General features: G+C 35.7%; 1 long non-coding RNA gene and 1 other non-coding gene across 4 annotated transcripts; both read left to right on the top strand.

Moving 5' to 3' along the window:
* Positions 1–24,997: 24,997 nt before the first annotated feature.
* LOC112704325 (small nucleolar RNA R71) lies at positions 24,998–25,101 on the top strand. The gene has a single exon (XR_003154957.1). It is a non-coding gene; the product is annotated as a small nucleolar RNA R71 (small nucleolar RNA).
* A 13,668-nt stretch (positions 25,102–38,769) lies between these two features.
* LOC112702818 (uncharacterized) lies at positions 38,770–55,324 on the top strand. Of its 3 annotated transcripts, none has more exons than XR_011863828.1 (4): positions 38,770–40,391; positions 40,859–40,957; positions 41,219–41,291; positions 54,383–55,324. It is a non-coding gene; the product is annotated as an uncharacterized lncRNA (long non-coding RNA). The 3 variants fall into 3 exon arrangements; XR_011863827.1 differs by lacking the exon at positions 54,383–55,324 and adding an exon at positions 43,816–43,945; XR_003154284.2 differs by lacking the exon at positions 54,383–55,324 and having other exon boundaries at positions 41,219–41,506.
* The last annotated feature ends 16,765 nt before the right edge of the window (positions 55,325–72,089 follow it).

Genomic DNA, 72,089 nt, shown 5'->3' with positions numbered 1-72,089 from the left:
TTGTGTGGAGGACAACTTATCCCCTGAGGTATCTCAGGGATCTCTTGATTTGCAGCCACATGTTATACCACTGAGCTATGACGGCTTATATTTTCCATCTCCCAAGACTCAGAGGTGGAAGCTTTTGTCTTCCCTTTGAGGTTTCTCTGGCCTTGGGTGCCATTAATGGTAATGGAAAAGCAAAAAAAAGCTATGCTTTTACCACACCAAACTTAAAATATTGCTCGCCCTCGAGCAAGAAAAGAAAGAAGAGAAGAAGAAGAAGAAGATAATGGAGGTGAGTGAGGGGAGATGGATTCGGCTATATGGGTGGGATTGGGTGGGGAAGAGAAGTTAAATTGTAAAGGTAGGTGGGGTGTATGGGGTAGAATGGGTAGCAGCAGGTGGTGAATGAAAAACAGAAGGGATGATCATGAATGGAAAGAGAGAGGGCGAGGTAGGTGGGGATCCTGTGAGGTCCACAGATCCTGAGGTGTCAAGGAATTCCATCCCTGCACCAAATAGGCATGTAAAATGCCTTGGCACACCATTTTGGCGTTTAAACGCCCATTGGTGCATGTTCTGGGCGTTAAACACCCATGTGATGCATGTTTCTGGCGTTGAACGCCAGTTTCATGCTTGTTTCTGGCGTTCAGCACCAGTTTGTCCTCTCTGTGCACCATCCTGGCGTTTAACGCCAGGTTGGTGCTTGTTTTGGGCGTTCAGCGCCAGAATGGTGCTCTGTTCTGGCGTTGAACGCCGGCCAGATGCACCTTCTGGGCGTTGAACGCCAGCCCGTGCGTCCTCCAGGGTGAAAAATTTTTTTCTTCTGTTTTTTTGACTCTGTTTTTAATTTTTTTGATTTTTTCGTGACTCCTCATGATCATGTACCTAATTAAACACAAAAAATAACAAAGAAACAAAATAAAATTAGATAAATAAAATTGGGTTGCCTCCCAACAAGCGCTTCTTTAATGTCAATAGCTTGACAGTGGCCCTCATGGAGCTAAAAGGTGATCAGGTCAATGTTGTGTAGTCCCAACACCAAACTTAGAGTTTGGATATGGGGTCTTAACACCAAACTTAGAGTTTGGTTGTGGCCTCACAACACCAAACTTAGAGTTTGACTGTGTGGGCTCTTCTTGACCTTGAACTGAGAGAAGCTCTTCATGCTTACTCTCTTTTGTCACAGAGGGATGGCCATGTGCTTTAAACACAAGGTAGTCCCCATTCAATTGAAGGACTAACTCTCCTCTGTTGACATCTATCACAGCTTCTGCTGTGGCTAGGAAAGGTCTTCCTAGGATGATGCATTCATCATCTTCCTTCCTAGTATCTAGGATTATGAAATCAGCAGGGATGTAAAGGCCTTCAACCTTTACTAGCACGTCCTCTACTGTTCCATAGGTTTGTCTCACTGACTTGTCTGCCAATTGTAATGAGAACAAGGCAGGTTGTACCTCAATGATTCCCAGCTTCTCCATTACAGAGAGTGGCATCAGATTTATCCCTGACCCAAGATCACATAGAGCTTTTTCAAAGCTCATGGTGCCAATGGTGCAAGGTATTAAGAACTTGCCAGGATCTTGTTTTCTTTTGAGGTAGAGTTTCCTGAATCCAAGTATCTAAATTACTAATGAGCAAGGGAGGTTCACTTTCCCAAGTCTCATTACCAAATAGCTTGGCATTCAGCTTCATGATAGCTCCTAGATATTGAGCAACTTGCTCACCAGTCACATCTTCATCCTCTTCAGAGGATGAATATTCTTCAGAGCTCATGAATGGCAGAAGGAGATTTAATGGAATCTCTATGGTCTCTAAATGAGCCTCAGATTCCTCTGGATCCTTAATAGGAAACTCCTTCTTGCTTGAAGGACGTCCCAGGAGGTCTTCCCCACTAGGATTTTCGTCCTCCTCCTCCCTAGTGTATTCGGCCACTTTGATCAAATCAATGGCCTTGCACTCTCCTTTTGGATTTTCTTCTGTATTGCTTGGGAGAGTACTGGGAGGAGTTTCAATAACTTTCTTACTCAGCTGGCCCACTTGTGCTTCCAAATTTCTAATGGAAGATCTGGTTTCATTCATGAAACTGAAAGTGGCCTTTGACAGATCAGAGACTATATTAGCCAAATTAGAAGTGTTTTGATCAGAATTCTCTGTCTGTTGCTGAGAAGATGATGGATATGGCTTACTATTACTCAGCCTATTGCGTCCACCATTGTTAAAGCCTTGTTGAGGCTTTTGTTGATCCTTCCAGGAGAAATTTGGATGATTTCTCCATGATGGTTTATAGGTGTTTCCATAAGGTTCACCCATGTAATTAACCTCTGCCATGGCAGGGTTCTCAGGATCATAAGCTTCTTCAGAAGCTACCTCTCTAGTGCTGTTGGATGCATGTTGCAGTCCATTCAGATTTTGAGAGATCATGTTGACCTGTTGAGTCAACACTTTGTTCTGAGCCAATATGGCATTCAGAGTATCAATTTCAAGAACTCCTTTCTTCTGAGATATCCCATTGTTCACAGAATTCCTCTCAGAGGTATACATGAACTGGTTGTTTGCAACCATGTCAATGAGTTCTTGAGCCTCTTCAGGCGTTTTCTTCAGGTGAATAGATCCACCTGCAGAATGATCCAGTGACATTTTCGAAAATTCAGAGAGACCATAATAGAATATATCTAATAGGGTCCATTCTGAAAACATGTCAGATGGACATCTTTTGGTCAGCTGCTTGTATCTTTCCCAAGCTTCATAGAGGGATTCACCATCTTTTTGTTTGAAGGTTTGAACATCCACTCTCAGCTTGCTCAGCTTTTGAGGAGGAAAGAATTTATCCAAGAAGGCAGTGACCAGCTTATCCCAGGAGTCCAGGCTATCCTTAGGTTGTGAATCCAACCATATTCTAGCTCTGTCTCTTACAGCAAAAGGGAAAAGCATGAGTCTGTAGACTTCAGGATTAACTCCATTCGTCTTTACAGTGTCACATACCTGCAAGAACTCAGTTAAGAACTGATAGGGATCTTCAGATGGAAGCCCATAAAACTTGCAGTTTTGTTGCATTAATGCAACTAGTTGAGGCTTAAGCTCAAAGTTATTGGCTCCAATGGCAGGAATGGAGATGCTTCTTCCATCAAACTTGGACGTTGGCTTTGTGAAGTCACCAAGCATTCTCCTTGCATTATTATTATTATTATTTTCGGCTGCCATGTCCTTCTCTTGTTCGAAAATTTCTGAAAGGTTGTTTCTGGATTGTTGTAATTTAGCTTCTCTTAATTTTCTCTTCAGAGTCCTTTCAGGTTCTGGATCAACTTCAACAAGAGTGCCCTTTTCCCTGTTCCTGCTCATATGAAAGAGAAGAAAACAAGAAAAGACAAAGGAATCCTCTATGTCACAGTATAGAGATTCCTTTATGTTAGTAGAAGAAGAAAGGGGTAGAAGAAAGAAGAAGGATAGATTCGGATTTTTGGATGAGGAGAGGTGAAGAGAAGTGTTAGTAATTAAATAATTAAATAGAATAAGAGAAGAGAAGAGAAATTTTCGAAAATAATTTTGAAAAAGTGGTTAGTGATTTTCGAAAATTAAAGATGAGATGAGATTAAAATTAAAATTTAAAACAAAAAGAATTTTTGAAAAAGAGAGGGAGAATTTTCGAAAATTAGAGAGGGAAAAGTAGTTAGGTGGTTTTGAAAAAGATAAGAAACAAACAAAAAGTTAGTTAGTTGATTGAAAGAGATTTGAAATCAAATTTTGAAAAAGATAAGAGGATAAGAAAAAGATAAGATATTTTGAAATCAAATTTTGAAAAAGATAAAATTTTTGAAAAAGATAAGATAAAAGATAAAAAGATATATTTGAAAAAGGATATTTTTGAAAAAGATTTAATTTTAAAATTGACTTAACTAACAAGAAATTACAAGATAAGATTCTAGAACTTAAAGATTGAACCTTTCTTAACAAGAAAGTAACAAACTTCAAATTTTTGAACCAATCACATTACTTGTTAGTTAATTTTCGAAAATTAGATATAAAGATAAGAAAAAGATTTTTGAAAATATTTTGAAAAATAATTTTGAAATTTTCGAAAATTATATATAAAAAATGAAAAAGATATGATTTTTGAAAAAGATTTTGAAAAGATAAGATTTTTAAAATTGAAATTTTGACTTGACTTGTAAGAAACAACTAATTTTAAAAATTTTTGACCAAGTCAACCCAAAATTTCGAAAATTTGGAGGAAAATAAGGAAAAGATATTTTTTTGATTTTTGAATTTTGAATTATGAAAGAGAAAAACAACAAGAATACTCAATGCATGAAATTTTTAGATCAAAACAATGAATGCATGCAAGAATGCTATGAATGTCAAGATGAACACCAAGAACACTTTGAAGATCATGATGAACATCAAGAACATATTTTTGAAAAATTTTTGATGCAAAGAAAACATGCAAGACACCAAACTTAGAAATCTTTAAAGTATGGAAAATATGAATGCAAAAATGCACATGAAAAACAACAAACAACACTAAATAAGAATTCATCAAGATCAAACAAGAAGAGTTGTCAAGAACAACTTGAAGATCATGAAGAACACTATGAATGCATGAGATTTTTGAAAAAATGCAAGAAAAATTTTAAAAGCATGCAATTGACACCAAACTTAAAAATTAACACAAGACTCAAACAAGAAACACAAAATATTTTTGATTTTTATGATTTTCTAATTTTTTTGTATTTTTATTAATTTTTTTTTCGAAAATAAAGTTTAGAAAAACGAAAAATAAAAGAAAAATTTTGAAAAAGATTTTTGAAAAGAAAATTACCTAATCTGAGCAACAAGATGAACCGTCAGTTGTCCATACTCGAACAATCCCCGGCAACGGCGCCAAAAACTTGGTGGACGAAATTGTGATCACTATTCTTTTTGTATACTCTGATGACATTGTTTATTTTCACAACTCCGTTCAACTAACCAGCAAGTGTACTGGGTCGTCCAAGTAATAAACCTTACGTGAGTAAGGGTCGAATCCACAGAGATTGTTGGTATGAAGCAAGCTATGGTCACCTTGTAAATCTCAGTCAGGCAGATTAAAATAGTTTATGGGTTTTTCGAAAATAGAAATAAAGGGTAGAAATAAAAGGGATAGAAGACTTATGCAGATTCATTGGTGGGAATTTCAGATAAGCGGGTGGAGATGCTGTAGAGCCCAAGCACGCCTGCTCTCCTACTGCTTCTACTCAATCCTTCTTACTCCTTTCCATGGCAAGCTTTGTATAGGGGTTCACCATCAACTGTGGCTACTTTCTTCCTCTCGGGGAAATACCCTGTGCGGCTGTCACTCGCACAGCTAACCAGTCTGGAGGCATCACCCATGGCTGATGGCTACATCCCATCCTCGCAGTGAAAACTAATGCTACGCACTCTGTCACAGTACAGCTAATCACCGGTTGGTTCCCGCTCCTACTGGAATAGAATCCCTCTTTTGCGTCTGTCACTAACGCCCAGCAGGTTAAAGTTTGAAGCACGTCACAGTCATTCATTACCGGAATCCTACTCGGAATACCACAGACAAGGTGAGACTTTCCGGATTCCCAGGATCCTACTCGGAACACCACAGACAAGGTGAGACTTTCCGGATCCTCATAAATGCCACCATCTATCTAGCTTATACCACGAAGATTCTGTTGGGGAATCTAAAAGATATGCATTCAAGCTCTGTTGCATGTAGAACGGAAGTGGTTGTCAATCACATACATTCATAAGTGAGAATAATAATGAGGGTAATTTGACTCATCACATTCATCATGTTCTTGGGTACGAATGAATATCTTGGAATAAGAATAAGAGAGATTTGGATAAAAGATAATAGAATTTCATTGATACTTGAGGTACAGCAGAGCTCCACACCCTTAATCTATGGTGTGCAGAAACTCCACCGTTGAAAATACATAAGCAAAAGGTTCAGGCATGGCCGAATGGCCAGCCCTCTCCTAACGTGATCAATGATCTCTTAGGATGAAGAATAATACAAAACTGAGACCAAAGATGTCTAATACAATAGATAAATGTCCTATATATACTAGACTAGCTACTAGGGTTTACATGAGTAAGTAATTGATGCATAAATCCACTTCCGGGGCCCACTTGGTATATGCTTGGGCTGAGCTTGATCATTCCACGAGCTAAGGCATTTCTTGGCGTCAAACTCCAGGTTATGACGTGTTTTGGGCGTTCAACTCCGGATAATGACGTTTTTCTGGCGTTTAACTCCAGACAGCAGCGTGTACTTGGCGTTTAACGCCAAGTTACGTTATCATTCTTCGAATAAAGTATGGACTATTATATATTGCTGGAAAGCCCTGGATGTCTACTTTCCAACGCCGTTGAGAGCGCACCAATTGGAGTTCTGTAGCTCCAGAAAATCCATTTCGAGTGCAGGGAGGTCAGAATCCAACAGCATCAGCAGTCCTTTTGTCAGCCTTCTTCAGAGTTTTGCTCAAATCCCTCAATTTCAGTCAGAATTTACCTGAAATCACAGAAAAACACACAAACTCATAGTAAAGTCCAGAAATGTGAATTTAACATAAAAACTAATGAAAACATCCCTAAAAGTAGCTTAAACTTACTAAAAACTATATGAAAACAATGCCAAAAAGCGTATAAATTATCCGCTCATCAGTTAACATTTAAAAAATGTTACCAAATCATATTAAAATGTTACTTATATACATTAGTAACATTTTAACAAATGTTAAATATACTCTATGTTACTAAAGAGTTTTACTAATATCTTTTTAAAGATTTAATAATATTTAATAAAAATGTTATAATAGATCTTCTATGGTAATATTATGAGAAATGTTACAATAGACCTTTCTTGGTAATACTTAAAGAAATGTTACAATAGATATATTTTGTAACACTTAGAAAAATTTTACCAAAGATATTTTTTGTAACACTTAAAAAATGTTACAATAGATATTTTATGTAACACTTAGAAAAATGTTACCATAGATATTTTTTGTAACACTTCAAAAAATGTTACTATAGATATTTTTTGTAACACTTAAAAAATATTACAAAAGATCTTTAATAACAGTTTTTAGTTATATTATACTATTTTTTATTTTATATTATACACAATATAAATATACTAAAAATAATTACTACAACATGAAATATTTCATTAAATTCACAAATTCACAAAATGATTAGCCTATTTCATTAATCAATAATTATTGTACAAGTTTGCTTCGTGATGCAAATAAAATGAGAAAAGAAAAAAAATACTTATAGCACTTAAACTCTATGAATATTTCATATAATAAAAGAAAAAGTGATACAGATATTTTACCAATCACACAAGAGAACAAATATTTAATGCTAACCAATGGTTCTAAACTTCTTTCTAAACTTGAAGGAGCCTCAGTCAAAACACATGTTCTTTAATTTCACCATCACAAAATGTTAGTCTTTTCACTCTGCGGTGTCCATCAATGATCCCTTCTTCTCATCCTTGACTCCCACCAAGTAGCATATTCTCACTAATTAATCAAACTACAAAAGCATTGAAAAAAGGCCATAGCGTATACAAATTAAAATATATAGTTAAAAGAATTTAAATCTGGATAAAAGATTACAATAATCCACATTTACAAATAGGTAGCTCACAATAATGGCATAGAACTTCATCAGGCTCCTGCTTGTATTTTTAATTTTTATAATACAGTAATGAGAAAAAACATATGCCAACAAATACATAACTTTTCTAGACTCTCAATTTTCCTACTCAAGCTCATAAATTCGAATTTGGAATACTCCGATTCATACATTGATAGGTTCATTTTGAGAACTATCGAACTGTCAACTAGGATCTGCATGATGGTAGAGTGATGCCTCCACAACAAGCAGCGATAATAAGGTAAAATAAGAGAACAATCAAGCAAGTCAATAGCGCCCTGTTGAAGACCAAAGACACATACAATCAAGACAAGAATCCCAGGAAAAGGAAAAGGTGCCCTCTACCTTAAGATTTACTGATTTTGGAATCCATATACTTTATAAATTACTATAATAGGAAGCATATGAAAGAAATTAAACTCATAGGAGTTTCAAATTTTTCATCCAAAGAGCTCTTCGAAGGCGCTTTGACTGTTTCCTAAAGTGAAATGCACTGTCTTGCATTGTAGCGGTCTTATCGACAAGAAGCTCAATCCGATCACCTCTCTCCAATATTTTCTCAATATTGTCCACCATGATAGTTAGTATCTATACCACAAATTAATAAGTTTAACATCACCAACTAAATAAAGAGATTCAAAAACATAGATACATGATAATCAAATATCAATGGTAGAGCCACTCATATCTCCTATGAGGTGAGAAGCCACAGTTATGTCCCTAATACCCTCCAGGGCTGCTGCCACAGTTATGTCCCTAACACCCTCCAGGGTTGCAGCCTAAGAAGATAAGAGTGATTAACACAAGTGAATGATTTAAAGCAAATTACCATTAGGCTTACATGTTTTGCAATCTCTTGATAATTTCTAAAGCGGAAAGGCCTAATGGAGTGCATCATAGTGAACCATCTTTGGCTAATATCTGTCCAGACAGCCTCAGCCTTTGGTCCACTCTACTCCTTCTCCTTTGATGACTTAACCTTCTCTATGAACTCCAACAGTGCTTCCTCACCTGATGTACCTCTTTTGTCAGTCTCATTTAAAGTACTTGACAGAAATAATCAAGGGAAAAAATATTGCCAAATTGCATACATCTTTTCAAGTGAAGCTGTGTAACCATCTCTATGGGAAGGTTTGGTGAGTCGTAACCCATCTCCATCAGCGCATACCTGATTTCAATATTCGGTTATTTCTAAACACCAGCAGCAGAAACTCATAAAAGGCAGTGTTCATACTTGTATATCTCCTGGCTGCATAAAACCTTGACGAAATTGGCAACCATAGGCTCAAGTTTACAATGTGTTGTTGCTATCCCCAGCTGTCGCAGTCCCAGTGCGTCGTGCCAGACTTCTACTCCATCATCCTAAGCCATGTTCTAAGGAGATTGTTGCATTCTTTTATCTCAAAAGTGGTAGCAATGGCACCTAATGCTTAGAAGTAGTAGTAGAAACATACCATGTCAATGGGGTAGATATTTGCTACAAACAAAAGATATGTATTCACTTCAATCAAAGTGATCATCACAACCAAGCCCTGTTCTTCTATGTTATGATCTCCCCTAGATAAATAACTCTATTTAGATGATGGAAATAACCATTGTTTGAGTCTCAAGTAATTTGATTTGAGTAGCAAATTAAAATATGAATAAATATAGAAAAGTGAGCACGCTTTAAATGCACAGTTTTGGTGAGCAAAGTAAACTTAAAAATATTATTATCAATAAAAGATTATGCAAAAACTCAAAAGAACTTTATATAACTTCCATAATTGAATGATTTTGGGAGAAAAGAAACTATCAAATAATACAAATCACTCTAATTCAAAATCAGTTCTAACTAAATCAATTCTACAAAAGTACATCCGAACACAAATACAACTAATCTATGTAAGCATTATTATCATGCGACCAATAAATTCTTATCATCTTGATGTGATAGAAGAGGTGCAGTTTTCAAAATCATAATTGTCATAATTTCAAAAATCAAGAATCCAAGTGTCATCTAACTCAAAGCCTCTTGATAAACCACTATTTTATGGGTTATCTTATGCTAAATAGAGTGAATTTTATCAATCTTTTATACACTTATTCATATGAAATGCATGGTTTTCTCTTACCTTACTCTTGTGCTTTCCATTCAATTGCTTGGATTTATGTTATGATATTCTTAATTTTACATTTATTAATATAATGAACCATTTTCACATTTAATTCCATTTCTTGTTTGAATTTCTTCGATTAATTACCAGCTTCAAAATTTTCTTTAGTTAATTTATTTTATCTATCATGTCTCTCATTTTTTCTTTTTCCACATTATGTGAAAATGGCATTCATGTTATGATTCAAAACTCTCAACTTGGCTTGGGAGTTAATTAATTGGAACCCCTTGAGTTGGAAGACTCAAGTGTTAATTTGAACTTTGAAATTGTTGCCTTACTCTATTTTTACTAACTCTAGCCCTTCCCTAAGAAGGGGCTAAACTTGTGAGTTAGAGTTAGTATACCTAATTAACCTTCCTTTGCAACTGCAAGAGGATAACTAATTGGAAGCAATAACTTTTGATATTATTATTACACTTGAGAAATTCAACGAGGATAGAAACTCCAATTAATTTTCTCCTAGCCAAGGCTTTCTCATTTTGAATACACAACACATTTTGTTATCATTCAGTGCTCTAATTTTTAGTTATTTATTTTTCTAATTTCAACATCACAAATTTCTCAGAAAAATTCCTGATCAATAATTCGCACCTTGTTTCAACTTGTTGGAAAACGACCTGGGAATCCTACTCCCAGTATTTTATTTTGAATTGTGACACCCTTTTTAAATTGATAAGTGGAATTTTTGCCGGTTAAGAACTGTACTCACAACGCTATTCTTATTATAAATTCTTAATTGGAAATTTTCCGCTTATCAATTTTTGGCGCCGTTGCCGGGGAGTTGCAACAGTATGGTAAATTATTGATTGATGTAAATATTTATTTTATTTACATAACTACATTTTTTATTTTTTTATATTTTATTACCATGAGCTATATGTTTCTTTCATTGAATGACACGATTATTATAGGATCCGAGCTTAGCCGCATTTGATCTTGAGATTGAAAGAACTATTTCACGTATTAGGCAAGCTTGGCGTCGGTTATTCTCTGAGTGTGGTGAAGGGGTTGTACCCAATTCACCAGTCTTATCTGAGGACGGGTCTGACGAGTCATTCGAGGAAGAGACTAGTTCCTCTCTTGTTAATTTTATTGAAGCTTATTCTCTTGATTTGAGTGCAGGTACTATGGCAGAGCCTAGGAGAATCACACTAAAGGAAGCAGGAGCTCCAGATTTTACACTGCAACCATATCAAGCGCGTCATCCGAACATGGGTGTAGACTTCGAACTGAAGACCGCTCTAATTAATTTACTGCCCAAGTTCCATGGCTTACCTGCTCAAGAGCCAATCAAGCACCTTAAGAATTTTCAGACAGCTTGCTCAACTACTAGGCAGCATGGCACTGATGAGATTGCCGTCTGGCTATATGTCTTCCCGTTCTCTCTAGAGGGAAAGGTAAAGGAGTGGTTCTACACTCAGCCGGAAGCTGTTGTTACTAACTGTGATCTACTCAGGAGGGAGTGCCTAGATAAGTACTTTCCAACAGAGGTTACTGATAGGCTAAGGAAGGAGATTTTCTCTATCATTTAAGGTGAAGCAGAGACTCTTTATGAATACTGGGAACGCTTCAGGAATCTCCTAGATTGATGTCCCCACCACAAGATTGACCAGTTGGTGTTGATAAGCTATTTCAGCCAAGGCATGAAGCCTAGAGACAAGACTTTATTAGATGCTGCGAGTAATGGCTCTCTGACGAAGTACAAGACGGTGACAGAAGCGTGGCAACTGATCACTGATCTAGGTGAGTCTACCCAAAATGCAAACCAAAGGGCTCATCACCCCAAGGCTATTGCAGAAGTCTCTTCTAGTAGTGAGACCGCTACTCTCACCAAGACTCCAGGAGAGATGACTAACATACTAAAGCAGCTCCAGCTGAATCAACAACAACCTCATCCTCCTCCACAGTAACAGTGTCAACAGATAGTCCCCCAGAGAGTGTGTAGAATATGCGCTTACTATCCACACTACACTGATGAATGTCCTCAACTCCAACAAGAAGATAACACCTTGGCGGCTACCCATAATTTCTACGACCACCCGAATCAAGGATACTATCAGCAAGGAGGTAATTTTGGCCAAAGAGGTAACTACAATCAAGGTTGGCAGGACAACTACAACCAAGGTTGGAGAAATAATTCCAACCAAACATAGAGGGACAACTACAACCAGAGAGGAAAAGACAACGGTAGCAATCAAAGGTGGAATAACAACAACAACTATCAGCAGAACCGGAATCAACAGAATCCTTTATACAAAGCATCTCACCAAAGACAAGCCCAATATTTCCAAGCTCAATTCAACCAACCACAACTCCCTCAAATCACCTACCCCACCCCTTCATCTAACCAGGATGAAACACTCCATTCTATCCTTCAAGTACAAAAAGAGCTTCAGAATTTACTTACCTCTAGCCTTACCGGCCTTAACTCTACTCTACAAGCTCTCATATCCCGAATGGAGCCGCCCTCTACCCTCAATAATCAACCCTCAAGCTCCAATGCACTTCCTTCTCAACGCCATCACTTTGAGGTCTGGAACTACACTGCAAGAGAGGAGTCCAGAGGAGTCGAGCTTAAGCGAAGATGTCCAAGATGAGGATGTTGTTAAGGTAGAAGAGGTTGACCAAGAGAACGAGGTACAATATGCGGTTGAGGAGGAAGCTCCTCAAAAAAGAAATGGAGTGCCTAAGGAAGATAGTGTTGTGCAAGACACCATCCCCATCCCTTTTCCACACCTTGCTAGGAGAACTAAGAAACAAGTGGAGCTAGACCCCAAAATGGTAGAAATCTTCAAAAAGGTTGAGGTAACTATTCTCCTTTTTGATGCTATTCAACAAGTACCTAAATATGCTAAGTTTCTAAAAGATTTGTGCATGCATAAGGATAAAATTAATGATTTAGAAACTATCCCTTTAAGTAGCTCTATTTCTGCTTTAATGGGTGCCATACCAGAAAAATATGGGGATCCGGGTCCATGCATGGTTGCTTGCATTATGGGGGAGGTACAATTCATTGACTGCATGTGTGATTTAGGTGCATGTGTGACTACTATGCCATTATCTGTATATGATGTCATGAGGCTCCCACCCTTGAAAAGGTCGGCAGCGCGTTTTGTTTTGGCAGATAAAAATTTTAGTGGTTGGCATTGCGGAGGACGTCCTGGTGAGCATCAAGGGGCTATCATTTCTTATCGACTTCTACATTCTAGAGATGCCCACTAGTGATTCTGGGAGACCTTCGTCCATCTTTCTTAGAAGGCCATTTCTAAAGACTTTGAAGTTCAAGCTGGATGCCTTTTCAGAAACGTATTCTTTAGAGGTAGATGGCAGAGCAGTGAGCTTTAACCTTGATGAAGCCATGAAGCACCCACCGGAAGATCACTCCATTTTTCAGTGTGACATTATTGATGAGATTGTAGCTGAGGTTCACTAAGAGACAGCAGAAGAGACAACCATGGAGCAAGGTGCAAGTTTGGGTAAGCCCTCTGAGTACACTGAAGATGCCTTACTACCTGCAGTAATTCCAGATGATCAAGTTCCCAGCCATGAGCAGAAAATAGATTTGAAGCCCCTTCCACCCCACCTCAAGTATGCTTACCTTGAGGACAATCAGAAGCTCCTAGTTATTATTGCAAAGGAACTTACTTCCCAACAAGAGGAGCAGCTGCTTAGTGTGCTGAGAAGACACAAGAAAGTAATTGGGTGGAGTTTGGCAGACATAGTAGGTATCAGCCCTCAGGTTTACGAGCACCGGATATTTCTAAAGGAGGGAGCAAGGCATATCCGTCAACCTCAAAGGTGGCTGAACCCCACCATTTTAGAAGTGGTAAAGAAGGAAGTAACCAGACTGCTAGAAGCTGACATCATTTATCCAATCTCGGATAGTGAATGGGTTAGCCCAATACAGGTAGTCCCGAAGAAGTCTGGTGTTACCACAGTGAGGAACGAGCACGGGGAACTCATGGATACTAGAGTGCAAAATTCCTGGAGGGTGTGCATAGACTACAGGCATCTGAACCAAGCCACTCGCAAGGATCACTACCCACTACCTTTCACCGATCAAATGCTTGATCGCCTGTTAGGTAAATCGTACTATTATTTTCTAGATGGTTATACAAGATATTTTTAAATTTATATAGCTCCTGAAGATCAGGAGAAAACTAATTTTACATGTCCCTTTGGAACGTATGCATATAAGAGGATGCCCTTTGGCTTATGTAATGCACCGGCTACGTTCCAAAGATGCATGATGAGTATTTCTCAGATTTTCCTGAGAATTGTATGGAAGTTTTTATGGATGACTTTAGTGTCTATGGTGATTCATTTGATCTTTGCTTGGACAGTTTAGCTAGAGTATTAGAACGGTGTACTAGTTCAAACCTTGTACTTAATTCTAAAAAATGTCATTTTATGGTAAAACAAGGTATCATTCTAGGCCATGTTATTTCTAATACTGGTATATCTGTTGATCCAGCAAAGGTAGATATTATTTCTGGTTTACCTTACCCCTCCTCTGTGAGGGAAGTCTGTTCGTTTCTTGGTCATGCAAGTTTCTACCGGCGATTTATCAAGGACTTCAATAAGGTAGTATTGCCTTTATCTCGGTTGCTACAGAAGGATGTAGAGTTCGAGTTGAGTAAAGATTGCATGGAGGCATTTGATAAGCTGAAGGTTGCCTTGACCCAAGCTCCTATTGTGAGAGGGCTTGACTGGAGTAGGTCGTTCGAGATCATGTGCGACGCATCAAACTATGAGGTAGGAGCGGCGCTAGCTCAGCACAACGGTAAGGACCCTTATATTATTGCCTATGCCTCTAAAACTTTAGACGATGCTCAGTCTAATTATACTACCACTGAAAAAGAGCTATTAGCTATTGTGTTTGCTCTTCATAAGTTCAGAGCCTATTTACTGGGAACTAAGGTGGTAGTATATTCAGACCACGCAACTTTAAAGTATCTGTGAGCTAAAAAAGAGTCAAAACTAAGGTTAATCCGTTGGATTTTGCTGCTACAAGAATTTGATTTAAAAATCAAAGATAGGAGTGGTTCTCAAAACTTTGTGGCAGACCACTTGAGTCGCCTTGAACATATTAAAAATGATTCCACTCCTATCAATGATGCATTTCCACTTGACAGCTTGCAAACAATATCTGAGGTGGTTCCTTGGTATGCACCTGTAGCTAATTATTTGGTTAGTCGCACCTTTTCCCCTAATTTTACTAAGCATCAAAAGGACAAGTTTAAAAGCGAGTCCAAGTATTATATATGGGATGACTCATATTTATGGAGATGTGGTGCTGACCAAATAATTAGAAGGTGTGTGCCACAATCAGAATTCCAGTCTATTTTAGAGGCCTGCCACTCTTCCGAAAGTGGTGGACACTTTGGCCCTCAAAGAACTGCTAGAAAAATTTTAGACTGTGGATTCTAGTGGCCCACAGTTTTTAAGGATGCTAGTATTTATTGTGACTCTTGCCCCCAATGTCAGAGATTTGAAAATATATCCAAGAGGAATGAGATGCCCCAACAACTTATGTTGTTCTGTGAAATTTTTGATGTTTGGGGTATTGACTTCATGAGTCCATTTCCAAATTCTAACGGTTTCTTATACATTTTGTTAGCTGTCGATTTTATTTCTAAATGGGTGGAAGCAATTCCTACCCGCACTGATGGTCCTAACATTGTTGTCTCCTTTGTTTGAAATAATATTATCCGTCGCTTTGGATCACCGCGAGCAATTGTGAGTGATCGAAGCACTCAATTTTGTAATAGGAGAATGACAAATTTGTTGAAGAAACAAGGTATCATTCACAAGGTAGCGACAGCTTACCATCCCCAAACCAATGGACAAGCCGAGGTGTCAAATTGGGAGATAAAGCACATATTAGAGAAAATTATGAAGCCTCATAGGAAGGACTGGAGTGCTCGACTGGCAGATGCGCTTTGGGCCTATAGGACTGTATACAAGACACCCATCGGAATGAGTCCATTCCGCCTCGTCTACGGGAAGGCTTGTCACCTTCCGATGGAGGTGGAATACAAGGCATACTAGGCGGTGAAGGAATGTAACTTAGGACTGGGGGGAGCCGGCATTGAAAGGAAGCTGCAGCTGCAGAAATTAGAGTGCCTTCGACTAGAGGCGTACGAGAACTCACAGCTCTACAAGGAAAGGGTGAAGGCAGTGCATGACAGAAATATTAAGAGGATAGTGTTTAGAGCTGGGGATTTGGTCATCCTCTACAACTCAAGGCTAAGACTCATGCCAGAAAAGTTAAGATCTGAATGGGAAGGACCCTACAGGATGGAAAAATCTGAGCCTTATGGAGTCTTCCACCTGAGCCATCTGTCAAGCCCCACATTCTTCAAGGTGAATGGCCACCACATGAAGCTATATCATGGTGAGAAGATGAAGAGCAACAAGGAGCTGGAAATCTTCCTCTTGAAGGATCCAGCACAAGAAGAGGACTAAGCTCATAGACCGTCCAACTTAAGGACGTTAAAGAAAAGTTCTAGGTGGGAGGCAACCCACCATGGTATGATCTTCCATTTTTCTTAGTTTCATTTCATTCATACTAGTGTTACTTTCAGTATATATATATATATATATATATATATAAAGAGCCTTCGACGCATACGCGTCTATGACGCGCACGCGTCCCTTGAGGTTCAATTTTTATAAAAACTTGTAGAGAGTTAGGCTGGAAGCATGCAGGAGGGGTGCTTGGTGCACCAGCAACCCACGCGTACGCGTGATCTACGCATACGCGTCGCCTGCAAATTTGCCAATCCACGCGTAAGCATTCAGTACGCGTACGCATGGAATTAAAATTGGCGTAAATTAAGGTTTTTGCCAGAGAGTTGTGAGGCCATGGCGTTGGAATTGTGCGTCTGACACGTTCGGTGGTCACGCATATGCGTGATTGGCGCTTACGCGTCGCTTCCAGCCTTGTCAACCCACGCGTGCATGTAAATGACGCATACGCGTGGGTGTGAAATTTAACAAAAATGCCAAAAAGTTACAGAGAGTTACGCAGGAGTAGTGATGGAACCGCGCGTTTCGCACGGTAGTGGTCACGCGTACGCATGGCTGACGCTTACGCATCCCTCACAATTAAGCTCACCCACGGGTACGCGTGGGCGACGCGTGCGCGTCGTATGCGCTGCGTCACTTACTTAGCGCGCTGCCCTTTTCTGCATTTTTCAAACCTCTTTTCTTTTCTTTTCTTTTCAAATCCTAATTCTTTCTTCTTCTCCTTCTTACTCTCTTCTTCAATCTTCTTCTTCTCTCTTTCTTAACTTCTTCTTCCTCCATTTTTCTTACTCTTCTCTCACTCTCACTCTGAATTACTTCCCTATTTTCATCTTCTTCTTCTTAAGGTTCTTTTTCTTTCCCTATTCTACTTTCTATTTTTTGCATTCTTATGTTGGTGATAGAGATTTATTTGGGTGATTGCTTTATTATGTATTTGCATGTAGATACTATGAGGAGTGATTTGACAATTGACATTATAGGTCTCATACATGCTTGGATTAATTACCCTGCTTTCAACTTTTAAAAGTGCATACCAAGTGTTTGTGAAAAAGCTCTTATAACATTATAATTTCTCTTTTATTTTATTTTTCTACTTTAATGCCTCTTTTTTACAAAACCTTAAAATCCATTGTGTATTGAGTATATTAGTCATTAATTGTCAACATAAAAGTGCTCATTACTTTGTTATATGTGATAATTATTTTTGCTATTGATACTTGAGCTATGCTTCTCATGCTTGTTACTTGCATGCCTTTAACCCTCTTGCATCTAGTTATTATGCTATGACTTCATGATGTTACTTGATGTCCTACTTGCATGTTGTCACGACCATGTATTTAAGACATTAACTTCTCCTTTGGCATTTATTATCACTTGAACTTTCCTTCTCCCGGTTTTGGCTATTTAAATTTGATATCCATTTTCTTTCTTTCTTTTCAGGATGGCCACCAAAAAGGGAAAAGAGAAAAGTTCTAACAAGACACCGGCAAGGAGAGGGACTAAAAGAGCACTGGATAAGGAACAACCCTCCACAACAGTCAAGCCACCAACTAAGAGGGTGAAGAGGATTATTCGAGTGGATGAAAGGGAAAAAGCATTTCCCGCCCGAGACTCTGTACGGTTCATCAACCGTTACTGTGAGCAGATGTATCCCATCTTGGCGGAACGGAATTACAACAATAAGCACCTCCTCATTCTTCCGACACATTTTGTTGACTTTGTGGAACCTCGCATTGAAAGAAGACAATGGGGATTTTTAAGAAGGCAGCCGCAAGAGGTCAACTTGTCTTGGGTAGTTGAATTCTGCTCCAACTTTCACTCGCCCATCTTGTAGTCTGTCTATGATCGCCAAAAGCAAGTCCCTATTTTCGAAGGTGCCATTCAAAGGGTATTGGATCTTCCACCTAGCCCAAAGAGATTAGACACTTATCACGCAACCCAGATAGAACACCAAGCATACACCTTTGACTAGAAGAGCATCCTAGGTGCCATAGCTCTACCTGGCAGCATCTGTACTTACCTTTGAAGCCCGTGTGTGGGCTCAGATTCTATCGCATTATGTCCTTCCGAGCACCCACGAGTCAACCTTCACTATGGACATGGCAGTCCTCATATGGTACATTCTGACAGAGCAACCACTGAACTTGCCTCACCTCATCCGGCATGCCATCGAGCATGTACAAATAGCAAAAAATCTACCCTTTCCCGCTTTAGTTACAGATTTAGTCTCTGCAGCGAGAGTCCCCTATCGGGCAGGCAACACGAAGGCCATAATTCCTAGAGATGATCAGTATGTTCCAAGCGGGAAGTACATCAGGCCTCCGGCATCTACTGCAAGCCGGACTAAAGACCTGGCCCACAGTGCTCCTTCTCCCCCCCACTCCACCATCATCCACACCACAGGAACCTTCAACCAATCAGCTGCTCTTTCAGATCCTTGAGAGGTTGAACCGGCAGGACCGACGGGCTAAGCGAATAGAGCGCCGTAACAAGCGCTGATATCATTACCTGAAGGAGCTGATTGTTGGCACTCACCAACCTCGGGAAGAGACAGACACTCTGGACTCTACTTTGCCGCATAGAATGGAGAGCAATGATGAGCCAGACGGTGAAAACGATGCTCCCAACACCACTCTTTTCATCACTGACGGCACGAAAGACCGTGCCAAGCCTTAAGTATAGGGAGGTCGGAATGTCTTCCGGAGGTAACATCTCTCTATTCTAACACCAACATTTTGCTTTTCTTTTGTTACATAGAATAACTTGCATGACTAGTAGTAGTTGTTGCATTTAGGTACTACTTGGTTGACTGATATATTCTTTCTCAAGACACTATTCTATAGTATTCCATTAATTCAAATTGAAAATTTTGTTAAATGGTGGACGAAATTGTGATCAACAATAATGGCTCTTTGGCACGTGCATAAAAATTAACTCAGCACTTTCTTTCCACAACTCTGTTCAACTTAACCAGCAAGTGTACTGGGTCATCCAAGTAATACCTTACGTGAGTAAGGGTCGATCCCACAGAGATTGTTGGTATGAAGCAAGCTATGGTCACCTTGTAAATCTCAGTTAGGCAGATTAAATTGGTTTATGATGAGTTCAAAAATTAATAATAAACAGAAAATAAAATAGGATAGAAATACTTATGTAAATCAATAGTGGGAATTTCAGATAGGCGTATGGAGATGCTGTGCTCCTCTTGTATTTCTACTTTCTTATTACATTCCTCCAATCCTTCCTACTCCTTTCCATGGCAAGCTGTATGTAGGGCATCACCGTCTTCAATGGCTACTTTTCATCCTCTCGGGAAAATGGTCCTATGCGCTGTCACTGCATGGCTAATCGTCTGGAGGCATCACCCTTGTTGATGGCTACATCCCTTCCTCTCAGTGAAAATGGTCCAAATGCTTTGTCACAGCACGGCTAATCATCTGTCAGTTCTAAATCAGGTTGGAATAGAATCCCTTGATTCTTTTGCGTCTGTCACTAATGCCCAGCCTTCAGGAGTTTGAAGTTCGTCACAGTCATTCAATGCCGGAATCCTACTCGGAATACCACAGACAAGGTTAGACTTTCCGGATTCCCAGGATCCTACTCGGAATACCACAGACAAGGTTAGACTTTCCGGATCCCCATGAATGCCGCCATCTATCTAGCTTATACCACGAAGATTCTGTTGGGGAATCTAAGAGATATGCGCCCAGCCTAAAGTAGAACGGAAGTGGTTATCAGTCACGCACGTTCATAGGTGAGAATGATGATGAGTGTCACGGATCATCTCATTCATCAAGTTTGAAGTGCAACGTATATCTTGGAATAAGAATAAAAGAGAATTAAATAGAAAGTAATGGTAATTGTATTGAAACTTGAGGTACAGCAGAGCTCCACACCCTTAATCTATGGTGTGCAGAAACTCCACCGTTGAAAATACATAAGTGAAAGGTTCAGGCATGGCCGAATGGCCAGCCCCCTAAAACGTGATCAATAGCCTCTTAAGATGAAGAATAAAACAAAACTGAGACCAAAGATGAAACGTGGTCAAAAGACGTCTAATACAATAGTTAAATGTTCTATACATACTAGACTAGCTACTAGGGTTTACATGAGTAGGTAATTGATGCATAAATCCACTTCCAGGGCCCACTTGGTGTATGCTTGGGCTGATCTTGATCTATCCACGAGCTGAGGCTTTTATTGGAGTTGAACACCGAGTTATAGCGTGTTTTTGGCGTTCAACTCCGGGTTATGACGTGTTTCTGGCGTTTAACTCTAGACAGCAGCATGTACTTGGCGTTGAGCGCCACTTTACGTCATCAATTCCCGAATAAAGTATGAACTATTATATATTTCTGGAAAGCTCTAGATGTCTACTTTCCAATGCCGTTGAGAGCGCGCCATTTGGAGTTCTGTAGCTCCAGAAAATCCATTTTGAGTGCAGGGAGGTCAGATTCCAACAGCATCAACAGTCCTTTGTCAGCCTCCTTTTCAGAGTTTTGCTCAAGTCCCTCAATTTCAGCCAGAAATTACCTAAAATCACAGAAAAACACACAAACTCATAGTAAAGTCCAGAAATGTGAATTTAACATAAAAACTAATGAAAACATCCCTAAAAGTAGCTTGAACTTACTAAAAACTACCTAAAAACAATGCCAAAAAGCGTATAAATTATCCGCTCATCACAACACCAAACTTAAATTGTTGCTTGTCCCCAAGCAACTGAAAATCAAATAGGATAAAAAGAAGAGAATATACTATAAATTCCAAAATATCAATGAATATTAATTCTAATTAGATGAGCGGGACTTGTAGCTTTTTGCTTCTGAACAATTTTGGCATCTCACTTTTTCCTTTGAAGTTTAGAATGATTGGCTTCTCTAGGAACTTAGAATTTCGGATAGTGTTATTGATTTTCCTAGTTAAGCATGTTGATTCTTGAACACAGCTACTTATGAGTCTTGGCCGTGGCCCTAAGCACTTTGTTTTCCAGTATTACCACCGGATACATAAATGCCACAGACACATAACTGGGTGAACCTTTTCAGATTGTGACTCAGCTTTTCTAGAGTCCCCAGTTAGTGGTGTCCAGAGCTCTTAAGCACACTCTTTGGATCACGACTTTAACCACTCAGTCTCAAGCTTTTCACTTGGACCTGCATGACACAAGCACATAGGTAGGGACAGCTTGATTTAGCCGCTTAGGCCTGGATTTAATTTCCTTGGGCCCTCCTATCCATTGATGCTCAAAGCCTTGGATCCTTTTTACCCTTACCTTTTGGTTTTTAAGGGCTATTGGCTTTTTCTGCTTGCTTTTTCTTTTTCTTTCTATTTTTTTTGCCATTTTTTTGCAAGCTTTTGTTATTCACTGCTTTTTCTTGCCTCAAGAATCAATTTCATGATTTTTCAGATCATCAATAACATTTTTCTTTGTTCATCATTCTTTCAAGAGCCAACAATTTTAACATTCATAACAACAATATCAAAAGACATATGCACTGTTCAATCATTCATTCAGAAAACAAAAAGTATTGTCACCACATCAATATAATTAAACTAAATTCAAGGATAAATTCGAAATTCATGTACTTCTTGTTCTTTTGAATTAAAACATTTTTCATTTAAGAGAGGTGAAGGATTCATGGAATTTATTCATAGCTTTAAGACATGGTTACTACATACTAATGATCATGAAGTAGAGACACAAAATATAGATAAACATAACATAGAAACCGAAAAACAGAAAGAAATAAGAACAAGGAATGAATCCACCTTAGTGGCGTCTTCTTCTTGAAAGACCAATGGTGCTTTTTGAGCTCCTTTATGTCTCTTCCTTGCTTCTGTTGCATGATCCCTAGTAATTTTGGTGTTCCTATCCTTAGTTGCTCCCAATAATTATATGGAGGAACATGTATCCCCTGAGGTATCTCAGGGATTTCTTGATGAGGAAATTTCTCATGCTCTCTTGATGTGCAGTCAAATGCTCTTCTACTGAGTTATGGACCCTTGAGATGAATATCTACATCTCCCATGACTCAGAGGTGGAAGCTTTTGTCTTCTCTTTTCTCTTCTCTTTTTTTTCTCTCTCTCTCTCTCTTTTTTTTTTGAGGTTTCTCTGGCCTTAGGTGCCATTAATGGTAATAGAAAAGCAAAAAAAGCTATGCTTTTACCACACCAAACTTAAAATATTGCTCGCCCTCGAGCAAAAGAAGAAAGAATAGAAGAAGGAGAAGAAGATATGGAGGAGAGGGAAAGATGGTTGTGTTTCGGCCATGTAGGGTGGGTTTGGGTGGGAAGGATGGATGGATGTGAGTGGTGAAGAGGTGATGGGGAAGAGAGATTGTTTATTGGAGAGAATGTTAAGAAGATGAGTGGAGGTAGGTGGGGATCCTGTGGGGTCCACAGATCCTGAGATGATCATGTGGGGTCCACAGATCCTGAGGTGTCAAGGATTTACATCCCTGCACCAATTAGGCATGTAAAATGCCTTAGCATACCATTCTGGCGTTTAAACGCCGAGATGATGCACACTCTGGGCGTTCAACGCCCATGTGTAGCATGTTTTTGGCGTTGAACGCCAGTTCTATGCTTGTTACTGGCGTTCAGCGCCAGCTTTCCTCAAGGCACATTCCTGGTGTTCAAACGCCAGAATGTTGCTTGTTTCTGGCGTTTAGCGCCAGATTCATGCTCTGTTCTGGCGTTGAACGCCAGCCAGATGCTCCTTACTGGCGTTGAATGCCAGTCTGTCCTTCCTCCAGGGTATGATTTTTCTTCTGCTGTTTTTGACTCTGTTTTTAATTTTTATATTTTTTACATGACTCCACATGATCATATACCTAATAAAACACAAAATAAAAATAAAATAAAATAAAATAAAAATTAGATAAATAAAATTGGGTTGCCTCCCAACAAGCGCTTCTTTAATGTCAATAGCTTGACAGTGGGCTCTCATGGAGCCACAAAGGTGATCAGGTCAATGTTGTATAGTCCCAACACCAAACTTAGAGTTTGGATATGGGGTCTTAACACCAAACTTAGTGTTTGGTTGTGGCCTCCCAACACCAAACTTAAAGTTTGACTGTGGGGGCTCTTCTTGACTCTGAACTGAGAGAAGCTCTTCATGCTTACTCTCTTTTGTCACAGAGGGATGGCCATGTGCCTTAAACACAAGGTAGTCCCCATTCAATTGAAGGACTAATTCACCTCTGTTGACATCTATCATAGCTCCTGCTGTGGCTAGGAAAGGTCTTCCAAGAATGATGCATTCATCCTCTTCCTTCCTAGTGTCTAAGATTATGAAATCAGTAGGGATGTAAAGGCCTTCAACCATTACTAACACGTCCTCTACTATTCCATAAGCTTGTCTCAATGATTTGTCTGCTAGTTGTAATGAGAACAAGGCAGGTTGTACCTCAATGATCCCCAGCTTCTCCATTACAAAGAGTGGCATAAGATTTATCCCTGACCCTAGATCACATAGAGCTTTTTCAAAGGTCATGGTGCCTATGGTACAAGGTATTAAGAACTTGCCAGGATCTTGTTTCTTTTGAGGCAAAATTTGCTGAATCCAGGTATCCAGTTTACTAATGAGCAAGGGAGGCTCACTTTCCCAAGTCTCATTACCAAACAACTTGGCATTCAGCTTCATGATAGCTCCTAAATATTGAGCAACTTGCTCTCCAGTCACATCTTCATCCTCTTCAGAGGAAGAATAGTCTTCAGAGCTCATGAATGGCAGAAGGAGATTTAATGGAATCTCTATGGTCTCTATATGAGCCTCAGATTTCTTTGGATCCTTAATAGAAAACTCCTTCTTGCTTGAGGGACATCCCAGGAGGTCTTCCTCACTAGGATTTTCGTCCTCCTCCTCCCTTGTGCATACGGCCATATTGATTATATCAATTGCCTTGCACTCTCCTTTTGGATTCTCTTCTGTATTGCTTGGGATAATACTGGGAGGAGTTTCAATGACTTTCTTACTCAGCTGGCCCACTTGTGCCTCCAGATTTCTGATGGAGGATCTTGTTTCACTCATGAAACTGAAAGTGGCCTTTGACAGATCAGAGGCTAGATTGGCTAAATTAGAAGTGTTTTGTTCAGAATTCTCTGTCTGTTGCTGAGAAGATGATGGGAAAGGCTTGCTATTGCTCAGCCTATTGCGTCCACCATTGTTAAAGCCTTGTTGAGGCTTTTGTTGATCCTTCCATGAGAAATTTGGATGATTTCTCCATGATGAATTATAGGTGTTTCCATAAGGTTCACCCATGTAATTAACCTCTGCCATTGCAGGGTTCTCAGGATCATAAGCTTCTTCAGAAGCTGCCTCTTTAGTACTGTTGGATGCATTTTACCATCCATTCAGACTTTGAGAAATCATGTTGACTTGCTGAGTCAACACTTTGTTCTGAGCCAATATGGCATTCAGAGCATCAATTTCAAGAACTCCTTTCTTCTGAGGTATCCCATTATTCACGGAATTCCTCTCAGAAGTGTACATAAATTGGTTATTTGCAACCATGTCAATGAATTCTTGAGCTTCTGCAGGTGTTTTCTTTAGGTGGATGGATCCACCTACAGAATCGTCCAATGACATTTTTGAAAATTCAGATAGACCATAATAGAATATATCTAATATGGTCCATTCTGAAAACATGTCAGATGGACACCTTTTGGTCAGCTGCTTGTATCTTTCCCAAGCTTCATAGAGGGATTCACCATCTTTCTGTTTGAACGTCTGAACATCCACTCTAAGCTTGCTCAGCTTTTGAGGAGGAAAGAATTTATCCAAGAAAGCCGTGACCAGCTTATCCCAAGAGTCCAGGCTATCCTTAGGTTGTGAATCCAACCATATTCTAGCTCTGTCTCTTACAGCAAAAGGGAAAAGCATGAGTCTGTAGACTTTAGGATCAACTCCATTCGTCTTAACAGTCTCACAAATCTGCAAGAACTCAGTTAAAAACTGGTAAAGATCTTCAGATGGAAGTCCATAAAACTTGCAGTTCTGTTGCATTAAAGCAACTAGTTGAGGCTTAAGCTCAAAATTATTGGCTCCAATGGCAGGAATGGAGATGCTTCTTCCATCAAATTTGGACGTTGGCTTTGTGAAGTCACCAAGCATTCTCCTTGCATTATTATTATTTTCGGCTGCCATCTCCTTCTCTTGTTCTAATGTTTCTGAAAGGTTACCTTTAGAGTGTTGTAACTTAGCTTCTCTTAATTTTCTCTTCAGAGTCCTTTCAAGTTCTGGATCAATTTCAACAAGAGTGCCTTTTTCCTTGTTCCTGCTCATATGAAAGAGAAGAAAACAAGAAAAGAAAAGGAATCCTCTATGTCACAGTATAGAGATTCCTTTATGTTAGTAGAAGAAGAAAAGGGGGAAAGAGTGAAGAAGAATGGGTTCAGATTTTTAGATGAAAAGAGGTGAAGAGAAGTATTAGTAATTAAATAATTAAATAGAATAAGTGAGAAGGGATAGAAAATTCGAAAATAATTTTAAAAAGGGGTTAGTAATTTTCGAAAATTAAAGATAAGATATAATTAAAATTGAAATTTAGAACAAAAAGAATTTTTGAAAAAGAGGTGAGATATTTTCGAAAATTAGAGAGGAAAAAGTAGTTAGGTAGTTTTGAAAAAGATAAGAAACAAACAAAAAGTTAAATAGTTAGTTGAAAAAGATATTAAAACCAAATTTTAAAAAGATAAAAAGATAAGAAGTTAGATAAGATATTTTAAAATCAAATTTTGAAAAAGATACGATAAAAGATAAAAAGATTTAATTCAAAAATTTGAAATTACTTACTTCACTAACAAGAAACTACAAGATAAGATTCTAGAACTTAAAGATTGACCTTTCTTAACAAGAAAGTAACAAACTTCAAATTTTTTGAATCAATCACATTAATTATTAGTGAATTTTTGAAAATATGATATAAAGATAAGAAAAAGATTTTGAAAATATTTTGAAAAAGAATTTTGAAATTTTCGAAAAATAGAAAAAATGAAAAAGATATAATTTTTGAAAAAGAATTTGAAAAGATAAGATTTTTAAATTTTGAAAATTTGACTTGACTTGTAAGAAATAACTAATTTTAAAAATTTTTGACTAAGTCAACTCAAATTTTCGAAAATTATGAGAAAAATAAGGAAAAGATATTTTTTTATTTTTTGAATTTTTAATGATGAGAGAGAAAAACACAATTATGACCCAAAACTTAAAAATTTTGGATCAAAACACATGATGCATGCAAGAACACTATGAATGTCAAGATGAACGTCAAGAACACTTTGAAGATCATGATGAAGATCAAGAACATATTTTTTGAAAAAAATTTTGATGCAAAGAAAACATGCAAGACACCAAACTTAGAAATCTTTAATGCATGGACTCAAACAAACGAAAAGTGCACATGAAAAATAACAAACAACACAAAACAAGAAAACATCAAGATCAAACAAGAGGGCTTACCAAGAACAACTTGAAGATCATGAAGAACACCATGAATGCATGAATTTTTTCGAAAAATGCAAGAAAAGTTTTTAAAGCATGCAGTGGACACCAAACTTAAAAGTTGACTCAAGACTCAAACAAGAACACAAAATATTTTTTGTTTTTATGATTTTATGATTTTTTTGTATTTTTATTAATTTTTTCGAAAATAAAGTTTGGAAAAACGAAAAATAAAAGAAAAATTTTGAAAAAGATTTTTGAAAAGAAAATTACCTGATCTGAGCAACAAGATGAACCGTCAGTTGTCCATACTCGAACAATCCCCAGCAACGGCGCCAAAAACTTGGTGGACGAAATTGTGATCAACAATAATGGCTCTTTGGCACGTGCATAAAAATTAACTTAGCACTTTCTTTCCACAACTCCGTTCAACTAAACCAGCAAGTGTACTGGGTCATCCAAGTAATACCTTACGTGAGTAAGGGTCGATCCCACAGAGATTGTTGGTATGAAGCAAGCTATGGTCACCTTGTAAATCTCAGTTAGGCAGATTAAATTGGTTTATGATGAGTTCGAAAATTAATAATAAACAGAAAATAAAATAGGATAGAAATACTTATGTAAATCAATAGTGGGAATTTCAGATAGGCGTATGGAGATGCTGTGCTCCTCTTGTATTTCTACTTTCTTATTACATTCCTCCAATCCTTCCTACTCCTTTCCATGGCAAGCTATATGTAGGGCATCACCGTCTTCAATGGCTACTTTTCATCCTCTCAGGAAAATGGTCTTATGCGCTGTCACTGCATGGCTAATCGTCTGGAGGCATCACCCTTGTTGATGGCTACATTCCTTCCTCTCAGTGAAAATGGTCCAAATGCTCTGTCACAGCACGGCTAATCATCTGTCGGTTCTCAATCAAGTTGGTATAGAATCCCTTGATTTTTTTGCGTCTGTCACTAACGCCCAGCCTTCAGGAGTTTGAAGTTCGTCACAGTCATTCAATACCGGAATCCTACTCGGAATACCACAGACAAGGTTAGACTTTCCGGATTCTTGGGATCCTACTCGGAATACCACAGACAAGGTTAGACTTTCCGGATCCCCATGAATGCCGCCATCTATCTAGCTTATATCACGAAGATTATGTTGGAGAATCTAAGAGATATGCGCCCAGCCTAAAGTAGAACGGAAGTGGTTGTCAGTCACGCACGTTCATAGGTGAGAATGATGATGAGTGTCACGGATCATCTCATTCATCAAGTTTGAATTGCAACGTATATTTTGGAATAAGAATAAAAGAAAATTGAATAGAAAGTAATGGTAATTGTATTGAAACTTGAGGTACAGCAGAGCTCTACACCCTTTATCTATTGTGTGCAGAAACTCCACCGTTGAAAATACATAAGTGAAAGGTTCAGGCATGGCCGAATGTCCAGCCCCCTAAAACGTGATCAATAGCCTCTTAAGATGAAGAATAAAACAAAACTGAGACCAAAGATGAAACGTGGTCAAAAGACGTCTAATACAATAGTTAAATGTTCTATATATACTAGACTAGCTACTAGGGTTTACATGGGTAGGTAATTGATGCATAAATCCACTTCCGGGGCCCACTTAGTGTATGATTGGGCTGATCTTGATCTATCCATGAGCTGAGGCTTTTATTGGAGTTGAACGCCGAGTTATAGCGTGTTTCTGGCGTTCAACTCTGGGTTATGACGTGTTTCTGGTGTTTAACTCCAGACAGCAGCATGTACTTGGTGTTGAGCGCCACTTTACGTTGTCAATTCCCAAATAAAGTATGAACTATTATATATTTCTGGAAAGCTATGGATGTCTACTTTCCAAAGCCATTGAGAGCTCGCCATTTGGAGTTCTGTAGCTCCAGAAAATTCATTTCGAGTTCAGAGAGGTCAGATTCCAACAGCATCAGCAGTCCTTTGTCAGCCTCCTTTTCAGAGTTTTGCTCAAGTCCCTCAATTTCAGCCAGAAATTACCTGAAATCACAGAAAAATACACAAACTCATAGTAAAGTCCAGAAATGTGAATTTAACATAAAAACTAATGAAAACATCCCTAAAAGTAGCTTGAACTTACTAAAAACTACCTAAAAACAATGCCAAAAAGCATATAAATTATCCGCTCATCATTAAACTTGTTTGAAAATTTTAATTTGGAACATAGTTTAGAGCTAAGAACACACAACTTGTGAGATTTTGAGCTTAATTATATGGTTACATTATTTAACCTTGGTTTTTCTTCTTGTGTGTTTTCTTCTCTATGATTGCAATCTTTGCTTTGTTCTATTCTATATGTCCATTGTTTAGTGTACATTCATGCATACATGTGATTGAGGCCATTATTTGATATTAGCTCACTTATCCTAAATAGCGTACCATTTTATTTACCTTTGGTTGCCACTTTGAGCCTTTTAACCCCCACTTGTTCTTTATATTACCACATCACTAGCCTTAAGCAGAAAAATAATTAATTACCCTATTTGAGTCTTTGGTTAGCTTAAGATAGAGATTGTGTGTCAACTAAGTGTGGGAAAATGTAGAAACTATGGTTGATGAGAATGTGTTTTTACTCTTATTGACAAATATTGGTAATTCGGGTGCTCACTCGGGTAAAACTAGAAAAACAATATGCATTGATAAACTATGCTCTTAAAAAAGGGATAAATGGATAGGGGATAAATTTACCCCAATGTTAAGTTCAATAAAATAAGATCAATGCATATATAATGGAATCAAAACTAATACAAGAGTGTGTGAAATTTGGCAAAAATGAGAATTTGGGTAGCTAAGCATGATTTGAGAATTATATAGAGTGTGTGTATGTGTTAGGTGAATACTTGGGTTGGTCAAAGATTCAAATCATAGCTCACTTTGCCATACATATATCCTCACCCTTACCTTAGCCCCATTACAACCATGAAAAGCCCTCATGATATTTGCATTAGTACACTAAATATTTGTTGATTGGTTAGATGAAGAACAAAGTTTTAGAAAGCACGACTAGAGGAGACTAGAGTGGAATAACCCTAGACACTTGAGCGATTAGAGTGCATATACACTTCCAGTGAGGGTTCAATGCTCAACTCTATGTTCTCGGCTTTCATGAGCTTTCTTCTTACAAGTTTACTATTATCTTATTCTATTATTCGAATTAGTGGAATCTATTTATGTTTGTCTTGGAGAGCTTGCTTACTCTTTACCAAGTAGGTAGAAACATTTTAGCATGTAGTTGCATTCTTGTAGATAGGTTGCATTGTACAAGTCTCACCTTTCCTCCTTTACTCTTTTGATTTTCTTGACCTTAGCATGAGGACATGCTAGTGTAAGTGTAGGGAGATTGATAAACCACTATTTTATAGGTTATCTTGTGCTAAATAGAGTGGATTTTATCAATCTTTTATACACTTATTCATATGAAATGCATGGTTTTACATTTTCCTTCCCAAATTGATGCTATGATTGAAAACATGCTTATTTGGCCTTTAATTGGCTATTTCTTAAATCCTCTCTTATTTCTATTCGATGCCGTGATATGTATGTTCAGTGTTTTCAGAGACTACAGGGCAGGAATGGCTTAGAGAATGGAAAAGAAGTATGCAAAAGAGGAAAGAAGATAAGGAATTAAAGATCTCATGGGCAAGCAACGACGCACACGCGCGAAGCACGCGTACACATGGTTAGAAGACAAAGCAGTGACGCGCACGCTAACTCTAGCCCTTCCCTAGGAAGGGACTAGGACTTGTGAGTTAGAGTTAGTATACCCAATTAACCTTCCTTTGTAACTGCAAGAGGATAACTAATTGGAAGCAATAACTTTTGATATTATTATTACACTTGAGAAATTCAACGAGGATAGAAACTCCAATTAATTTTCTCCTAGCCAAGGCTTTCTCATTTTGAATACACAACACATCTTGTTATCATTCAGTGATCTAATTTTCAGTTATTTATTTTTCTAATTTCAACGTCACAAATTTCTTAGAAAAATTCCTGATCAATAATTCGCACCTTATTTCAACTCGTTGGGAAATGACCTGGGAATCCTACTCCCAATATTTTATTCTGAATTGTGACACCCTTTTTAAATTGATAAGTGGAATTTTCGCCGGTTAAGAACTGTACTCGCAACGCTATTCTTATTATAAATTCTTAATCGGCAATTTTCCGCCCGTCACCTCTCTCTAGAATCCAGCAATAGATTGTTAACATTATTTATGTATCTAGAGGTAAGATAAAAGGTATGAAGTTTTGAAAGCATTATTAAAGAATTAGTGTATAAGAATTTATAACTAAAGCAGCAACTATGTTTTTATAATGCATACAAATACCATAGGTCTTTAGGTAAAAAAATTTAAAAATTTGTCTAGTTTAAATGGTTGCTTATAAACTATCGCTTATCGAAGGAAGTGGACAAGATTTCCCAGACCCCATCGCTCGTTTACCATAGCCTCGCACACTCCCAATCCCTCGAAGTTTGATTCCTTTAGAAGCAACAAATTTAAATTGATTATAGATTAACCACTTGGAAATAACTGGAATGCCTTGCTGTAGTTGAAGATTATCCAGTGAGACAAACAAATCACAACAAAATATTGTACCTGAAATAGCCAAGGTAGGAACTTTCATAAATGCACTCCCAAATGTACAAAGTTTTTTGAGGCATTTCTTCAAACTCCTTAAATTCACTCTCAAAAACTCAAAGAACTTTCATAAAAAAATTATACTAAATATTTGGATTCATTGTCAAACACAACATATGTATTCATTCGCATAACAATGAAAATTCTTAACTATAATTTTTTAGCTATAATTGAAAAGACAAATAAAAAAACAAATTCAGTGAAAGATAAGAGAAGTTACTTGTGTAGTTGAAGTTTCTCTTCTTCGATCTGCAATAAGAAGCTTTAATATCATGCAATTCAGATCGAAATGAGTAATTTCAATTGCAGATCATGAGAAGTTTCAATCAGTTGAGTGAAAAATACAATTAATTAGTGAGAAATACATTCAATTAGGTTTTAATGTCCTTTAACTGCTAATGCACTATTTTGGTTCCGAAGTGAAATGAAGAAGTCGATAACTAAAATTTGTCTGAATTCCATAGTGCTAAACATATGGAATTTAATTGCCTGAAAATCTACTACAGTAATCAAAATTTACAAAAATTAACAAATACAGTAATCAAAATCAATGCATATATTAACATATTTCGTAATAAAAAAGCACTAAATTAGGGGTTGGCCATAAATTCATAACATAAATTAACACATTGAGAATGGAAGAATGACCTACCTACATAGCGATGGCGAGTTGGTGACAATGACTGGGAGCGGAAAGCAGAGACACTTACAATAAGGAGGACAGAGGAGCAGCAATGATCACAGAGGCAACAATGACTTAGTAGAGCATATCAGCGACAAAATCAAAGGCTGCAGTCTCATCGGAGAGGTATCGAGAATCGAGATCGAGCGAGAGCGAGAGCGAAATTGGGATTGAAATCCAACGAGATCGAGATCGAAGCAAACGCGCGAAGGAATAAGTGATTAGATTGTAGCGTGAGCGAGATTTGAATGTGAGGAGTGAGACATTTTGATTTAATGACCAAGGAGTTTTGCTTGTTCCTGTGAATGTGAATAAATGATTAGGAATAGGTAACATTTTAAAAAAAGTAAATGTATTTGGTAATATTTTAGCATAAGTGTTACTTAAGATGTAATTTTGTTATAATTACTAACATTTTAATAAATATTAAGAGATAAATGTTACTAAATATCTATAATGTAGTATTGTATAATACTTTTACTATAGTGAAAATTTCACCACAGTTGTGGTGGAGACTAGATGTAGATTGCATTGAAGGCAACTGAACTAGGATACATGACTGCGTCAACTTCTTCATTTCTTTTGTTGTTCTGTTTTCTAAAATTTATGAGACAAAACGAAATTGCCTCTTAAATTTTTTGCTATACAGTTCAAATAGAAATCAAGTTTGAAGTTGGGTATTAAAGGCTTAATCCATTAAAGTAAAAGAAGGTCATAGATTCAACTCCCCATTCTCTAAGCCTTCTGTAACCTTCAAAGACAAATAACCCTCTCTCCAGCCACCATTTAAACGCTGCTTAGATAGCAGAAATTCACAAGCTTTACAGATGGTTGGAGAATCACTGTAATTCTTTCCAATAGCAATCAACCTATTTATCCCAAACCATGTGGCATAGGTAAAGCAAAATTCCCATAAACCATACCTGTTAAATAGATTTAGGTGGTTTAGAGGTTTACTAAACTAACAAAGTTCCATTCATGCTATAAGCAAGAGAGCGAAACCACAACATGCATAAATCAACTATCAAATCAATAGAGAAAACTTGAAAATAGTGGTTTCCAAAAAGGGAGTAGCATACCATGAACCATCCGAAGCTTGAAAGCTTTCAATATATGCAGTGGCTTTTTTAATACAACGGCTTATTTCTTCTGGGCGATGCATGAGATATAATTTCCAAAATGATGCCAATGCTTGCAGAGAGGCTGATGTACATTTCACATAACTATATAGGACATAGCAAATAGAAATATTAAAAGATTCAAATGATGGGTTAATGGATAGGAAGAGCAATAACTATATCGCTTTCCGCTGGATTTATTATCTGACAAAAGAGAAAGCATTCATCTAAGTGTGTATCAATGACAATAAAAAATATTAAATAAACACCGTTAGATACAGCTAAGATAACCACGAAAAAAGATAGCCAGGAATGTGTGGAAATAGCCATTAACTCCTCATCCTCCAAATATGATTTATCTCAATACCAAATAATAAGAGCTTTTATAGTGTCATGTTCTCACAATTAACATTCTGTTGAGGTATTCTCTTAACCCAATTAAACATAAAGTATAATCTGAATAAAAATTAATTAAATATATAGACAAAATCTGAATTAAAATCCTTAACTCTAAACAGCCACAATTAAACTGAATTAATCAAAAATAAAGACAAAAACTTAACAAACAACCTTTATAATAGTGTAAAAGATAGGCTTTATTTCTTTTTGTGTTCTTTTTCCTCCTGTCCTTTCTTTAACCTCTCCTACAAATCATCCATTGTACATGCTCAGTGCAGATTTTTCAAGAATAGAGCAACTAAGATTACATAATAGAAACTTAACCAACAGCAACAAATGAAGTTTGAGTTCACATTGACTCCAAATACTCGTCATAAGGAACTTTCCAAGAGAAAAATAACATTTATCAGCTGGAAAGAACCTGACTTGTAAAGAAGGTTCAATTGGGACCATTCACATCTGATGCATAGGCTAATCATGGCTTAATATTCTCATATCCATCATAAAAATAACTAAGTTATTCTAAGGCACATTAATTCTAATTACATGATTGTACTTACTTGACTACAGTTTGAAATCAAATAATCTTCTTACAAGAACAGTCATGAAAAAATTAATAAAATATCTTAGTCCTCTAGCATACCAATAATGTTCATTATTGTTACAACTTGGAGCTTGGGCAAAATTAAATTTGAAAAGCAAACACGACACAACCCCACATAGGTAAACGCCATCAAATTAGAGGAAGCAAGTAATGAAATCTACCTTTGTTTTAATGAGTATAATATCTCAACACCCTCATGGTGGAGAACAAGCTTATCAAGTGCCAGTACAACATATCCAAGAAAATAACAAATCAATAAATTGTACAATACCCATGTCATCGTCAGTCAAGCAACAAAATTAAATTTGAAAAGCAAACAAGACATACCATCAATGAAGCCAAGCAATTACTGAGTATAAAAAATGTGCAAAACCAATTTCAAAGTGCATAGAAAGAAAGTTTAGAACAAATCAAACCAAAAAGAACAAACCAGAAGTATAAGCAGAGCAAAAAGAAAGAGGCACCAATAGCAACAAAAGCTAAAATAGAGGCGCGGAGTCTGAATCTGCAGATCCAAAGACGAAAGGCTCGTCCGACGTGGAGCTTTAGCAAAGGATCTGAATCAGAAGAAGCAGACGTAGGAAAGTAGCTAGAACAGATCTGAATCTGCGATGGGTACGTCGATGAAGGTTGGAGGCGATGGAGGCTGGAATCTATCACCGATAGTACCTCATGGAAGAAGGTTAGGGTTAGCATGGTTTGGGAATATTTTTCCAAAGAGAGGAAAGAGGGAAAAGGGTGTGTCTGATGGTAGCGGCGTTAAAGTGGTAACACATGAAAAAATGAGACTAAGGGAAGGGGAGATTGAAATATCACCAAAGAAAAGGTAGATTAGCTGTTCTTCCAGCGTTCACCACTAAAACCGCTGGAAAACCATCAGATAGCGGCGGTTGTCATAACAACTGTTAATTGTTCGCCGCTATCTTCCGTTTTTGTAGTAGTGAAATAAGTAGAACAGAATTAGATTTAAAAACCTTAGATAGCCCACCTTATATTATGGTTTTAAACTTTAACTCTAAGCTTTATATTTGAGTGTCGAAGTTCTAAGATTGCCTTTGCCTTTTCCGAGACCTTTTATATTAACTATGCGGGCACCTTTACCATGCTGAGAACCCCCTGTTCTCATTCCATACATGTTATTTTTCAGATGTAGGTCGGGCGGCACCGCACTGAGCATTCTAGAGACTCTGTGGAAGCGAAGAACTTTTGGAACTCAGGGTTGTATTTTATTTATGTTTACACATGTATATAGATTCTCCACCTTGTATATGTTATATTTTGTCCATCCTAGAGATTGACTTGGAGAAAAAGGTTTGTAGCTTGGGTTTAGGGTATTGTCTAGCCGGCCTTTGCTTCGCAGGTCGAGTTTAGAGCTTGATTATATTTACCGGTTGGAATCTTGTATATATCTGTCTCTTGGTTTTCTGTATAAGCTTTTCATCTTATAATTGACCATGAGCGTTGTACCTTTGTTTTTATTTTGATTGTACCGTTTTTTTTGAAGGTTCCTAGTTATATTGCTCTTGTCACATATATAAGTATTTTTACTTTTAGAGGTTGTAGTGCCTCGTCACCCCTGATTTAAGTCCTAGGCATAAAACTCTGTGTAGTAGGGTGTTACAATTATCGGCGGACGAAAAAATTATCCGGTAAAAATTTATATGGTTAGATTTATTTCGATGGTAAACATTTTACCTGCTGATTTTCTTGGTAAATTCACCGGTTAATCCGATGATATCCGACGAATTTCTTGTAGTGCCATTAGAAGTAATTTTTTTTCCAGATTTTTTTGTTTGTTTAGGATTTTATTAAGTTTTTTACTTAAATTCTTGATTAAATTTTTTAATGAAGTGTGTGATTTGGGTTTGATACTAATTAGAAATTAAATAATTTTAGGTTAGCTAGAGTGTAATTTATGGTTTGTTCTGAGTTGATGGTATTTTGGTTGATTGTAGTTTTTTGAATTTATTATTGTATGAGTTAATTATTTTCTGAGTTAATTTTAGTGTTGATTGTTGTTAATCCTCTGAGTTAATCTTAGCTTATTAAGTTTATTCTGTGTTAATTATTGACTTATTGTCGATTGTTGCTAATTCCAGAGTATAGTTATAATTAGCTTGTTAATTTTTTGAGTTAATTGTTATTAATTTTTTTAAGTTTATTGTTGTCTGAAGTAATTTTTTGAGTAAATTAGTGTTGATTGTTGTTAATTCTCGAAGTTAATCTTAGCTTATTAATTTTCTGAATTGATTATTGACTTATTGTTGATTATTGTTAATTTTTCTGATTTTATTATTGTATAAATTAATTATTTTCTAAGTTAATTATTATTAATTGTTGTTAATTCTCTGAATTAATCTTAACTTGTTAATTTTTTGAGTTAATTATTGACTTATTATATGTTGATTATTATTAATTTTTTTGAATTTATTATTGTCTAAGTTAATTATTTTTTAAATTAATTAGTGATTATTATTATTAATTTTCTAAGTTAATTTTAACTTGTTAATTTTTGAATTAATTATTAACTTATTATAAGTTAATTATTGTTAACTTTTTTGAGTTTATTTTTATATGAGTTAATTTTTTGAATTACTTAATATTAATTATTATTAATTTTTTGAGATAATCTTGTTAATTTTTTGAATTAATTATTAATTATTATTGTTAATTTTTTTGAATTTGTTAATAATTTATTAATCACTTATTTTTTTTCATGGTTGCAATTTATTAATAATTTTTTTATGAATACAATTGACTCATTTAAATATATAAACTTTGATTTTTTTTTTGTTTAATTTTATCAATTAAATTTGAGCTCTTAATATTTATTTAAGCGAATGGATAAGATAATTACTTGATTAATCCACCTTGATTAAAATTAGTAGTGTCCATCTCTTGTATTGTTGATGGGATATTTAGTTTGAGTTCTTCAGTTATTTATACATGAATCTATTATATTATTATATAACCATATCATTGAGATTTGAGACACATTAATTTTAGGCTCATATTATATTGCTTTTACTATTGACATTATTATAATTATTGTTATTTGCTATTTTCTCACATACTCGAATATAAAAGTAATAAAACCGGTAATATGCAAGGGATTCTTTCTCTTGTCTCTTTGGAGTCTCTCTCTTTTCAAATTTGTTGTGGTATTCTTTCTCTAATTGACATTTTTATATTTAAAAAACAGTAATATAGGTGAACAATTTTTGTTGTACAGCTAAAATGATATAAAATTGTTTATACTTATATTAATAATAAAAGTTATTTATATACAAATATGAAAATTTTTAAAGCAGAAAAGATAGAGAATGGATTTATTTTCACGTTTTTTTAAGGGAGGCAGTAGTTCACGTTTGAACAGTAGTTTTTCCAAATAACGTTAAGCAATATCGAATTAATTACAAACTTCAGTGCTAGCTAGCAATAAGAGCATGCATGGTGGCCGACTGGCCGGTACTTTTTTCTTTTGAAGCATCATTGACTCGTTTCAGGGATTCCCTGGCTCGCAAATTTAAGTGCACAAACTATGTGGCATATCGCACTTGTTTTAAAGTGCATAAATTCATACGCAATTCACCTAAAGCTAAATAAATCTGAATAAATTAGTGGACATGGATCCTCCATGATATCTTAAAAATCTGAACTATAAAATGTAGTATACATTATTATTTATTTATTATGCCAGCATATCGAACAGTAGTAGTAGTAATTGCAATGCAAATAACATATATGAACCACACTGATAGCAGGATTAATTTATGCGGGTTTTTCTTTAGGATTTTCAAAGTAAATAGATTACGATGATTACTTCTTTTAATTTGAATACTGTAAAGTATTATTATATTATTATTATTACGTTTGTTTTCTCATCTTTCAATTATATATAGTCACTTTTTAGTTTTGCTACAAAATAATATTTATTGGCATATCGTATTTTTAATAGTAATTATTTTATTAAAAAATATGTAAATTAAAATATACAAATGTGTCTAATTTTTAATATACATATCATATTTCATAATGTAGCATTATTACTCGTGGTTAAAATTTAGTCACTTTTTTCACCTGGAACCTCTTGCCCTGGAATATTTTTTTTCATCTTGGATTCACTTTCTTCTCTGTGACTCTCATGAAGACAACGACCCTTCATTTATGGCCAAGAAATTTTTTTTTCTTTATCTTCTCTCATTGAAAAACAAATAATGTTTACTAAATTATATAATTAATTAATCAAGTTGGATTGTTCTAGTGGTTAGTCCACTAATCCGTTTAATTAAGTGTCGATGATTCAAATTCTACTTTGTGCATGCAGCAACTCATTGACTCTAGCAGCAAACTCTTAAATAGAGCTCAATATCAGAACGGATTGGTTCTTAACTTGTCGAGTTAAAAAATTCTATGAAAAACTTAAAAAAAAAATTTATAATTAATTAATGTCATCTTTTTTTTCTCTCTCTTGGCCACTATATTTTTAGAGTGACTCAATTCTTTATAACTCAACAATAGTCTTTCTTAGCTTCTACTTCATAGCGCAGAAATCAATAAAATCATATCGGAATTAGGGTTTCTTCTGGCACTTCTCCTAGTTACTCAACTTCAAGATCGTTTTCTCTCTGTTACCCAAACTTTAATAAGGAAAGCCTTTTCAGATTTCAGATATCTTTTCTTCAGTTTCAGTTTCAATTTTTATTTTCCAGTGATATTTAATTTGTCTGCTTCTTCTTCCTCATCTTCTTAATTCATTCTTAGCCCTATGTTCCTGGAAATTAGGGTTCCGGATCCTTTTCTTAGTGATCTGTTGCTACCTATAATTTTTCTAGATGTTAGATTTTTATTTTGTAGTGTACCCTATAGGTTTAATTGATGCCAATTTTTATGCAAATTAAATTTAATTTTGGTTGCATATATATTACTTTGTAAGATTTATTTATTTATTTATTTATACTCTTGCATGGAAAAATAAATCATCATCATCTGGTTTTTGCAGCTATATATGGTAGCTAGTTTCTCATTCCAAAAACTCACCTTTTCCCGTTTTCTTGTTTAAAGTTCTCTTTTTGCTGAAACTTATTATATAACCTTGTGGAATTTTGTGCCAACAAATTAAATCCCTTTCTACTTATATATTTAATTTAATTTAGTTTGTGTTTGCTTAACTTTCATGTTAACTAATCATAAGTATAGTTAGTTGGCTTTGCACTAACATCATCGGATTTGGTTTTTCAGATCAAAATGATGAACATTTTCCAACTTTTGAAACTCTTTTCTTAGCAGCTGGTTTGCAACCATTGATTTATTTGACAAAGTCTGAATACATGATTTTTCAATAAATAAATAAGTAAAAGATATGATAAATATACTATAATTATGTAAATATTACCCTCATCATCGTGTTTGCTTAAACTTTTCTCTTCTTTTCTTTTCTGTTCTTTTATTTTTGGGAAAGCTTTTAATTTGGTTTATTAATTTTCTAGTGGTTACTGTATACAATTTTTCTTAATGATACACTACTTACCAATAAAAAAAGTTTTTTAATTAATTGATTTCTTATTTGTTTGCTTGATCTAGAATTACACATTCTGCATCTACTTATCACTACATTAAAAAAATTCAACATGAATTATTATTAAGTCTAGTGGAAGAGATTGTTATTTTTACTATAAGTGTCAAACCACAATTTAGATCCCAACCAAATTAAGTAGTGTTCAAATTTAGGGTATATGATTTGTGTTCATTTTCTTAGTATTCAATCATGTCAATCAAGAAGATCAAAGTCATCTACAAGGAAGGAGATGTGCTCACATTAGGAGGGAACAAGAGTGAAGGAGCTTCCTCCAGTCCAATTACAAATTAGAAAAAGAAGAATATTGTTTTGTTAAATTAATAAAAGAAAAAATTATACCTCTTTTTCTATGTTGTTGGACTGAAGGGAGCTCCTTCTTTCTGTTGCCTTCATTTGTTAAAAAAAAAATAAAAAAGGAAAAAAAAGAAAAGAAAAAAAAAACAGCTATGCATGTTTATATATGATTTGAACAGAAAAAAAAGGTGCAGCAGCCTCCAGTACACAACTACTGTAGCTGATTGTTACACATCATCTTCTTCAATAGTAACCCTTTTGTAAGTATTAATATATCTGTACCAAATTTTACTGCACAAGATTCAGCAATCATCTGAACAATGTTGCATTTGTGAGTTTTAATGGCCATATGTGACCCACTTGGTAGTACTTTTCTTTTTTCACTTTGGCAGGGAGAAAAAACAACTCATGAACTAACTCCAATATATATATAGCTTGATCACACGAGAGATATATAGTAGTTTGGATTTTGTGAAATCTTTGAATAATTGCTTGCATGGTTTTGAGTAAAAAAAAAATTGAGACCAAAAAATAAAAATGTGTATGTATTAATTATAAAATGGAGATATCTTTAAACAACTTTATGTGATTACTGGCTATTGCTTTCTTTATTCATAAACATATTTTCAGGAAGCAGATCAGCATAGTAGCAGTGTGTTACTTCCCTTTCAGATTTAGTACAAGTTTGACCATTATTATTTCATTATATCTTTCCATACATTTTCAGGTTGGAAATTAAAGCAATCATATTGTGAACTTTATATGGTATTATTTTCCATGCCAAATAATTCAGTGCCCCTTAGCTAGAGGGTTTTGGTTAAAGATGGTAAGTAGTATATATAGAGCTTTTTTTACTAACATGCTAAGAAAATTTCCTTATATTAAATAAAGTTTCAAAATGTATTAACAATATATAGTAATCCTAGCCATTATATTAAAAAACATTATTGTATGTTTTGAGTTTTAATTTTACTTGTAATTGATGTAATTCATGAGCATAATTAGCATAGAATATCATTTTGTGAAATGTTTAATTGTTGAAAGTGAAATTGCATAGAATCATAATACTCATTAATATTGAATATAGGTGAGCTCAAAAGCAGCGACAACATATCTCATTCCTATGCACCGAGTACTCCACTCCTTCTACTTTCCGCGAGGTATTGTACAGAACATGTTTGCTTCATAAGCAATTTGGTTGGTCTAATTTATGACTTGAAATTGTAAATTAGGGTGTCCACAGGATTCGGTAAGTCAATTACTCATCAAATCCGATCCGACCCGATTCGATTATATTGGTTATAAACCTTATGGATAATTAGGTACGATTAGATCAGATCCAATCAAATCTAATTTTAATTGATTTGAATATTAATTTAGAGATCACAAAATTCAAACTAAATCAATTATTGAATTAGTTTAATATTAATTAAAAAATAAAATAAAATCTAATAATATATATACAATTTATCTTCTAACCCTAATGTCTTTTATTAAATTATAATAATTATTTAAATTTAAATCGATCATGAAATATTTTTATTATTATTACATATTTATAATATTTAGATGATTATTTTTAATTTTTTTAATTTTTAAATTATATTTTTAATCAATACCTAATTATTTGAATAATTGAATTTATCCGATTCAGATTTAATTGATTCAAATCGGTTTAGATCCATTCATTAAAAAAATTATACGGAAAATAATGTAGCTCATTCTCGTGATTTCTTAAAATGTATTAAAATTAGTATGAAGACTCGTACAATTGCACGTCTTATACATGATATGAAAAATAAATAATTTGATATTTCAATTAGAATGAGTAAATATAATTAGTTAAAATAGAATGAGCATGTTATTTTATGCATTTATAAATAACCAAAAAATATATATATATAACAAAATGCATACATAATAAAAAATAATGATCGAAAGATATATTAAACAAAATAAAAAAATTAAAAATTAAAATATAGAAGAAAAAAAGAGAAAAAAAGATAAAAAAAAATTAAAAGAAAAGGATGAGAAATAGTAAAGTGTAAATTTAGTAATATATATCCCATGAATTTTTTTTATAAATTCAAAAATCATTTAATTTTTTTAATTTAGTCAAATTTAAAAAGTATAAAAAGATTATATGTGAGCATGTAATTCATTAATTTGCTATTTTTTATAATTATCTTTTTTTATTGTAAATAAATTATACTATAACATTCTAAAATATTTTTCAATTCTCTTTTAGCAATTTACCACAAAAATATAAATAAAAAATAAAACGGATAGAGAATCAAAATTAAAACGGTAATAATAACTGGTGGAGAATGACTGCTCTCTTTTCTCTAATGTGGAGGTGAGAGTAAGTTTAGGATTTTAGGATTAGTGAGTTATTGATTTGAAGGAATTTGTTTTGTTAATTATTTATTAATTCATTAACTATTATTATTAATTGTTATACATATAATATTGATAAAAAAATTTATTTAATGTTAAAAAAATGTGCATTGATATTAGGAAATTAATAGTAAAATATAATTTTTATTAAAAAAATTTTGATAAAATTAAAATTTAATAAATAAAAATTATTTAAGAATATATTAAGAAAAAATATTTTACCAATTAAAAAACTTTTTAAAGATATTTTCATAAAAATATAATTTAGTAAATAGAAAAATAATTTGTTAAAACGTATTTGAATAAAAACTGAATCATATAAAATAGGTTAACATTCTAATTTATCTTTATATTTAATACAATAAAGCAGTATCATTACAAAAAATAACCACCACATAAAATAACATTAATATAAAAGCAAAACAAAATAAATTATAAAATCTTATCAAATATTTCTTTAAATACGATATTATGAGTTAAAGTAGAATCATCATTTTTCTCGCCAGATACCAAAATTCTTAAACCATCTTTGCTCTTCACTCGAGAAATAGCGACATAGAGTTGACCATGAAAAAATACCAGTCGACGCAAGAATAGTCCAACACTGGATAGAGTTTGACCTTGACTCTTATTGATAGTCATTACAAAACACAAGTTTATAGAAAATTGTCTCCGTTGAAATTTGAAAGGTATCCCAGTGTCACTCGGAATTAAATTCATCCGAGGAATGAAAACTTTATCTCCAATGTGACTCCTTGAGACAATCTCAGCTCCAATCACATTTGTTCCTAGATCGCTAACAATAAAGCGAGTACCATTGCATAAGCCACCAGCTGGATCAATATTTCTCAACAAAATAATAGGCACACCTTTCTTCAATTTCAATGAGTGATTCGATAACCCTAAATATTTTATTTGATTCAAAAACTTAGCATTTATCCAATCAACATCAACGTCACAATAAGCATCACTACCACATATAGAATCAGCACTTAGATACTCTTTTTCTGTCCTAGGTAGCAATTGAACAATGTGATCATTGATTTCTTCAATAATCTCTACTGTTGGAGCTAATATGGCTTTATCTTGAAAAAAAAAACCAGTATCATCAAAGTTTCTAACTATGTTAGGATAAATTGCATTTATAATATCATCAATTGGATTATCAGAAGGAAAAATCAGAAACTCATTTGGAATTTGAACTAAAAGCTTTTCGTTAATTATTGTCTCAATATGCCCTTCTCCAATCTAAAGAATCTAATCGGAAAACCTTTTCAATTCTTCCAGATTTGATTGATTTGTAGCACTTTCTAACGGCATATTTTTTGTCAACGTCAACACTTCAAAGTGCTTCCAAAGAATTGAAGAATTGATTGATGCCATAACAATCTCAGCACAAGAAGCTTTAGGAATAACAGGCAAAACCTGTCGAAAATCACCTCCAACCAAGAACAATGATTTTTCCTCCAAAAGGTAGATCTTTGTAAGACACTGAAATCGACGTCATTATGTCTCGAAAACTTCTATCTAAAGCTTCAAATGCCAACTTGTTAGTCATTGGAGCTTCATCCCAAATAATCAACTCAGCAAGTCGAATTAAATCAGCCTTAGGACTATCTTTCGGAATTCTACAAATAGTATCTTCATTCAATTCAATTGGGATACCAAACATAGAATGAGTTGTCTTACCACCAGGTAACAATAATGAAGCAATTCCACTTGAAGAAACATTAATAGCAATTCTTCTTTGAGAACGCAATTTGGCAGATAAGAGTCTATAAAAAAAAAATTTCCAGTCCCACCAAACCCATAAATGAAAAACAACCCATGTTCCTTGTTAGTAACACAATGTATAATCCTATCATAGATTGACTTCTGTTCTTCATTCAACTTTGGAAAATTTGAATCGTGTCCTTCAAGCATCACAGAAATGTCATATTCTAATTCACGCAACACTATAGAATTACTAAATTGTGAGACCAAATTAACATTAGGAAGCTGCATACCAGCAAAATCTCTTAATGATCTTCTATTGGCCTGTAGCAATTTCTCTATCTCTATTTGACAAAATGTTTGTAACTCTTCGTCAGTCATTGTTATTCCTGCAATATATTTTTTTTTCAGTTAGTAAATTCATCAAGATATCAAAAATTTGTATCGTTTGAAAATTTTCCCTATCATGCTATGTATGTATTCCAAACTTTGTGCATATCATTTTCTATTTATTTATTGTTAAGAGTTTTTCTTAATCCTATAAATAAAAAAGATAAACTAAAGATTAAGTAAATACCTGGAAAATGAAGCTCACTTCGCCTGTAATAAATGATATCATCAGATAAATATTTCCAAGTTTGATTCCAAAATAAAACGGGCCTACCTAGAGACAGAACCAGATATTAACAATGAAACAAAAAGTTTTCTCAATTGGGCGCCAGAAGATAACTCAGCCGCTTCATTAATGGCCAAGACAAACTCATTATCATCTATTAAAAAATCCATTGCAGAACATGCCTCTTGGAATGTATCATATAAAACAGAATTGACAGTCCTTATACTTCGAAAACTGGTGCATCCTTTTTGCACATTGAGAAGCATACGCATATAGAACAGCTCACCAGTTGAAGGATGAACAAAACTCAATCTTCCTATAGAAAATCCCCTTCTTCTTGGTTTCCACTGTCGAGATTGTAAATCATAAACAAATTTACTTGAAAACTCAACATATGTTAGTGTTCGCCCTTCAACATATGTTCGATTAGCCATCATCCAAGCAATAAACATTGTCATCAAATCTCTATTTCTTATTAAAACAGAGCCAATAGTATCATGATCATCGAACACAACATGCTGCTAATTAGGTAAATGAAATCTGAGTCTTTGCACAGGTGGCCATCTATGATGAATTTCATATGCAAAAATTCTCCACATAGATTCACAAGGTGAAAGATACCGACAATCATAATACTGTTTGATCTCATCAACCACTTCAAAAGAATGAGTTGTCTCAGTTGAATGACTAATGGTTGCAGTTACAGGATCTGGACCCTTGTTAATGTACTTGAAAAGATACTTTATAATATTTGACTTGTTGCAAAATTCCAAATTGATATGAGTCTGGTACTTCATCAACAATAATAGATTATATGGAACAACAAATCTATTATCAAGATCAACACCATGACTTTTAACTGTAACACTAATTTTCTCGACGCTTGTAAATAGGATAACCATCTTCATCAAAACTCGTATAATTAACAAACTGCTTCGGATAAAACTTGGAGCATCTTCCATCTTTCATGCATGGAGAAGTTGGTCTTACCCTACCATAAGGGCCATGAATCATGTATTTACTAACCACACTATACAAATGTGGAAACTTCATAGGATTAGGAAGTTCCGCATAAATCAACTCATCAACAATTTCAATATTCTGCAATCTATTCCTTCCATCAAGCCAAAGTAGAATATGTAAATATGGCAAACCTCTTTTTTGAAACTCAATTGTATACATACCTAAATAGTAAAAAAATGTCTGAAAATATAGAAATTTTTATAAGTAAGCATAAATTCAATATAGAATTCTCTATATTTGATATACCTGCATTAAGAGGACCAAAAAAACACCATTCTTAAGATCATTAAGAAGACACTTCATCTTAGCATGAAAGACTCGGCAAGCAATGTCTGGCCGATCAGCAATTGAAACTTGATCACGATTAGTATATCTTTGAAACTCAGGCCAGTTAGGATTGCAAGGGTAAGACATAGATCTGGATACCCAAAATGCTTACAAATAGCCATAGCATCTTGGAAATTATTAAACATGTAACGTTTACCACCAGTGAAGGAAGAAGGCAAAATCACTCGAGTACCAATTGATGATGCTTCAGTATCATCGCGTCACATAGCTTCTTCAATACCTTGTAAGACTTCTCCTCTAATTGTGCTCTTTTTTTCTTGATTTCATAAAGCCTCTGTGACTCAATCATAGAGAATGAATCAACAACAAACTGTTAGAACAATCTTCTAGACTTATGAATAATGCTATCCTCATGCTCTCTCATTTGCAAACGAAAACAGATAAATTCTCGCATGGATACTCTAGTCCTTCTCCCTGCAACATTTATATCTTGAATATCTCGGTAAAGAATACCCAATTGATAACCATCTTTCCATAAGAAAAAAGTAAGGGATATTGCAATGGCCAATATAAAGCATGTATCTCATATATTCTTTGAAGTTGGCCAGCTGTAGATTTAACAATGACATCACGACCAGTATCAGAAGAATCAAAATCACCAACAACCAAAGCAGCAACTTCATCGCATGAAGAATAATTATAAACTCCTCGATCACGTTCTTTTTGACTAAACAATTTCAAAGAAAACACCTCAGACGGGTGATTCTCATGGAATTCTCTCACTCTTCTAAATGATTGTGCTATGGGATTGTGTTGATCAATCATTTAGGTCAAATCAATTATCAGCTGTCTATCTATATTTAAACTTTGCCTATAATTAAGAAAAATAGTAACACAATATTACTAAGTAATTTTACTTAAAAGGAAGAAACATGTATTTTTTATAATTAGAATGAATCTTAACAACAATATTTAAACAATAAGATACGAACATTTTGATTATAATAATCAAAGTTACATCCATATTAGTATCTTACCAACTAAAAATTAAATTGAAAATAAAAGAAACAAATTAAAATTACAAACAATCATAACAAAATTTTTGTAAGAGTTGACCTTACCCAAATATTCCTTCTCTATGCGTTAACTCATGTTCTGTGTCATATATGTATAATTGGGCAAATTTCAAAACTTGACCAGTCTGAGGTAATAACCTTCCAATCCTATGATAATTTTGGCCACTTATGATGAATTGTGGTGAGCCAGTTCCATCATTCACTGAGTCTATTACTTTACCACCAGGAGAAGTGAAAGCAAACATACTATTATAATACCGAATTTTCTTTTGAAACTATAAAGACTTACTATCATGACCATGAATCAAATTATATAATAAATTTGGAGCTTTCTGAAGATACGGTAATTGAATTTTTTCTTGAAAACAACAAAGTGTAAAAAGAGGCTGATTAATTCTTGACTATTTTTCAACCCGCTTTAGTAACTAAAACGACGCACCACAATATAAATAAGTATACACAGGGTCACCAATATCGAGACAACCTACAAAAATAAATAAAAAATTTAAATAATAAACAAATCCTTACAAGTTTAACTAATTAAAAAATTATATTAAATGAAGACTTAAATGCTTCTTAATTTTTTTTACTTAAAAAAATATACCAGTAAAACAATTAAAGATTTAAAAATTATTCACTGGATACACTACAAGATTTTTGTTTATTTGTGGAGGTTTTTTTTCTTATTTGTGGAGGTTTATAACCCCCACCAAATAGTTTGTGGGGGTTTCTAAAACCCCCAAAATTTGAGGTGCCACGAGGTCTTTTGTGGGAGTTTTTAAAAACCTCCACAATCTATTCAGTGGGGGTTTTGTGAGTGTTTAGTGGGGGTTTTATATTAGACTTTTGTGACGGTTTTAAATCACTTTTGTGGCAGTTTAAAACCCCCACAAATTGATTTTTTAATTTAACAAGAATTAACTATTTTGTGTGATTTTCAAACCTCCACAAATCCTGTAATTAATTATTTATTTTAAATTACAAATCATTCATTAATCTCATCTCATTCATATACTCTCAATTAGAAATTTATTTTTTAATATCAAAATTTAAAAACTAAATCTTTTATAACACAATTTCTCAATATAAGATATAACTCTATATATAAAAATATTCTCAATGTCAATAGTTCCAAACACAATTCCATATAATATTGCAGAACTAGACTACTTCACCAAAGAATGCTACAATTGGCAAAGAAAAAACCTTGTCTATGGATCCTAGACCATCATCAATTCCAGAAATTTCAGTAGCTGAACCTTTAGCTTGTCGCCATATACAGGATTCTTGTAATGGTTCTACAAGTTCAACATCAGCAGAAATCTCCACACCCAACTTTATGTAAACCTTGCCTATCACACATTGAAGCAAAATTCTAAGTTGGCAAAGATATGTAATAATTCAAGCTACAGCATGGCATTGTGGTGGATGATAAAGTACAAATACGAAAATATTTACACAGAACAGCCCTGCTAGTAAACTGCTAGATCTATCTCAAGCTCTTTGTACCTCAGTTTTTGCTTTGGCATAATATCTCTCAAGGTGAGTATTAGCTCAAATATGTGGGTGCACCAATACAAATGCTTTCAATTTAGAGTAAATCTCATCCTTAACAACAAATAACCATAAGTAAATAGAAGTAACTCAAAACTCTAGTTAAGAGACAGCTGATAAGAGCAGGTAGCAAGGGAAATAGTTAATTAATCAAGTAATTATAATTCACAATTAGAAAGAAAGATAGAGAATCATGTTCATAGAAAATAATCAAACTGGTAGATGGAAAAAGGGCAGTGTTTACAGCAGTAATAAGAGAAAGGCCTGTGTCAAAAAAGCCTAAATCATTGATTTTAAACAGACATAGTAAAAAAGCCTAAGTCACATACATAGTAAAAAATACTCATTGATTTTAAACATATTCTATAAGTCAAACTTAAAAAATAAGAACAGAAAATAAAAATACAAAATGCAAATCAACCAACCAAAACAAAGTAACTAATTATCACTCCTAACATAACAGTAATTAATGTCTTGACTTAAAAAAATACAGAATAAAAGGGAATACCAGTAAGAAAGTTGCAACAGAACAGAGGAAGCTCTCAAGAAAGGAAGATCTCAAGATCCATCAACAAAAGCTTCTGCATCTTTGGAAAAGTCAACATCAATAATTATAGATAACAAATCTTGTCTCCTCCGCTTACTTATAGCAAGTTTCCTCCGCTAGCCTTAAGCTCAGGGCTCAGAACAACACCTGTCACTTAATTATAGCAAATAACAAATCTTGAAAGATAGGCAGTTAAAGGCAGTTAAAGAGAGATAGATCTAAGTTTAAGGTAAGACGAAAGGCAGTTAAAGAAAAACACGATATAAATAAACAGATGAGGACTTAATTACTCATGCATTCTAAGACCAACAAAACCTTCATAAGAAAATATGATATATAAATTCCTGGATGAAAGAATAAAAATAAACCTACAATTGAAAATAAACTGTTTGACCAAACTAGACTTGACCAGACTCTGGGCTCGATTATATAGCAATGCTTGACTTCCTAATCAAAACTTGTTTATATGTATATTGGCATAATATCTCTCAAGGTGAGTATTAGCTAGAAAATGTGGGTGCACCAATACAAATGCTTCCAATCTAGAGTAAATCTCAGCCTTAACAACAAATAACCATAAGTAAATAGAAGTAACTCAAAACTCTAGTTAAGAGATAGCTGATAAGAGCAGGTAGCAAAGAAAACAGTTAATTGATCAATACTAGTAAGAGTTAGATTGATTGGCAGAAACTAACTAGCAAGGAGGAATTATCTGATTGAAACAAAAGGGCAAGGCATCTTAATCTTGCTAATAAGCTTTCAGAAATCACCAAAAAAAGAGATCAATTTTTAGTTTTTAAATTTTACTTTTTTTTCCTTCCTTCTCTTCTAAAGAAGGCACAGAGCTAATTCAAAAGCCACCTATTGGATCATTTGATGTTATGTCAATAAAAGAGCTTAATTTTTAAATGCTGCTTATTATATTATATATCCAATACTCAATCTATAAGATGATCAATTAAGAGAAGAGATAATCTAGAATTATCCATTTGCAAAACAGCTAATTAAGAAATTAAATTCAAATGATTGGAAGGAAAAAACAAAGATTCACACTTCACACTCACATATGAAATTAGGAAAAAAATACTTCACACTTCACACTCACATAGGACTCCATGTAATTATGTAAAGCAATAGCAGATAATTGAGCCCCAAGGACCTACCACCACGTGCCCTCACCTAACTTTAACTTATCAACCTAAGTTCTAGTCTTGCAATGGATTTCGTTCAACTGAATACAACTTGTAAATAAAGAACGAAAGAGCAAAATTAAAAAATGAAAAGACATAAAAATAAGTTATATTTTCAGCAACAAAATTAAAAGAAATTTAACCAACTTAAAAATTTTTTGTTAAGAATTTAACTTACGTGGACAAATTTAATTAATTACCTTCCACATCAGGGTCTGTGATTGGATAACTGTGCCTCAATACACTCAGAAATATCAACCAACTTAAAAATATTTAAGTTGAAACATATTAGAAATTTCGCCTGAAAAAATTAGAAAAAATCAGCCTAGTTACATTAGAGCTTCCAAGAGGATTAAATCAGATCATGCTAAGCTAAGGCAACAAGAATACAAGATAAAGAGACAAGAGGCAAGAAACAATCTTCAAGCCCAGAAAAATGATCATCACTTTATAATAATAATAATAATAATAATAATAATAATAATAATAATAATAATAATAATAATAATAATAATAATATCATATTTCAACATACTTGTTCACTATGACCTTATGAAAAGTATACCACATGGCTCCCAACTGCAGGTAAAGAAACAAGGGAACCAGCACATGCATGCCAAAGTTCCGAGTCCAGAACTGGCTTTTCCTTTGCAAAAAGACCTCTAACTTCAGTTTTGATACAAGCAATATGAGGCTGATGAGTGTGGCAAAAATCATTGAACTCAATAGCTTTCTCAAGACTAATATCTGTGAAAACAACAGCCTGCAAAATAAAATATATACAAATACTAATATATCAAAATAAACTAGATAGAGATGCATTGATGATGGGAAATTCAAACAACAAACTTCAAATTAAATAAGAAAGAAACCACAATCAGTATCTATGTTTACCTGGCAACCAAGATCTCCTAGTCCTAATATACGCTCGTCATTAGTGACAACAACTTGAGTGCTCTTCTCTAACCAGTTTTTCAGTACTTCAAGGATCTAGCCTCTGTAGAGTCTCAAACACTTAGTATCTCTTCTTATCTTTCTTTCTTTCTTTTATTTTTCACCTCAAAGGCTAAATGATGAGAACAGAACAATAAACACAAATACAAGAGGATTTAAGGTAAAGTTATTCATGCTCACATGGATTTTCATTGTAATCTAAGATTCAAGCAACATAGCTGTTTCTAAATAAAATCAATTTATCAGGATTTCAAATATATACATTATTATCAAAGTGAAAAAGTGTCGCGAAATCAAAATTCAAAAATTAGCAAATCAATTTATCAGGATTTCAATTAAGAGAATAAACAATTCATCGAACACTTGGAGTGCTTGAGAATTTGAAACAGTGTTATCAATCAATAGATAATAAAACTCATTGAATGCTATATCACATAACAAATCATGCAGAATCTGAGAATTAAAAACAAAGAAAATGAATAAAAAGGAAAAGAGAAGGAGAACCAGAAATTGAGAATGAGTGAAAAGAAGAGCGTACAGAAAGGATAGAATGTCGATGGAGAACACGAGCGTCATTGTCCAAGGAGAGTTAACCGAAGAAGCGGTTTCTCTCAATCTCAGAGGCTTGGGCATTGCAATTAGATCTGAAAACGCGTTGATGAAGGAAGCGCCTTAGCTCAATCTCAGTAGCTTTATAGCAGAAGCAGAAAGGAGATTAACTTTAGCGGCCGCGACGGCGGTGACGGCGGCGATGGAGACGGCGGTGGAGATGTCTACAGTGAGCTTAGGGTTTCGGTGAGCTCTCACCCTTCTCTTATTTCTCTTCGAGTGTTTCTTGGATTTTGAAAAAATTTTAATTATGTGGTAATTGATTTTATTGTTAGGTATTTGGTGGGAGTTTATCAAAATGCCACATATAAAATAAATTGCAGAGGTTTTTAAAAACCCCCTCTAAAAAATACCCACAAATATATATAAATCTTGTAGTGATACTCATTGTTTACAAATTGAAAATATAAATATTTGATAATAATAATAATAATAATAATCTAACCAAATTTGAGACACTTGTATTAAAAGTATTTAAAATCAATGAATACTATTTTTTTCATATTATATTTGGTAAAAAAATGTCATATAAAATTTATTACGACCAGAATATTGAAATTATAAAAGGAACATAACGTGACTAAATATACTGAATGAGTAGATTATATCTAAATTAATACAAAAAATGCAAACTTCATAAATAAATCAATTATAAGTATACTGAAATACCTTGAATTTCACTTTATGAAAAAAAGTGGATAATCAACAGGAAACCAAAGCTCATTCCAAGAATTTACAGTAGGATTATATATTTTAGAGTCATCTTGATTTGAGTTTTTATTATGAAACAAAAAAAACTTATTATAAATAAATCAAATATAAAAATATACACGTCAAAAAAATATTTAAACAAACAATCATGAATTATGAATTTATTAATAACTAAATGCATAATAAACAACATAAAAAAATAAAATATACAAAAATTAATTCAATAATGAAATATATAAACCAAAACAAATAGACAAAAAATACCAACTTGATAACAATGATTAGAAAAGAGTCCTTTTATATTTTAAAACAATTGAAAAAATAATATAAATGATAACTATACTTTCTAAGTTAACGAAGAAATTAGAAAATTTGAAACAATAAATTCATACCTGATAATATGAAATTGGCATTAATAATTGGAGTATTTTGCAAAATAATTGATTCCTTTAAAAAAAGAACTTTAAATGTAAAATTAAAACTATGGGAAGATAAAAAAAATTAAACAGGTAAGTTAATAAATACCACATACCAATATATTTGAACTTAAAATAAGAGAAATATTAGAAGTAAGAACAACATCAAACAATAAAGCATAGAAATCCAACCAATAATATTAATTGAACACCAATTTTATAATAGTAACAAACATTTGTAATGAAAATATGTAAATTTTAATTTCTTTAAAAAAAAAACCCAAAAGTGAATATAGAAAAACTGACATCTTCTATCTTCAACTTGTTGTCCTCTCTTTCTCTGTAAATAATTTTTTCTATATAATCTTGCAGTAGCATAAGATTGAGACATTTTATGAAATTTTAACCAAACTAAAGAAATTTAGAACCAACTAATGTTTACTATAATGGTATTTCGAATAAAGTAGTACTTTCTTTTTAAACACCACTTCAGTTATATATAACCCAAAAAAAAAAGAAATCAAAGAACCCCCATAAGTTCATTTGAAGAGAATGAATGAGAATGAAAGAGTATAACTTGTTTTCTCACTGCATACACTTATAACCTTGACTTTCAGAAAATAAAATCAGAATAAGTAGAAAGACTTTTTAAAATACTCTTAAAGCATAGAAGTAATGCAGCAGACTTGTGAAACTTAGGATCCAATTTATAGACAGAGAAATGAAACTAATTCAGGATTTAAATTAAAAAATTTGAACCATGGAGGGAAAAAAAATAAAAGATCATTGTGTATATAACACTCACTTTGAAACCAATCAAAAGTGGAGTTGATATGTTCATTCGAGGGTATATTTCTTAAGGGAATACATACATATAAAGACTATGCTGGAAAGAAGGATGAGCACTAATTATTGATGACAAGTCATCATATACCCATTTTTCAAGCTAATTTCACTTGTTTTATTAGTCTTTATGCACTTTCTTGCATCCTAAGTAAGAGATTTGGAATGAAAATGCATAACTTCTTTAAATCAAGCAACGACCATTAAATTGATGTTAATTCATGAGGTTTAAACTAATTTTAAGTGAATTTTAATTGATTCATAAGCCTTGTGAATTTAGTGATACTTTGAGTAGTTGTTTTGGTTTATTGTAGGTGAAGAAAAGAAGAAAAGAGGAAGCGTGGCTTAAGAAAGCGTGGCCCAAGGAGAAAAAGGCGTGGCGCATAAAGGAGGAGTGCAAGCATTGCCCTCCACAAGGGCACACTGCCCTCTAGGAGGGCAACATGAGCAAGCAAGCCTTGAGAGGCAACGCTGCCCTGCCCACGACAAGGGCAGAGCACAAAATTGTGCCTTGGATCAAAGAAAGTAAAAACCTTGCCCTGTCCTCCTCAAGGGCAGTATCGGGCTCATCAAAGGGAGAAATTCAAAGAAAAAGTTCACCATTGCTTGCCACAAGAATCGAACACGGAACCATGAGGAAACAAGAAACTAAGCCTTACTTTGGTGCCAAGAAAATCAAGGAAAAGAGGTAGCGTGCGCGTCACACAAGGATCGAACACGGGGCTTCAATTTGGAAACATTGCCCTGCCCTCCGCAAGGGCAGGGCAGCATCTTGTGGTGCACGGCCAGCGCACCATTCTGGCGCACCAGGGGAAGTCTCGGCAGCACCAGCAGCACACACGGGCACCATTCTGGCGCACCAAAAAGTTCTGCCCTGCCCTCCGCAAGGGCAGGGCAGCGTCTTGCACGCACCAACGCATCACACGCACGCACCAATGGGCCAGATGCATCATTTTCTGCCCTGCCCTCCACAAGGGCAGGGCAGCCTCCTGGAAGCAAATTATTTTGGGCTAAAAATTGAATTAAAAATCTAATTTAATTCATTTCTTCACCAAATCAAAAGCCCATCCAAATCCCAAGATCCAAGAATAGAAAGTGTATAAATAGGAAATAGTTTGATGTAATTAGGAAGCTTTTGAACCTTTACTTTACTTTTGAACTTTGATCTTTCTTTTGAGCTTTGAATCTTCATTTTTTATTTTTGAACTTTTGAACCTTCTCTTGGAGACTTCTCTAAATTTCAGAGAATTGGGGACGAGAATTGATCTCTCTTCTTCCTCGTTCTTGCTTGAGCATTTTTACGTTTCTTGTTTTGAGTTTTGGGTGTGAAGAATTGAGGAAATTCTGTCTCAATCTCCATTCAAAATCTCTTTAAATCTTCTTCTACATAATTGAGTTTAATTTCATTTCCTTTACTGCTTCTTCTTTAAATTCTTGTCAATTTCTTTGTGAACTTGGATCTGGGAAGGCAATTGAGATCTAGAATTTGCTCTCTAGTCTCTTAAGTCCTGAGATGCCATTTTTCCTTTTGGTTCTTCTGTGAACCTCTGCTGCAAGTTAATTCCCATTTCTGTTTGGATTCTAGTTGTTTCTAATTCAACTTCTGCTTTATTAATTGTTGCAATTTAATTTCCATTGTTTGAATTCTGAATTCCCAATCCTCAACTCCCATTTCCATTCAAGCAGTTTACATTTCTTGCATTTTAAGTTACTGCAATTTACATTTCTTGCCCTTTAAGTTTCAGTCATTTAATTTCTTGTTCTTTAAGATTCAGCACCTTTACTTTCCGTTCTTTTTAATTTCTGCAATTCACCCCTCTCCCTTTACATTTCCTGCTATTTACTTACTGTTGGCTACAAAATCACTCAACCAATACTTGATTCGCTTGACTAAATCAACCACTAAACTAAAATTGCTCAATCCTTCAATCCCTGTGGGATCGACCTCACTCTCGTGAGTTTTATTACTTGATGCGACCCGGTATTCTTGCCGGTTGGATTTGTGTGTTGGAAAATTTGTTTTATGCAAAAACACCATCAAGTTTTTGGCGCCGTTGCCGGGGATTGAAATAGATTGACAATGATTAAGTGAAGTGGAGATCTAGATCAAGCACTTTTTCTTTTCTGTTGCTTTAATTTTGACTAACATACTAACTGTTTGAAGAATTGCCTCTATCAACTCACTAACGGTTTGAGAGTTTGTCTCAACTAACTACACTCAATTCTCAAGAGTGCTGTTGTTTGTCCTTCCTGATTGTTTGCATGCCACATGAAAATAGGAAAGTCAGAAGAAAAGCTATCATTGGAAAAGAAGTCTCTGCAGATGAAGAATAACATGACATGAAGCCACCACTCATTACACTAATCAAGAACAATTGTTCCTACGACGGAAATCCATTGAAGGATCCTCAACAGCACATATCCACTTTTCTGAAGACTTGTAGTGCTATCAAAACTGATGGTCTAGATCTTGACACTTATAAGATCTTGTTATTCCCTTTCTCACTAAGGGGTGAAGCTGCACAATGGCTTGAAACTTTTCCTCAAGGAAGTATCACTAGTTGGGACGATTTGGTCACCAAATTTCTGGCCAAATTCTCCTCATCCCAACAGATCATCAAGCTGGAAGAGGGGGTATATTCATTCACACAAGGAGAAGAAGAACCACTCTTCAAGGCATGGGAAAGATACAAGAAAGCAACTGATAAAGTAGGCTTCCGAGCTTTCTATGAAGGATTGACCCCAGAAACAAGAAAAGCAGTGGACTACTTCTCAGATGGCCTACTTAAAGCAACAACAACTGCCCAAGGAATTGCAAACTTCAATGACAAAGGAGTCAACAATCAACATTCATTTGAGAAACCACAGAATGCAATCTCAGAAAAAGAAGTGATGAATATTGAAGGGGTGAATGCGTTCAAGGACCTAAACAAACAAATGCACCATCAAACACAGCAAAACATGGAGCTGAGAGATAGAAAAGTTGATTGCCTACAAACTGCTATAGTGAATGCCCAATTTCCACCATGGAGACCCCATTCTTATCTGAGAATGAGGGAGTCTCAACATCAAGAACAAGGAAGTTTCAACCAGGGCAACTCCATGACCACAAACAATCAACATCACTCACCCACTAATACCACTCAAAGCCAATACTCACAACACAGACACTCCCAGACTCATCCCAACTGGAGAAGGAACGAGTACCAAAATCACAAACCAAGGGACTTCAATTATAACAACCCCAGTTTCACAAACCAACAAAAACACCATTATAGTAACAACAACCACTACATGCCACCACAACACCCACCCCTCCAAACTTTAACATCCCATAACCGACCAATCTCACAAGACTCTCAGAGGATCACTAACTTGGAGATCTTAATGGAGAGAATGCTGAAACACCAAGAGGAGATAACAAAGAATCAAGAGATTTCAATCAGAGGAATTGAGGGGCAATTAGCTCAACTGATGAAGCATTTTGCAGAAATGGGTGAGAAGAGGGCAAATATTTTCCCCAGAGCCACTGAAGACAAACTGACTAACAATGAAGATGCTGCAAGGAAGGAAGGATGGAAAAAGATCAAAGAGGAAAGTAAGAAAACCTGGGACGAAGAAAATACCAGCCAAGAAAAACACAACAAGGAATTCTTACAAGGAGAGACAGAGGATAGAATTAAAGAAAAGCAGAAAATCTCCACTGGAAAATTTTCACTAGGGGATAGAGTAATGATAAACAGTCAAACCATGAAGGCGTCCCCACAGCTGTCTGATCAATACATTGTAACTAAGATCCTTCCACAGGAATTCATAGAGGTCATCAAAGAGGAAACTGGAAGGAAGTTCACTGTGAAGAAAGACAAGCTAAGGCACTGTGATTTTCAATCTTCATGATTAGCAGAATAGAAGAATGTCAAGCTAGTGACAATAAAAGAGCGCTTGTTGGGAGGCAACCCAACCTGAGGTAGTTTTTTTCTCATAAACTTTTTCAATAAAAATGTTGAATAATTGGTATGGATTGCAAGGAGCCAAGTTTGGTGTTGCACACCAAAACAAATTAAGGGAGAATGAAAGATTCTAAGTTTGGTGTTCCACCAAAAATATCATTTAAAAACACATTCTCACCTCTTGCATGATGCTAGCTCCAAGCAACCAAACACATTATTCAACTATTTAACTTCTTTCTAGCTTTGATTTCATAACCTTTAGCAAGGACACAAGGTTTCACATATGGTTAACTGTTGCATCAGAAGCAGTGGCAAACAATTAAGTTTGGTGTTCTCACACCTAAATAAAACCAAGAGCCACACTCGATTTATGCATACTGACCATGCAAATTAAGGGCTTGAGAAGCAAGCAACTTTGAGAATTATGCAGGACATAAGTCAACAATTGAAGATATTATGCATCTTAACTCAAAGAGAACACAACAGAAGGAAGAATCAAAGGGCTGCAACTTCAAAGGTTGTATCTAAACTTAATCCTTACTGCTGTGAAATGTTTTGAATCTAGAAACCATTGTATTTCCTGCTAAAGTGTATATCTAGTTGCAAGTGGAATTGTTTGTTAAGAATGCTAAATCTGCACAATGCTTGTTATCCATCACTTAGCTAAATTTTGTTTTGTTTCTCACATGCTTGAATAAAAGAAAATTGTTTGAATTGAAAAGTGAAATATCCAATGTTGCATAAGTAGAATGGAAGTTAATGGTGGTATATGTGTTTGATTAAATGCATAACTCATGAAATAATTGTTGCATAATATCATTTTCATTAAAGTGTGAGTTAGCTTGCTGTTATAAAGATCCTTATCAATAAAGAAAAAGCCCTTGAGAACAAAAACAGAAAGAAAAGGAAGAAGAAAAAGCCAATGTGGCAAGAAAAACAAAGAATAAAGGTTGGACACCAATAGCTTGGACCCTAGGACATATGCCTGTGGTGTTCTTGTACTAAGATATGCTTGGATAAGTAAATTCTAAGGGGTATTTTAAAACCCGGTCACTTAGATCAACTGATTTGGGATGACCAATTGAAAATCCACAATAAAGAGCAACTTAGATACAGAACATTTAGTGATCCAAAGAGATGCTGGGCATCAATGATCCTAGGAAGAAATAGTGAGCCATGTGTCTGTGGTGGAAAGATGTTGAGTAAAAGAAAAAAAAATAAAGCCAAAGGCTACTACTGCAACATTAGACACCAAACCTCCAAAAGAATAATAAGCTTGTTAAGCATTATAAGAAAAGAAAAGTTAGCAAGGGAGTAATTAAAAAGTAAGTCTTATAACAGCAAGTTTAGCAAGCCTTTGAGGAAAGATGTATATTATGTAATAGCAACAATAATTGAGTTATCATTATCTGCATAAAGACTCCATAAATCAAGTTCTGCTATATGCCTAATAAGGATATGTGTTCTTTTCTGGTTCATTTCAATTTCTCTTAGTTTTGATGCTTGCTTGGGGACAAGCAAGATTTAAGTTTGGTGTTGTGATGACAAGTCATCATATACCCATTTTTCAAGCTAATTTCACTTGTTTTATTAGTCTTTATGCACTTTCTTGCATCCTAAGTAAGAGATTTGGAATGAAAATGCATAACTTCTTTAAATCAAGCAACGACCATTAAATTGATGTTAATTCATGAGGTTTAAGCTAATTTTAAGTGAATTTTAATTGATTCATAAGCCTTGTGAATTTAGTGATACTTTGAGTAGTTGTTTTGGTTTATTGTAGGTGAAGAAAAGAAGAAAAGAGGAAGTGTGGCTTAAGAAAGCGTGGCCCAAGGAGAAAAAGGCGTGGCGCATAAAGGAGGAGTGCAAGCATTGCCCTCCACAAGGGCACACTGCCCTCTAGGAGGGCAACATGAGCAAGCAAGCCTTGAGAGGCAACGCTGCCCTGCCCACGACAAGGGCAGAGCACAAAATTGTGCCTTGGATCAAAGAAAGTAAAAACATTGCCCTGCCCTCCTCAAGGGCAGTATCGGGCTCACCAAAGGGAGAAATTCAAAGAAAAAGTTCACCATTGCTTGCCACAAGAATCGAACACGGAACCATGAGGAAACAAGAAACTAAGCCTTACTTTGGTGCCAAGAAAATCAAGGAAAAGAGGTAGCGTGTGCGTCACACAAGGATCGAACACGGGGCTTCAATTTGGAAACATTGCCCTGCCCTCCGCAAGGGCAGGGCAGCATCTTGTGGTGCACGGCCAGCGCACCATTCTGGCGCACCAGGGGAAGTCTCGGCAGCACCAGCAGCACACACGGGCACCATTCTGGCGCACCAAAAAGTTCTGCCCTGCCCTCCGCAAGGGCAGGGCAGCGTCCTGCATGCACCAACGCATCACACGCACGCACCAATGGGCCAGATGCATCATTTTCTGCCCTGCCCTCCACAAGGGCAGGGCAGCCTCCTGGAAGCAAATTATTTTGGACTAAAAATTGAATTAAAAATCCAATTTAATTCATTTCTTCACCAAATCAAAAGCCCATCCAAATCCCAAGATCCAAGAATATAAAGTGTATAAATAGGAAATAGTTTGATGTAGTTAGGAAGCTTTTGAACCTTTACTTTACTTTTGAACTTTGATCTTTCTTTTGAGCTTTGAATCTTCATTTTTTATTTTTGAACTTTTGAACCTTCTCTTGGATACTTCACTAAATTTCAGAGAATTGGGGAGGAGAATTGATCTCTCTTCTTCCTCGTTCTTGCTTGAGCATTTTTACTTTTCTTGTTTTGAGATTTGGGTGTGAAGAATTGAGGAAATTATGTCTCAATCTCCATTCAAAATCTCTTTAAATCTTCTTCTACATAATTGAGTTTAATTTCATTTCCTTTACTGCTTCTTCTTTAAATTCTTGTCAATTTCTTTGTGAACTTGGATCTGGAAAGGCAATTGAGATCTAGACTTTGCTCTCTAGTCTCTTAAGTCCTGAGATGCCATTTTTCCTTTTGGTTCTTCTGTGAACCTCTGCCGCAAGTTAATTCCCATTTCTGTTTGGATTCTAGTTGTTTCTAATTCAACTTCTGCTTTATTAATTATTGCAATTTAATTTCCCTTGTTTGAATTCTGAATTCCCAATCCTCAACTCCCATTTCCATTCAAGCAGTTTACATTTCTTGCATTTTAAGTTACTGCAATTTACATTTCTTGCCCTTTAAGTTTCAGTCATTTAATTTCTTGTTCTTTAAGATTCAGCACCTTTACTTTCTGTTCTTTTTAATTTCTGCAATTCACCCCTCTCCTTTTACATTTCCTGCTATTTACTTACTGTTGGCTACAAAATCACTCAACCAATACTTGATTCGCTTGACTAAATCAACCACTAAACTAAAATTACTCAATCCTTCAATCCCTGTGGGATCGACCTCACTCCCGTGAGTTTTATTACTTGATGCGACCCGGTATACTTGCCGGTTGGATTTATGTGTTGGAAAATTTGTTTTCCACAAAAACACCATCAATTATGAGGCAAAACAGTATGAATGACTATCACATCATCGAAAATTTGACAGCAATCAACACCTACCAATCGAATGTGCAGAAGGCAGATAATCATCCATCCGAAGAATAAAAAGCAGGAGATCTGACGTGATTTGTAGAAGGGAAGGCTTTTCCTTTTTGAAATAAAACCTATAACCAGAGAGGCCATGAAAGTACTTGCTGATGGGATTGATTTGTAAAACTGACAAAGGGGAGTTAGTCACAAGTAATGATACCTACTCTCATTAACCAAATAACTTTTTTGATAGAATAATAGAAGATAGTACTATTTGTTATAGAAGATGATGTCATTTCTCCCACCAAACCACCAAAATCTGATTTTTCATGTGAGGGTACACTGAAAAACAGGGAAGAGAATCACTTTCCCCACCTAACCACATCCAATCCATTTTTTGTTTTTGAAGAAAAATTCAAAAACCAATATCCCATCATAACTTAGAAACTGACAAAATAAAATGAGGAAGCAACAACTTTGACTGACATCAGAATCATGTATAAAAGAATGAGATGAGATCACAAATAACATCATTCAAACTAACATCCCATCATAACTTCAGAAGAATGGAATTCACATTATATTTTCAACAATTTGAAGCATATAATAATAAAAATACAACCTCACCTCCCTAGAACTGATATAGAAACAATCTATACATACTATGATTTGATGAGCACTTTAACAAAAAACAACTCCCATCACAACTATTAGATCTAAATTACTAAAAAAACCATTAAATTTGTCTAATTACCACTCAAAACTGATCAATGAAATATAAAATGAGAAATTGAATTAACTATAATTTGATGAGCACTTTGACAAAAACCAACTCCCATCACAACTATTAGTTCCAAATTACTAAGAATAAAAGAACACGAAATTTGTCTAATTACCACTCAAAATTGACCAATGAACTATAAAATGAGAAACTGAATTAACTAAGAAGCTTATACCCTAAACACCATAATACATATATACTAATGATATCAGCATGACAATGTGCAAAACCAACAACCTTATAACAATAATCCAAATCCAACCACAATTACCAAGAAAAACATAGGATATATAAAAGAACGGATTTTGAACAGATAGATAGTAGAACATATGATGATATGAAGGAACTACATTATTCATAAATGAAATTGAACATATAAACCACATTCATATCAAAATCACATGATTCTAGCAATAAATCAATGAAATTGTGGGAATCACAAAGTCATCTATGCATGGTTGATGATTGAATTTTTGACGGTTTAGAATTTCACTAATGAAATCTCGTTGTAAAGTATAGTCTCTAAACCAACAATAATCCTTTCATACAAAAATTTGTTTGTCACAAGTACAAACCCTTAAAATCTATAAACCGAAGTATTTAAACCTCGGGTCATCTCTCAAAGGACTTGCAGGGTAGTGTTCTTGTTATTGGTTATGAACTTGTTTATTTTGGGGTTTTAGATGAGAAATATGAAAAGTAAATGGAAATAAAATTTTATTAACAAAATGGTCTTAGCAAGGTTTGATGATCAAGGACCTATATCATTATCACTAATCACAATCATGATAGTAGCAAGGATCAATCTCACTAAGTCATCCTCTAGCTAACAGCAAAGGAAAGTCAAGTGAGTTATATCAATCCAAGTCCATAAATCCTAGTTCACTAATTAAATTAATGAAGGCTAGAGTCAATGGCTATCAACTATCAATCACTTGGATATTAGTAACTCAAGAGTTCCTAAGTTATCTTCCCAAGCCAAGAACATAAAATTCTATTCTAACATCCTCCCAAGCATTTCATCAAACACTTGGAAGGTGCAAAAGAAAAGTATAGTAAATCACAACAAGAATGAATTCTACCTAAAATTGAATGTAAATAATTAACAACAACAATCAAGGAAATCACAATTATCATGAATTACCTCAATTTGCATTATTGAAAGAAAACAAAAGAACAACATTAGATCCACAACAAAATGAAGAATTGCAAGAATTAAAGTACATAACTAGAGAGAGGAAGAAGGGAAGAGTAAGAATTGATAAAGGAAAAGTAAATCAAAGCATGAATTAATCCTAGATCTAAGAGGAGAGATTAACCTAAACCTAATCCAAATTCTAGAGAGAAGTGAGAGCTTCTTTCTCTAGAAACTATCTCTAAACTAATCCTAATGTGAATGTATGAACTATTGATGAAAGATGATGCCTTCCCCTTCAATCCTTGGTCCTTTTAATGCATTTTAGCACCAAAGTTGGTTGCACTGGGCTCCATAGCTTCCCAAAAATTGCTGCGCACGAGTTTCATTTAAAAATCACGTGCGGCCTTCGGTGCGAACGCGCACAGTACGCGTACGCGTCCCTGGTCGATATTGCAATGTGCGTGCGAGCGCCTTGTGTGCGTGCGCGTCCTTGGACGAGATCAGTTCTTTGGCTTTTTGTACTTCTCTCTACTTGCATGCTTCCTTCCTTGTTCCTTTGATCCATGCCTAGCCTATTTTAACCTGAGATTACTAGCAAACACATCAAGGCATCTTATGGAATCAAGAATGAATTAAAATTATCAAAGTAAAGGCTTAAAAAACATGTTTTTACACTCAAGAACAAATACGGGAGAGATAACAAAACCATGCTAATTCATTGGCTAAATGTGAGAAAATGTTATCAAAATACTCTAAATTCAACACAAGATAAACTCTAAAAATGGGGTTTATCAACCTCCCCACACTTAAACCTTAGCATGTCCTCATGCTAAAATAAGAAGGAACTAAGGGGTATAACATTTATTAAATGCAACTAAGCTACGTGAACCTATCTAAATACAACTACCTAAAGTGAATGAAAATGCTTGGTCCAAACAAATCAATTTCCAAGAGAACATGTGTAAGCACAAGAGCTAGAGCAATAGGAATCGAGTCCAAACCACAATTGCATTGGATTATCAAAAGAATCATAGACTTGCATGAATATAGATGATAGTGGTGAAAACATGTAATTGAACTTTTGAACCCTCACCGGATGTGTATCCGCTCTTTTCGCTCAAGTGTTTAAGGGTTAATTCACTCAATTCTCTTCTAATCATGTTTTTCCAAGATTTGATCTTCTTCTAACAATCAACACTTAATCCATGCATGCATACATTCATCATGAGGTCTTTCGTAGGTTGTAATAGGGTTAGGGTCAAGGTAGGATCATATATGGATAAATGGACTAGAATTTGGACCTTTGACGAGCTTAAACTTTCCCACTTAGCCTATATAGTGACCTATACAATTGAATTCTAATCTAACTACCCATCTTTCACTTTTATATACTCATGCATATTCTTTTCATTTCACAACACTTATGTATTGATCTTTTGTTGAGCTTTGCTTTGGGGTATTTTGTCCCCTTTTTATTGCTTTTCTTTTCCTTTTTTTCTATATTTTTTTTCTTTCTTTTGTTCTTTTGATTTTCTCATCATTTTTCTTTTTTTTCTTTTAAGAATATCAATGCATAAGGTCTACATTTAACCAATACATGAGCATACACCAATTCCCAAATATAAAAATACAAAACATCCCTTTTATCCCAACCAATGTTCCCAATCCCCACTAATCTTGAAAATAAGCACTCTCACTAGCCTAATACACGGACGCGCACAATATGTGTGCACGCTCTTACATCATTAAGGGATAGCACGCGGACGCGCACTTGCCGCGTACGCGTGCCTAGGCTGGTAGCAGCAGCCCATATATCCTCCAGAGAGTTATGCTAGCATTGGGCCAACACTAAGCCCCTGGCCCAACCTGCATCGCGCGGACGCGCACTTCGTGCCTTCGCGTCCATGAGCCTATCAGTGTATGCGCGCGCTTGCACACATGCCGCGGGCGCGCGCATACACTGATAGGCTCATGGGCACGAAGGCGCAAAGTGCGCGTCTGTGCGATGCAGGTTGGGCCAGGGCTTAGTGTTGGCCCAACGCTAGCATAACTCTCTGGAGGATGTATGGGCTGCTGCTACCAGCCTAGGCACGCGTACGCGGCAAGTGCGCGTCCGCGTGCTATCCTTTAATGATGTAAGAGCGCGCACGCACATTGTGCGCGTCAACGTATGATGAGTTGGGCCAAAGGCATAATGTTCACCCAAGAGAGGCCCAACGCTTTGGAAAGTGTATGGTGGTGCATCCGCTCATGGACGCGTGCGCGTACAGCGTGTGCGCGCGTCCTTCCCCTCCCTTCTTTTTTTTTTTAGCGCGAATAGTATGATTACAACATCATATAAACACAGCAGCAATGATATAGCAGCAAGGCAACACTAATTGAATACAAAGCAGCCCAAAATCAGCATTCAACAGACAAGTGATCAAGCAGAGAGTGAACACAAACGGAGTAATTATCAGGCATAGAATCCTCTAACTACATTCTAGCTACCTAACCGCAGTTATATCTATCTAACCTAGCATGCAAAAATCAAATTCTAACTAACTAAAATTAACAGTAATGAAGAGTAAAGAAAATAGAGTTGAAGTAGGTAACCTGGAAGCTGGAAATGGGGTGGGTAGGCAACGGGGTAGAGGATGGGAGATGTGCCACCTCAGATGGTGGTGGCGGAGCTGCGGTGGTTGGGCTGGGCTACAGCGGTGGTGCCGTGAGAGGGAGGCGGCGGTTTTGACAGAGAAAGAGGGAATGGTGAGACGAGGCAAAGAAGAACTGGAGGGGTGTTATAAGTGGGAGAGGAATGAAAGAAATGGGAGGGTTGGGTCACCAGTGGCTGCGGCGGCGCTTAGCGGCGCTGGATGGTGGCAGTGGGCGGAAGGAGAGAGAATTGGTGAGAGATAGACGGATGAGTGAGAAGGAGAGAGAGAGAGTGGGTAGGGGTGAGGGTGATGGCCGGTGAGGTTGCCGCGGCCGTCGTCGCCGGCGGCGGTAAGGGATGGGAGCTGGTGGAATAAGGAGGGAGGAGAGGAGGGGGGTTGTGGAGGGGTGAAGTGCGCGACTGCTTAGCGTTCCTCGCGTCTTAGGGTTATCCTGTCTTTGGATCGACGCGGGCGCGCACAGTGCGCATCCGCATACATTGATAATATTGGGAGCCGACGTGTGCGCGCCTTGAGCACTTACGCGTGTGTAGCGAGAGTTGGCAAGGGGTGCGTGCGCGTATGGTGCGCGCACGCGTACTAGGAGTTGGGCCGGAGGCTTAAGGTTGGCCCAGAGCAGGCGCAACTCGCTGGATTTTGGCTTGGAAGTTGCATCACCAGAACGGCGCGCACGCAGCAAATTCACGGGCGCGCGCATACACTGATAGGCTCATGGGCGCGAAGTGCGCGCCCACGCGATACAGGTTGGGCCAGGGACTTAGTGTTGGCCCAACGCTAGCATAACTCTCTGGAGGATGTATGGGCTGCTGCTACCAGCCTAGGGGCGCGTACGCGGCAAGTGCGCGTCCGCGTGCTATCCTTTAATGATGTAAGAGCGCGCACGCACATTGTGCGCGTCCGCGTATGATGAGTTGGGCCAAAGGCACAATGTTCGCCCAAGAGAGGCCCAACTCTCTGGAAAGTGTATGGTGGTGCATCCGCTCATGGACGGGCGCGCGTACTTTCCCTCCTTTCTTTTTTTTTGTTTTTTTATTTTTTTGTTTTTATGCCTATTAAGCAGAAAAATTTGCCCAGGCGCTCCCTATAATGCATACAACTCTATTCTATCAACTATCATACAATTCACAAAAAAATGCAATTTGATTTTGAGGTTTATTCAACTATTAATGAACACAATATACATGTCAATATACTAACAACCAATCTATACAAATAAATCAATATGAAATGAAAATCTACCTACAATGGCAACTCAAATCACTTATTAAACAAAATTAAAAGAGAATGGAAAGAGTTTACCATGGTGGGGTGTCTCCCACCTAGCACTTTTAGTTTAAGTCCTTAAGTTGGACATTTTGAGGAGCTCATTGTCATGGTGGCTTATGTTTGTACTCATCCTTGAATCTCCAAGGATCTTTGCTTCTTGAATGGTTGACAGAATTTCCAACCATCTTCACCAATCTTGGGTGAATTTCAACCGAAGATATGAGTCCCCATAATTGGTCTTCACATAGCGAACCGGGATCCCATATCTTATCTTCACACCCATCCGTGAGTTGAGTTTCATGATTTCTCCGCACGGTGGTTGACATAAGGGCGGTTGACACATAAAATTCTCTTTAGTCCATAAATTCTTCCTTCTAGACCCATACAAAGTGGTTCTTGTCCCATCATAATTCCTATATCTTAAAGCTTTGACCTTAGTGAGCTTTATACCAAATTTTCAACCACTACACAATTCTCTTTTTCCTTTAAGTCCACAAAGAGCTATAAGTTGTCCATCCGTTTCAATTAAACCATATTCAAATAAGAATTTTACCCAGTTGAATGTTGTGTTAGATGGTGATTTGGGAAGGGCGACTTCCCCACACTTAGACAATGCAAGGCTTCCTTCTTTATGCTCTTCTTTGGGTATTTCCTCCTCTTGACAAATTTCTTCAATTTCAACCTTTTCCCTTTTATTACTTGACTTGGTGTTGTCTTCAAGAACTTCAGTTTCTTGCCCAATGGGAGGTGATTCAATTTTGGATAGGAATTCATTGATGAATAAATCCATCTCTTGATTAACCTCTTCATATTCTTCAATTTCAATATACACCATGCCATTTTTTTCTTCCTTGGGGAGTTGTGCACACTCTTCTATGGTTTCAACTTCATGTCTACTAGGAAGAGATTCAATTGTAGATAAAAATTTCTCCATGATTGAATCTATTTCTTGATTAACCTTCTCGTATTCTTTGATCTTGATATGCTCCGGAGGTTGTTGAGATTCACATGGTAGTTCCGCATCTCTTAAATTTTGGACCACCTCCTCTTTTTTTTTTCAATAATTGTAGGCTTCTCCAATTGCTCCATTAATTCTACCGATTCTTCCTTTTTCACCGGATTATCCGATATCTCCTCCATGCTTTGCTCTTCCTTAGGCTTTCCACATGAGGCTACGGGGATAACTTGAGTATTCAAACATTGGTGGGCTAAAGCGTGCACTACCTTGGTCAAATTGGTTACAAACGCAAATGTATCCCACTTCATGGCTTCTTGTCCTTGAAGTAACAAGGTGAGAGGATCATCTATTGGGACTTGGGGTGAATAGGAAGGTTCATTATGTTAGAGAGAGGGTTCATGGTGAGAAGGTGGTTCTTCTTGGTAAAATTATAGAGATGGTGTGTATTGAGGTGGTTCTTGGTAGTAATCTTGGTAGGGTTGTGGTGGTTCTAAAGGTTCTTGCTCATAGTGGTCATAAGAATGTGATATGGATGATTGGTCATATGGTGGATATGGATCATAGGAAGGTGCTTGGTATGGAGAGGCTTGTGAGTATGGTTGAGCATCATGTTGAGGATAAGGTTCATAGGCATATGGTGGTGGTTGATTGTCATAAAAGGAGTCACTATAGTCATTGAATTGGCATGAATTAGGATGAGAACTATACCTATAAGTGTCCGGAGGTTGTTTCCAATAGGAGTGATCAATTCCTTGAGGCTCCTCCCATCTTTGTTGGTTCCATCCTTGGTACATGTTATCATTGAAGTTCATATCTCCTACAACACAATTAGGATCAAACTCATAGCCAAAGTGAGAATTCATGGTGGAAAAACAAAATAAACTAACTAAACTAGTAATCAATCAAAAGACAAACTATTTTCACTATTCACATATGTACAATAACCAATAACATAACACTATTGCAAATCCCCGGCAACGGCGCCATTTTGATGATTTGATTTTTGACGGTTTAGAATTTCACTAATGAAATCTCGTTGTAAAGTATAGTCTCTAAACCAACAATAATCCTTTCAAACAAAAATTTGTTTGTCACAAGTACAAACCCCTAAAATCTATAAACCGAAGTATTTAAACCTCGGGTCGTCTCTCAAAGGACTTGCAGGGTAGTGTTCTTGTTATTGGTTATGAACTTGTTTATTTTGGGGTTTTAGATGAGAAATATGAAAAGTAAATGGAAATGAAATTTTATTAACAATATGGTCTTGGCAAGGTTTGATGATCAAGGACCTATATCATTATCACTAATCACAATTATGATAGTAGCAAGGATCAATCTCACTAAGTCATCCTCTAGCTAACAGTAAAGGAAAGTCAAGTGAGTTATATCAATCCAAGTCCATAAATCCTAGTTCACTAATTGAATTAATGAAGGCTAGAGTCAATGGTGATCAACTATCAATCACTTGGATATTAGTAACTCAATAGTTCCTAAGTTATCTTCCCAAGCCAAGAACATAAAATTCTATTCTAACATCCTCCCAAGCATTTCATCAAACACTTGGAAGGTACAAAAGAAAAGTATAGTAAATCACAACAAGAATGAATTCTAACTACAATTGAATGTAAAGAATTAACAACAACAATCAAGAAAATCACAATTATCATGAATTACCTCAAATTGCATTATTATAAGAAAATAAAAGAATAACACTAGATCTACAACAAAATGAAGAATTGCAAGAATTAAAGTACATAACTACAGAGAGGGAGAGTAGAAGAGTAAGAATTGATAGAGGAAAAGTAAATCAAAACATGAATTAATCCTAGATCTAAGAGGAGAGATTAACCTAAACCTAATCCTAATTCTAGAGAGAAGTGAGAGCTTCTCTCTCTAGAAACTAACTCTAAACTAATCCTAATGTGAATGAATGAACTATTGATGAAAGATGATGCCTTCCCCTCCAATCTTTGGTCCTTTTAATGCATTTTGTGCCAAAGTTGGTTGCACTGGGCCCATAGCTTCCCAGAAATTGTTGGGCACGAGTTTCATTTAAAAATCATGTGCAGCCTTCGGCGCGGACGCGCACAGTACGCGTACGCGTCCCTGGTCGATATTGCAATGTGCGCGCGAGCGCCTTGTGTGCGTGCGCGTCCTTGGACGAGATCAGTTCTTTGGCTTTTTGTACTTCTCTCTACTTGCATGTTTCCTTCCTTGTTCCTTTGATCCATGCCTAGCCTATTTTAACCTGAGATTACTAGCAAACACATCAAGGCATCTTATGGAATCAAGGATGAATTAAAATTATCAAAGTAAAGGCTTAAAAAGTATGTTTTTACACTCAAGCAAAAATACGGGAGAGATAACAAAACCATGCTAATTCATTGGCTAAATGTGAGAAAATGTTATCAAAATACTCTAAATTCAACACAAGATAAACACTAAAAACGGGGTTTATCACTTGGGGACAAGCAAGATTTAAGTTTGGTGTTGTGATGCCATGGCATCTTAGCCTAGTTTTACTAGTCTTTTTCTTTGTTTTCATTTGGTTTTATGCACTTTCTTGAGTTACAAGTAAGCCATTTGGGTAGAAATTCATGTGTACTTGAATTCAATCAACCATGAGGGAATTGATACATTTTCATGAGGTTTTATGCTATAATTGCTTGTATGTTAAGAAAAAGAAGAAGTCTCATGATTGTAGCATAGCTTTGATGCATTTGTTGATTGATGATAGGTGAACAAAATGTTTGGAAGAAGGTTGAAGAAAGAGGAGAGCAAAAGGCAAGATGAAGGACTCACGTTTGAGCTAAAGTTTGCCTCAAACTTGGACTCAAACGTGAGGAAGAGTGCAACCACACCCTGGAGGAGCCAACGTTTGCGCCAACGTTTGCCTCAAACTTGAGGTCAAACGTTGGCTAAATAATCTTCACCCAGGAGAGCCAACGTTTGCGCCAACGTTTGCCTCAAACATGAGGTCAAACGTTGGCGCCATAAGAGCAAGGAAGATCACCCCTGAAGCATGGCAACATTTGCGCCAAGGTTTGCCTCAATTTTGGACCAATGTGATGAGTTATGGCTTCAATTCAAAGTTATTTGCATTGACATTAGGGGTAAGAATGGTACTCCCACAATGTATAGAGTTTGCAAATGTATAAGAGGCCAGTACTCTCCTCTGTGGTTGACCATTGTTGTTGTCCACTCCTCCTGTTGTTGGATTTGTTGAGCGTTCCTCCATATCTTGGAATTCTTCTTCTGAATCCTCTTCTCCAACAATGCCTTTCCCACTTTCTTCTCTTCTTAACCTTCGAAGAGTTCTTTCGTCAGCTTCAGAGAAAGTAGGGATAGCTCTCCTTGTACCTGACATACAAACCAAGCATAAGAAACACACAAAACCAGAAAGCCAGTAGCCCTTCACTCCATTACTAGAGTGAGGTTTGAGTTAGTTTAAGCAAATATTCAAACAGTTAGTGTGTTAGACAAAAATAAAGAAAAAATGCTTAATCTAGATAACCACCTCACTTAATCATTGTCAATCTATTTCAATCCCCAGCAACGGCGCCAAAAACTTGATGTGTGGAAAATGATCCAACACAAAACTCACTGGCAAGTGTACCGGGTCGCATCAAGTAATAATAACTCACGGGAGTGAGGTCGATCCCACAGGGATTAAAGGATTGAGCAATTTTAGTTTAGTGGTTGATTTAGTCAAGCGAACATGAATTGATT

This window comes from Arachis hypogaea, chromosome 7 (genome assembly GCF_003086295.3).
Source record: "Arachis hypogaea cultivar Tifrunner chromosome 7, arahy.Tifrunner.gnm2.J5K5, whole genome shotgun sequence".
NCBI lineage: Eukaryota > Viridiplantae > Streptophyta > Magnoliopsida > Fabales > Fabaceae > Arachis > Arachis hypogaea.
Note: the sequence above shows the minus strand (reverse complement) of the source record. Positions and strands in the feature narration are given on the sequence as shown.